Source organism: Triturus cristatus, chromosome 2_2 (genome assembly GCF_964204655.1).
Source record: "Triturus cristatus chromosome 2_2, aTriCri1.1, whole genome shotgun sequence".
In the NCBI taxonomy this organism is placed as follows: domain Eukaryota; kingdom Metazoa; phylum Chordata; class Amphibia; order Caudata; family Salamandridae; genus Triturus; species Triturus cristatus.
This window is the reverse complement of record NC_140582.1, coordinates 721,847,442-721,919,530: the sequence shown is the minus strand read 5'-3', so window position 1 is coordinate 721,919,530 and position 72,089 is coordinate 721,847,442. Positions and strand designations below refer to the sequence as shown.

The following is a 72,089-nucleotide window of genomic DNA, read 5'->3' as shown; positions in this document are numbered from 1 at the left end:
CTAAGTGTACATGCACACAGGCTCCTGCCACTGCATTACACGCGCACATTATGCTTCTAGCATGCGCTCTGTTCCTTTGTATGTGAACGTTGGCATAACATATTATTATTTAACCTTGTGTATTCTTGTGCACTACAACTCCTCTTTGAACCACGATTACCACTAACAGTTGGTAGATCGTACTTCAAAAACTAAGGATGCACTCAACTCCTATTTTCTATCAAGCTTGAAATAAACCTTCATTTACCTCCAGACGTTTCCACCATTATATTATTTCTCCCTTTTCAGACACTGATTTAGTTGCACGAAAAAGCACGCAGCAGGTGCTCAACCGGTGCTGATGCCCTGGCATTCTGACACCTTCCTTCGTGGTATCAAGATACCATCCCGGACCGGAGACTTGATCTAGCGTACAAACATACCCCGGACTAGGAGCTTGCAGCAACACGTTGTGTGACACACCAGGGGTGGCAGGTGAGCAGTGAAGCCTCGGTGTGCAAGACCTACAATTGAGCACAGTGCGGGGGAAGGGGTTGGGGTGCAGCACCCTGGGTGCACAGGTGCATGCAAGTGATTTTCCCGAAGCTAATAATGCAGGACTATATTATCAAACAACGGCAATAACATTATCACAGCTTTAGCGACAGGAAACTACAGCTAAAGCAACGATAAGGGGTTGTTAATATGCCCTTGTAAATTCCCATAGAAACCCAGGTTCACACCAGATCCTGGGATTCTAAGGGAATTCACAAGGGCATATTATCAACCCCTTATTGCCGCTTTACCAGCAGTTTCCTGCCGCTAAAGCAGCCATAATGTTATCGCCCTTCCGTCATAATATGGCCCATAATCTCTGGCCTTATGTATTTAATTTTAAGGACTTGCTGAACCACACTCTTTCTCGCAGACCCCAGCGTCCTAGACAAATGGGTGACGGAGGGTAAACACTAAGGGCTGGGTGCAATAGGCCGACGCTCTGTCTCCTCCTCCCTCTGTTCTTTCGACTCTTCCTCCCCTTCTCCCTTCCACCCACTCCCTCTCCCTTCCATTCTCACTATGGTCCTTTCATTCGGACTACCTTTCTTTACCTCTTCCACATAGCACACATACTTATGTTTCATTTTTGTCTTGCAGGTTTCCTACGCTGCTTCCACTGGAGTCCAACCTACGTTTTTTTTATTATACTGTTCTATTAAAGTTACATTTCTATTAATTTCTGTTTTAATAAAGGTTACTTATTTTTTCAAATAAATACCTGAGTGTATACGTCTGCTTTTTCTGACGACACTTGTCTATTGTTTATTGTGAAAATCATCTGTTTATAGGAGATTTTAAGGACAACATTATTTAATATTAGAGTGCACCTACCAAACATTATCTAACTGACTATTAGACAAATGAAGCCTGGGTAATTGTAGAACTGCAAGAGTTCTATGAGTGTATCACTTTATAACACCATAAGTACTGCCTGTGTGATTACAGAAAAAATAAGGCACTGCCTAGGACCACCGAGGCTTCAGGGACTGCCGAGGCCCACCTTGCATATTTAAATAAAGACCCGGAGTGTGGCGATCCCCGGACTTCAGTTGGCCTCGAACCCCCTGAACAATTAGTAAACAATACCCGGGATGGTGGCGCTCCCCTAGGCTGCAAAACGTCTCTGTGCTCTTCCGCGCCTAATTTACATGTGACATTAAGATCCCCAGTCCTACAGAGACCCCGCAATATAATAATTGGATTGGCCACAGAAGATTACCCACCCACAGGGGCCTCATTTAAAAGAACGGGTGAGACCCTGCTTTTTTTTTTGTTCTTTTCTCTCCATTTTTACAATCCGCCTCCCCTCTATTACAGCGATACGAGGTTTTCCACCTCTCGCTTCATGTAGTCGAACAAGTATTTGCTATCACAGGGTGGAAGCCATGCACCACCCTCTAATAGCAAACACAAATGTCCAGCAAATGCACACCCCAGGACATTGTATGAGCTGCGCTTGAGAGGTCGCCCTCCCTACTACCATGATGCATTTGTTAGTATAAACGCATACTAACACTACTTACACACGTGTAGTACAGCGACCAGAATGTAGTAAAGAAGCAGAGGAAGCGCAAAATATAAAAATATAAATCCTACCAGAAGTCGGATGACATAGTTCAATGAGCCGACGACCCTGGTATGAGTAGAAACAGCTACACAAACAAAGCAGGCCTTCAGCACAACGCAAACAATTTTGAAATATTGCTGAGGGGTGCCTTCTTTTTGCCTTCTCCCACTCGTCGCCAAATTGATGTAGTGAAGAGGCAGACAGCAGTGAATCCAATAAGTAGATTTATTACAAGAAAACAAGACACCTGAAACAATCACCAACAGGAGCAGACAGTAAAGCGACCGTCTAATCCAGCACCGTGTACAAACTTCGCAAGGTTCCCCTCATGACAGCCCTACATTCTAACATTACATAATAAGGGCCATATTATCAAGAAACGGCGTTCAAATTGTCGCCGTTTTAGTGGCAGGAAACTGCTGCTAAAACGTCGATAATGGGCTTGATAATATGCCATAGAGAATTCCAATAGAAGCCCATGTTCTCGTGTTAACATGGGCTTCTATTGGAAGTTTCCTGCCGCTAAAGCAGCGATAATTTTAACGCCATTCCTTGATAATATGCCCCTTAGATTCTAGTAGAATTACATACTAACATTCTACTATGACTTACAATGGAATACTACACAGAGCTAATGACTTTACAGCAATGAGCTCATAGTTTCATCCACGAGTCTTGACACCGGTAGGGGTAAGACTTTCGCTTCCCACTCCCTATATTGTATAAACGTAAATTAACACTTCTTCCACAAGTATGCTACAGCGCACAGAGCACATCAGTTTACAGCAATGAGCTCACAATTTAGGCTCACAGTTTAATCCCTGAGTCTTCACACCAATAGGGATGAGTGGTTTGCTTCCCACTCCCTATATACTATAAACACATACTAACACTACTTAAACACTTATACTACAGCGGCTAGTATCCTACACCGCCCAGAGCTCATCACTTTACAGGAATCAGCTCAGTTTCATCCCCAAGTCTTCACACCGGTAGGCGTAACTACTTTGCTTCCCGCTTCCGGTATACTATCAACACACAGTAGCGGTCAGTAGTTTGCTTTCCACTCCCTGTATTTTATAAACACCTACAAACACTACTTGCACGCGTATGCTACAAACACCAGACCACATCACTTTACAGCAATGACCTCACGGTTTAGACTCTCGGTTTCATACCCGAGTGTAGCACCATATCATATCACCACCATGCCACTCTGAGCAACACCGCACCATTAACAGTGATAACTACCTACTGGCGACCGCCAGTAGGTAATCAAGAACAAATTACAATAGTTCCTTGATTCTTTTAACTTTCAAAAATTCTCTCTATTACTGTCTTTCTACTTTTCCATATAAATAGTTTTTTTAATATTCAAGTACACATCGAAGTTAGAAATGCAGCTTATTCTATCAACACACTTTCTAGAACATTCTACAACATGTGGAGGTTAAAAGTTCATCAATTTTTTTAAACCTAATGATATTTTTCTGCAACATTTTCTCGAACATTTAACGGCACATGCAGGTTAAAAGTTTACGATTGTTTTAAGTTCAAACAGTGCCTTCCAAATGCAAGTAGCAGGTGTGGTTGAGTTGAGCAAATTTGATCCTATAATATGTACTGTAATATGTACATGCAAACTGCTTTTTCTTAACCAATCCCAAACATACTTTTCCACAAAACGAACATATCTATTATTCTACGAAGGAACTGCATGAGCTACAGACATTGTTCCCTACCTTCCAGCCATACCTTCAAAATGCTAGTGTGGATCGTAGGACATAGCTATGTTTTCTGGTGCAAGAGGTATGCAGAACAGAGACGTATTGACTTAGACCTAGGTTTACAAAATGTGGACATTAAATGGTTTGGACAGAGAGGATTGAAGTGGCACCAATTGTTGCCTTTGGTTAAAACCTGTTTGCATCTCCAACACCCTGACCTCATGATTGTGCACTGTGGTGGAAATGACCTAGGCACATTGACTGGGGTAGATTTGGAAATGCTTATGAAGGACACCTTTGGACAATTGATGTTACTTTTGCCTCAAACTGTCTTTGTATATTCCAATTTATGCCAAAGACAGAAGTGGAAATGGTCAAAACAATTTTGTCCTAAGATTGAAAAATCTCGGAAAAAAGTCAACAAAGCTGTCTCTGCATACCTCAGAAACCACAAAATGGGGTCCATATACAACAACAACATACGTTTTGATATGGCGGATATATACAGAAGTGATTGAGTACACTTCACAGATCAGGGAAATCGAGTTTTCCTGAATAACTTGAAGCTGTGCATCCACACTTATATGTAACTCCAACTAATGAACACAAGGGCTCTTTTTAGAGCCACCCTATAACTTACAACTTAGGCACCCTATTTTAGGGCCATATAACGCCAACTCCAGCACCCTTGCCAAAATGTATTCTCCACACAGCTGTGGCGCAGAGGCCAGATCATCTCACTTTGCAGCACAGACCTTTCGCTTTGATCCCCAGCTCTACTTACCCATAGGGGTGAGTAGTTTGCGCTCTACAAATACCATATTGATTTACATTCGCACTCCCTATACAACACCACCTAAGCACCATACACAAGCTACAATGTTCTAAACAAAAGTTTATCCTATAACTACATACTGACATTACTTGTACAGATGTGGCACAGCGGCCGGAGCACATGACTTCACAGCATATGACACACAGTTTGGGCTCACGCTTTAATCCCCGACTCCGGCAGCAGCTCAGCTTAGCAACATGAGACTCTAGACAATACCTCACATATATTCCGTACCCCAGGACTTTCATACCAGTATGGGTCAGTAGTTCGTCCTAGTAGTTATAAACACATCTGGACACTACTTCCACAACTGTAGTGCAGCGAACACGGCACATGACTTCACAACATAAAACACACAATTAGGGCTCACGCTTTAATCCCCGAGTCCCGCACCAGCCCACCTTACCCGCATCAGACTCTACCCAATACCTCACTTAATTTCCGTAGCCCACCACTTACACACCGGTAGGGGTAAATAATTCGCTTCGCACCCCCTCTATAGCACACCCTAAACACCCCACAGAGGTTACAGTGCTCCTACCCTCCTATTTCCCACTTTTTTCCCCCTTTTTTTACCTTACTTGCTTCAACGGAATCACAACATGGCAGCCAACACTTCCTAGTTGCAACCACTCGCACCGCTCGCAGCCAATCAGCAACAAGCTCGTGCACGTAACGCCTCAGCCAATCAGATGGCAGAATTCCCAAATATCGATATCTGTAAATTTCGATATCTCTCAAAAACTACTTAACGAATTTAAACCAAATAAACAAAAGCGTGCTTTCTAGATCAAGACCCTTCCCCCTGCCAAATTTGGGGTAATTCCGTTCACCCGTTCGACCTGTAGCCTTGTCTAAAGTTTCCTATGGGAATTAACATGGAGAAAACACTTTTTGGGACCCTCCTTTTTTCTCGGCCCCCCTTGACGAATCACCCCCAAACTTTCAACATAGGAGTTGATCTCAACAAATAATTACTTTTGAATATTTCGTGAAGATTCGTCAATCGGTGCCAAAGTTATTGGAATAGAATGTTGCCATTTTCCTATGGTAACCCGGTCCTAACTATAACTACCTACTGGCGACCACCAGTAGGTAATGTATAAAACTATACTTTTGTATATTTTTACCAGTATTAGTGTGAAACAATATTTTTGTTGCAATATTTTTGCACTTACCATTATAAGTATATGGACACAATATTTTTTTAATAAATATTTTTGGCACAATAGTGTTGTATCACGATACTGTTGTTTTCAATATTCTGTCAGTGATCTTGCAGGGCCTGTGTGGATCATGCCTGAGCAGAGTTCGCAGAGTTTTAATTCACTGAACTACGCTAAGTGCCGGAAAAACTCTGTCGCGCTTTGCGGAGTCCGCCAGCTGCAGAGTCTGTTCAGTCGCGCTGGTCCACTGTTTTTTAGCACCAGGAGTTTGTCCCACCCTGTAAAATCTGTGTGAATGGCACTACCCGTCATGCCAGAGTGTGCTGCTGCTTTCTGCTGTTTGAGTAGATAATGGGCTAGATATCACTGGTGAGGGGAAGATACGACTTCTAGACAGTTTGGGCCTGATTTAGAGTTCAGCAGAAGGGTTACTCAATCACAAATGTGGCAGATATACTAACTGCAATATTACAAGTGCATTTTATGCAATGACACTTGTAATAAGGCAGACAGGATATCTGCCCTCCAATGTACAAATCAAGCCATTTGTCCTTATCCCTTGATTCTATGGGCAGGCTGGAAGTTGATACCCGTTAATGTTGACAGCCATGAAGGCAGAGCTCCCAGCCTTATTGTTAGCTTTTTAGCTTTAAGGTAAAAAAATCTCCTACCTCCACATTCTAAAAGCAACACAGCATCTATATTTTTGTATTATGGTATTTCTAAAATGTGAACGTAGCTGCCTAGCAATGAAGCACTGGATGGGGCAAGCCCTATTGTGGGTGCATGGGAGGGAGAGGACAGAGGAGTTAGGTAGGGCTAGTAGAAGGCATGAGAAACCATCCTATCTAAAGTAGTGTTCCATGAAAAGGATAGTTTTCAGTTTCTTCCTAAATCCTAGGAGGGTTGGTGCTGTTCTGATGTTAGAAGGGATATTTTTCGACATCCTGGGGCATAGGCTGGGAAAGCTTGATTATATTCATCCAGGAAAATCCTTGCCGGTCTGCTCAATGTCGTGGTTTAACAGACTGCCAGTACATCTCTACACAGTGGCGGGTGACACTGATCGGAGGTAGGGAGGCAGGAGGGGTTAGAACATGGGAGGTAGGGGGCCAGAGGTATGGAGCGGGTAGGACATTGGGGAAGCGTGAATAAAAAAATAAAATATAAACTTACCTTCTCGCAGCTTCCTCGCCTCCGTAGTCCTGCCTCTCTTGGCCTTACCTGACGCACACCAAAGCATCTAGTCAGCCAATCACAGGTATTTCACCCAGAGCTTATTAAATCCTATTGCTAATGTCATTGACCACCTAACTAACATGGTGTTTCCCTCCCCTGTCATTGACCAGTCTCCCATTGCGGTGTTTCCCTCCCCAGTCTACAATGATCCTCCTGTGCCTCCACTCAACTTCGCTGCAGGATACCCCTCAAATTCTCTTGCACAGATTCTGAACAGAATGGAACTGAAACTCAACTCTCTGGTTACAGAATTAACTCATCTTAGACTGGATCTCTCTAACCAGAACACCCGGGCCCGCCCCATCACTTCTGAGATTTCACCTTCTAGTTCTCCCAACCTTTCTCAACGCTCCCCTTGGCAGACCATCCCCTTTGCAGACAGGCACAAAGGCCTTATAGCGCTCATTGCACTCTCTCCACTTTGGAACTAAGGGCCAGATGTACAACCATTTCATTTTGCGAGTCGCAAATTGGGCTCAATTGCGAGTCGCAATTTGCGAGTCGCAAAATGACATGTACAACAGTGTCAGAGACAGTGCTACTGATTCTCAATAGGGTCACAAATTGCATGCCTCATCAATATTCATTGGTATGGTGGCCTGCTGGCCTCAGCAGACCTTCATGTCTGGGACTGCTTTTAAATAAAGCAGTTTTTTTTTAAACGCAACCCGTTTTCCTTAAAGGAAAACAGGATGCATTTTTTTTTTTAAATGAAACATTTTTTTGCATTTTTTAAGGGCAGGTAGTGGTCCCTGGGACCACTGCCTGCCCCTAAAAAATATTTTCCCCTGCATTTGCAGAGGGGAAGGGGTTGGAGACCCCTTCCCATTTGCAAACGCATTACCACCCTCTCGAAGAGGGTGGTAAATTGCGAGTGTTTTGTGACCGCAATTGCGGTCACAAAACTTTCTTACATAGGGTAGCGAGTCGCAATTAGGAAGGGATACCCTTGGAACGCACCTACCTAATTGCAAGTCGCAAATCCTAGTTAGCGAGTCACAAATGAATTGTGACTCGCTAAATAGGGTTTGTACATGGCTCTGTAGGTATTTTCATTTGCAAACGGGTTGTAAACCCGTTTGCGCATGCAAAAACAGGTCGTACATACCTGTAATCAGAGGAGGAGCAAGATGGCGGGCTGATACGCCACGGAGCAGCAGCAGTGCGAGATCCCTGCTATCGGAATTTTTTTTTCGCTCCAAAAGAAGAAACGGAATAACGGCATAATGGCTCTCATTGAAAACATTGAAAGCACTGAATATCCTTAAACTGCCTGGTTTTTGAACTAGACCAGCATCGAAGAACTTGACAGTCAAGATCGATGTACCGGCTTCCCGGACGTCTCTGGCGGCTGCAGTGGGCGGCACGCTTCTACTCTTCCTATCCGGTGCTCAGGAGGCCAGAGCTTTACCTGGCTAGGAGCCTCGGATTTGCTGACTTGGTGCATCCCGCTCTCGATTGTGAGCGAGCAGGGGAGCGAACAGGGGGCGATAGATACATGCACCTTGCTAACATGGCCCCCAAAATAAGTGCCCGGGGGGGTCGTGTAGGACGGAGCAACCAGGTGCCTGCTCCAGCCCAAGCAGTCAATTCAGCGGCCAGTTCTCGGGCGGCAGCTGCCTCCGCCTCGCTAACAAGCAAGACAAACAAGGCTGAGGACACAGCTGGAGGCGGCCAGAGTCTGCGTCTATCGAGTGCGGGTAAGCCTTTGATTCGACCTCCTCTCCTGGTCCCCATAAATGTTACTCAGGGGGGTAATGAAGATGGGTCTTTCATGTGCAGCGGCGATCATGCTGATTCAGGGGGGCCCCCCTCTGGTCCCGATGATCCGGTTGTTGTTACCTGCGGAAACACCTGTGGAAATACTTGTGGAAATACCTGTGGAAACACTAGAAGTACAGGAGGGATAGCTATGGCAGGGATAGCTATGGCAGGATGTGCCCCGGGGGGTCTGCGCTCAATAATGGAGACTTGGATGCAGCTGGTCATGAACATGTAGGGATAACTAGCACCCTTCATTCAGAGACTCCGGGCTCTGGCTCGACTGATGTAATTGATGACGCGACTGACTCAGTTGCTCTTACCCCCACCACTCTCTTGCTACGGGCCAGTGAACCCTCCGACGGCGGTGATGTAGTGGACGCTGATAATGCCTCTGGTATGGATAATAATGCCATAAACTGCAATAATGAGGAGTGGGAATCTAACGATGAGACGTCAGACCCCCTGAGTCTGCCAGTAGACTCGGTTAAGGAAAATATATTTAAAATAAAAGGGAAACCTAAGACCAAGAGCAAGACTAAGAAGGGCAAGTCCCCTGCTTTATCCAAACTCAGTGCAAGTATCCCAGACCTACATGGACACACTGTCACAGATAAAAGCCCGCTCCATAAATGGATCCAGGCTAGCGGGAGAGTTAAGAAAATGGCTCTACGTCTCTCTGGTAATATCATAACACTGGGAGATCAGACAGAAGATGTATCCCAAATCGAACCTATAGCGCAAGCGGATACAGCGGATACAATGACACCGCTTATATCTTCCTCCGTTGATGCTCCTGTCAATTCTCTGTCAGCAGCTCTCAATCCATCGACTACTATGATTGAGCCCTCCGAGGGGGAAATACTTTTATGCAAAGATCAAACCCTACAGTTAACTCCAGCTGTCTCAACTGACACAGTTCCTGCTATAGACTCTTCAAGGATTACCCCCGCTCTGAGTCACAATAGTTTTGAAAATCAACATCAATCTTCTAGCATCATTCTACAGACTCTCCTTGATCAGCATAAGGAAACTCAACAACATTTCCTCCAGCTGAGGGAAGACAACACTAAGATTCAGAACTCTATGCAGGAACTAAATAATAAACTTGGAGGTGTTGTTCAGGATTTGGAAACTTTACAGCAAAGAGTTTCATCGGTAGAGGAAACATGCGCCTCCAGCCGACAGACAACAAGAGCAAATTGGACAACTACAGAATAAGCTAGAGGACATGGAAAACAGGCAAAGGCGGCTCAATCTTAGACTCTTTGGTATACCCGAGGGATCTGAAGGGAGCGACCCAAGGGCCTATATGGTGTCACTATTCCAGAAGGCCTTTCCCGGCCTCTCGGACTGGGATTGGGACTCTCAGCTCCAGAGAGTTCACAGACTGCCACCCTATGTACTGAATAAGGGCAGTAAATTCCCTCGTCCTTTTCTGATTTATTTTGGCAATTTTTTGCTTAGACAGGCGGTCTCACTTAAGGCCAGACCAAATTCTCCGGTTTTGATAGATTCTTTGTCTTTCTTTGTAAGGTCTGATTTAAGTAAAAGCACCATGGATAGGCGTTGGCGGCTGCGCCAGCTTATAGACCCCTTTAAGGCTCTGGGAGGTCAGGCTTTCCTACAAGAACCGGCCCGTTTAAAGGTTATCAATGGGGGGCGTACATATACATTTACTGACGAGAAAGAGGCAGAACAGGTGCTTTCTAAATTAACATCTTAGAAGAGGCAAGGAAAAGCCAAGCTAAGTTCTGACTATTAAATAGAAATAAAATAGAAGGGGGATAGGTTAAGGCATGCATAGATTTGGGGATTATAGATGTGGATACCTACTTACTTACTTACTTATTTACTTACTTACTAAATTGATGACATAAGTATTATATTTCCTGTGGCATTGAAGGGTGTTTTTGAGCATGTGGAGGGGTTTTTATCCCCCTTTTCTTTTCTTTCTTCTTTTCCTTTTTTTTTTTTTTTTCTTTTCTTGGAGCTAACGAATAAATAAATGTATTGCTTACAGCAGGCAGATCATTCGTGCTGCTACTCCTCTTAGCTGCCCTTCTAGCGGCGGCAGTAGGGTATAAGAGGTTCTCCTCCTCTTGGGGGGGTGGGGTTCAGTATGAACCTCCCTGGGTTGGGCCTTAGGGACCAAGGGGGCATGTTGGGTGGGGGGAGAAAGTGTTTTTCAAATGATCAGGACGAGAGGGATTATCTCTGGTTTTTAGGTTTTTCTTTTAGACGATATATGGGTTTGCAAAAGAATATGCAGGGAGCTGCAGTATGTACATATAATGGATATAATTAGATGTTTGGCATGGAACGTTGCAGGTCTCAACAGCAGGAATAAAAGACGACTAGTTACTGAAGAATTAAAAATGTATAAACCACAGTTGGCTTTGTTATCTGAGACTCATATTACTTATGCTGACCGCAAGCTTCTTCAACAACTAGGGTATGAAGTGGTAGTTTGCTCAGAATGTAGCACTCCTATTAGAGGGGTGGCAATCTTGAAACAGAAGGGGTTAAATTTAGAAATAATTAATACCAAGGTGGATAAAGCTGGACGATGGGCTAGTGCCCAAATAGAGTGGCAGGGCAATACATATACCTTTTGTGTATTATATTGCTCAAACATAGATGACCCCTCTATCATAGATAGGTTAAATATTGAACTACTTGAAAGTAGAGGAGAACTTATTTTAATGGGTGACTTCAATCTCATTATGGATTATAATATCGATACAACTCGCCATCAATCATTTCGAAGAATGCGTCGATCTAGAGCGGCTATCATGGAACTTGGGCGCATTCATAACATTAAAGACGCATGGCGAACACTGTATCCTTCTGTAGCGGGTTTCACTTACTATTCAGCACCACACCAGCTCTGCTCAAGAATAGATATGGCCTGGGTTTCAGATAATATACTATCGAACTGCTCTATGGAAATCTGCCCGAGAGTCGCTTCGGATCATAATCCTATAATATTAAAATTTACCAACCCACAGAGCTATCAAAAACCAAGGTCATTTACATTCCCACGGCATCTTTTGTCTAATAAGGACTTTATTTTACAGTTAAAAGCGCATTTAGTGGAGTTTATTTCACTTAATATAAACTCTGCTACATCCAGTACAGTGTGGGACACGGTTAAAGCAAGTATTCGAGGTTTTACGCAGCATTATGTCCTCAACCAGAACTCTCAATATAAACGTAGCTTGGATGTTCTGGTTAATGCAGTAAGTACATTAGAAAAACAACTTTCATTGGCTATGACTCACGGCTCATCAAACATAGTAGATATATGCCAAAAATTAGCCAGTTCTAAACTCAATATTAAAATAAGGCTTATGGAAAAAAATGCGGTTAGCTTACATAAGTACCATCTCTCCCAGTATGAGAGCGGTGACAGGGTAGGTAAAATCCTTGCGTATAAAGTAGCTGATGGCAAGTCTAGAACTCTCGTAAAAGAAATTAAGGGCCAAAATAATATAGTATATACTCAACCAGAGCAGGTCCTTGAACAATTTGTTATATTTTATCAAGCACTATATACCCCAGAGGACTGTCCGACTACGAATCAGATTCAAGAATATCTAGATACGAACTTAGGTAAGGACCAACGGTATGAAGGATTCGAGTCGCTCTCTGCTAATATCTCCGAGCTAGAAATCAGACTGGCCATTAATTCTCTCCCCACTGGTAAAGCTACTGGGGAGGACACTATTCCACTAGAAATATATAAACTATGTTCAGAGGAACTCATACCCTTATTATCTACCGTGGTAAATCTTATAGGTAGTACTGGGAAAGCTCCTGAATCTTGGAACACTACTAGGATTGTTTTTTTTCTAAAAAAAGGTAAACCAGGAGATCAATGTGGGTCATACCGACCCATTTCTTTAATTAACGCAGACGCAAAAATCTTTGCTAAGGTATTGGCTACACGATTAGCTCCATTCATACCGCATTTGGTGACTCCCTTTCAACATGGTTTTGTTATGGGAAGAGATACTACTTCCCATATCAATACAGCTATTACGGCATTTGACGTGGCCGGGATTAGCTCAACCCCACTCGGTATGATACTTTTGGACGCTGAAAAAGCGTTTGACCGAGTGGGGTGGGACTACCTGTGGTCCACACTGACTACTATGGGTTTTACTGGACAATACCTTAAATGGCTACAGGCTTTATATGATTCCCCAAAGGCTAAGCTTAGCTATGCGGGGTTAACTTCGCTTAGCTTTCCAATTTCTCGTGGAACACGGCAAGGGTGTCCACTTTCACCCTTGCTTTTCGCGCTATCTTTGGAACCCTTTTTAACAGCTTTACAAGCTCACCCCAAAATTTTTCCTTTTACATATGCCCAGACTATGCTAAAAATTATGGCATATGCCGATGATATAGCGGTTTATTCCTCTAATGCATCTGAAGCTTTATTGGGCATTATCGATGAGGCTAATAAATTCGGGTCTGTGTCCGGCTATAAACTTAACACGCATAAGACACAGGTTATCTTGAACTACAAACCGCCTACTCCGATCTTAGGTACCTCTCAAATAGCTACTTATCTTGGTATTAAAATCTCTTCTAATATCAATGATATAGTTACTTTGAATTATGATGATCTTCTTAAAGAAACAGCTATAACATTAAAAAGATGGCATAAGGTACCTCTTAATATCATAGGTCGAATTAACTTAATTAAAATGAACATAATACCCAAATTTCTATATTTATTTAGGTCCATACCTCTTTATGTAAATAATTCCTACTCTGAGCGATTGGATGGGATTCTTAGCAGATACATCTGGGGATATAAAAGGGCTCGTAGGTCAATTAACCTACTTAAATTACCCTGTGACAAAGGCGGTCTTAATTGCCCTGATTTTAGATTATACTTTTTCTCAGCTTTTCTTAGTCGTCTTCGTAGTTTGTTTATTCGCAATAAGAACACATATTTTTGTTATCAACTATCGTTAGGTGAGGATTCTAATATGTTCTTAGCCAAAATGAACGATCCAAACTACTTTAAACGAGTTAAATTTAAGACTTCCAAAGACAGTTACAAAATCTGGCAACTGATTCTGACTAAATGCGACACGACGATATATCATCCTCAATTATCTTTATGGGTAAACCCAGGTCTCCCAGGAATATTCCACGATGGGTCATTTAAAATCTGGGAAAAAGCTGGAATTAGAACACTTGGTGACTTATATGGCAATGATGGTCTTTTGACTTTCGAGACTCTTAGCAAACTTTACAAACTGCCTGAAACATCACGCTTTAAATATATACAGATTCATGACTTTCTTATTCGCAAAATGAAGCTTTTGAATATCTCTGATTCTGATATCTGGGAATGTCTCTATTCCAGCAAGGATAGGTCATGTATTAGCGTTGGATACGGTATCTTAACCTTATATAAACCTGATGATTGTGGGAAAATAGCAGCGAAATGGAGCTCTCGACTAGGCTTAAATATTACAGCTAATCAAATCTCTACATCTATCTGTAACACAAATCGTATAATTCACTCTTCCAGCTTGAGGTTACAGTATTGTAGAACTATCTGTCAGTTATATTATACTCCTGAAAGACTTTTTAAGTGGTATAGTAATAGTACTGATAACCAGCGGACTAGCTGCCCTAAGTGTGACCTTTCTGCTGCAAGTTTAGAACATATGCTGTTCACTTGTCCTGGACTTGTGGAATTCTGGACTAAGGTTAAACAAGGAATGGCTTCGATTTTATCTAGACCAGTAATACTTAACTTAACTAATGTACTGCTTGGTATCCAGAATTACAATAATACACCAGTAGATCCACATTCAGATCTCTTTAATATCCTAATTGGTTGTGCTCGACTGATTCTAGCTCGAACTTGGACCGTAAGTAACTCACCACAAGTGATGGACTGGTGGATTTTGGTTAAAGAAATATATATCATGGAATCCTCTCTAGCTAAAATCAGAGGAGCAAAATCCTTACAGAAGCTAGAACGTATCTGGGGGTCCTCATTTATCTGAACTCCTCTGAAAGGTATATATATACATATATTTATATATATAGGTATATAGGTATATATATAATATTTCTTTTTTTTTTTCTCCTTTCTTTTTTTCTTTTTTCTTTCTTTTTGGCTTTACTTTCTCCTGCTGTCTGCTATACCTGCTATCTGAATTAAAATGAATTAAAACGATCTTTCCATTTTTGAAATCTAATTTGATACTTATATTTATGTCCTGCAAGTCACACTATATGAATATGTAAAACAATTTTTTTTCTGTTTTTTTTTTGTTTTTTTTTGTTTGTACTTCTAAATGTATTGTTGATTTGACCTCTTATCCTGATCTCAATAAAAAAAGATTTAAAAAAAAAAAAAAGCAAAAACAGGTCGTACATCTGGCCCCAAACGCCTTAACCGAATCCTATCTCCCTAAGTTCCAGGTGACCAACCATTTCCCCTCCTCCAACATGCCAGTAATAGTGGGCTTAAACTGAGCAACTCACAACTCACCCAGATTTCCGGCGCAATACACCACCATCCACAACCTCAAATCGGCTAAGGATAATCCTAACCCTCTTTCTTGCTTGCAAGTAAACTGCAGATCTGCAGCACTACATGCTACGGAGATTGCTGAAACCATCCTTAGTGAGGTTATTGATATTGCTTTTCTCGCAGAAACCTGACTCAATGACCACTCGATGGCCATCCTTGATCTACTTACTCCACCCGGCTACTCCATCATTAGACATGACAGACCTGATAGAACAGGTGGAGGTCTAGCCATAATCCACAAAACCGAAATTCAACTCTCCCTTCAAAAGAATGCTGAATACTCAACCTTTGAATTCCTCGGCGTTGAACTCTGTGTCAAAGGCTCCCTACCTATAAAATTGCGTAATATCTACCACCCTCCTGGTGAGCTCCTACCCTTCGCCGAAGAACTATCTGAATTTCTTACCTACTTCTCCCTTTCTGACTCAATGAATGTGTTCCAAGGTGATTATAACATTCATTGGAATAATGCAGATGATTCCACTATCAAGCGCATCCCTAACCTTCTTGAGATGAATGACCCAAAGCAACTCTGCAACAAACCTACCCATTTCAAAGGTGCCACACTTGACGCCATCATCACTAGCAATTATCTGGTCACCCTTGCTGACATCGTCAACATTGGCTGGTCATTCTGCTCAACATCTTGTCCGCCGTCCTTCCTCCCCCAGTTAATACCAAACCAAAGATGTGGAGCAGAAATCTCTAACAAGTCCCTCCAACTGAACTCGAGTCAAATATTCATGCTCAACTCCAACGTCTCCTGCACTCCCAAAACACAAACGAGCTCACCGACCACTTCAACAAGGCAATAACAGATGTTCTTGACCAAGTCGCGCCGCTTAAACTAAAACAACAAAGAGCAATCCAATCTAAATCTTGTTTCAATCCCGAGTTCAATAACGAAAGAAGATAACTTAGACAACCAGAAAGGCCTTAGAGTCAACACCTCTTGCCACTAAATTTAGCTCTCCTTAGATCTGAAAGGTTAGCTTATAAAAAGCACATATTTAGAGAAAAAAACATCTTACTTCCGCACCCAACTTGATCGTGCTAAAAATAGGCCCAGATAACTCTTTAACATTGTCAGAAGACAAACCTCATCTGCCCCTCCTGACTTGATGGCCTCCACTGAAAAATGTGGGGAAATTGCCAGCTTCTTCGGAGACAAAATTGATCAATCCTTCCCTCAAATCATGGCCTTCCCTACTCGGAAAATCTCCCTTAACATCCCCCCTATCTCCACATTAACCTGGCCTTTTGATTCTATCTTCATTCAATCTACTCCAATTGGTACTGGAGACATCATTCCCAAAGCACAATTGAAAAACGACGCCACTTAGGCAAATTTCATACCCATGACCGAGCTTGAAGTCTTTAATATCATTGCGAAACTAAAGCCGACCTCTCATACCAAAGGCCCACTCCCAGCAAATCCAGTACACAACCTTAACCACATCATCGCCCCATGTTGGACGAAAGTTATTAACACCTCCTTTGCCTCTGGGTGTGTCCCAGACTCCCTTCAACTTGGGCAAATCACTGCCATTCTTAAAAACCACAAGGCAGACCCGAATGATTCCAATAACCTCCATCTTCTCTCTAACCTCCCACTTCTAGCTAAAACCATGGAGGAATGTGTCTTACAACAACTCGACAGACACATAGGTAAATACAACCTACTGGAATCCTTCCAATCTGGTTTAAGGATAGGCTGCAGTAAAGAAACCGCAATGTTTAACATTGCTGACAACCTTCATTGTTCCTTAGAGAATGGAGATGCTTGCCTTCTTATCCTGCTGGACCTCTCAGCTGCTTTTGATACAGTCAACCATTCATCCTTACTGCAATCTCGTTCTAGCCTTAAGGGCACAGTCCTAAACTAGCTCACTTCCTACCTCCAACACTGAACACAATAAATTAAAATCAACTCCTGCCTCTCCAATCCTACTCCTGTCTCTCTGGGTGTCCCCCAGGGCTCACTTCTCTCCCCCACTCTCTTCAACCTCTTCATGAAACCCCTTACTATGATTTTGAAACAAGCTGGGATCAATTATCACCTTTACGCTGATGACATGCAACTCTACTATACAATCAAATCACACAGCTACATCCTTCATCTCAACACCACACTGAGCAAGATTCAATCCTGGTTTTACTCCAACCATCTAAAATTGCACCCCAAGAAAACGGAAGTCATTATTTTCTCCCGCAAATGTAACCACCTCCCTATCCAAGGCTGGATCACTGACCTCAAAGCCCTAAACTGTCTGCTCACTCTATCCAACACTGCTAAATCCTTAAGTTTCACCCAAGATAAAGATATGTCACTGAAGGACCATATTAATAACTCAGACAAAGGAGCACTTTACACACTTAAACACCTCAAAAAAATCAAACCCTCCATCCCTTATGATGACTTCAAATGGGTCGTTCAATCGTTAGTCCTCTCTAAACTCAACTACAGTAACGCTATACTCACCGGAACCCCTAAAACTCACCTCGCCCCCCTCAGATCCGTGCTCAATACGGCTGCCTGTCTTATAACAGACTGCAAATGGTATGATCACATCACGCCTGCCCTCAAGTCCCTTAACTGGCTCCCCATCAAAGGAAGATGCATCTACAAGACCGCCTGCATCACACACAAAGCACTTCACTCTCAATCCCCGGACTACTTAATCAACAAACTCACAAGAGCAGGAAGTACCAAACCGTTGAGAAGCTCCAATGCTCTTCTTCTCATTCCCCCATTACTAAAAAATAAATCTACCCAAACGTGCTCCTTCTCAGTAAATGTGCCTAGCATCTGGAACGCCCTACCGAGGGACCTTCATTGCAACCCCTCCTGCCCTGGCGTCAAAAGAGACCTGAAACGATATCTCCTCAATAAATACTGGAGCCCTTTAATCTTTCTGAACCTGATCTCTTTTGGGCTCCTGTGTGTCAGGTCATCCCTCTGCTGACCTGCTGGCCTTTCTTTTTCCCTTTGTTCTCCTTATTGGTTCCACTTGCCTTGCTATCTATGGCCCCTCAGTTGCTTTTGTTCTAACCACATTTCTGTAAATTTCTGTAAAGTATTCTTTTAACGCTGGCTCTAGCCTAGCCTGCACTTTATGTCCCCTAACTTTAATTGTTCTCATTTCTGTAACTTCATCCCTCATGTTGCTACAAATGTTTCTTTGTCTATTTAATTGTGTGTCCCTCTGTCACACTCCCCTTATTTTTTAACTGTATGTAACCCTTGATCCCAAGATTTTTGCCTTGCTCCGGAATTGGTGTTTGATGTCTCATGTCCCTATTGTATTTTGTTTGTATCCATTGCTCCATAGATATTTGCCGTGGTCTTGTTTCTGTAAAGCGCACTGATACCTCTGGGTCTAGTCAGCGCTATATAAAACCTTTAAAATAAAATAAATACATAAATAAAAAAAAAGCTGCCTTTGCAGCATTATGATTGGTCTGATCGCTGTGTTTTATTGCTCAGACGCTGAGTAGGGACCTGGGCATGTTCTCCATGTAGGCTGTAATGCAGTCTGCATGGAGAACATGCAAAGTGCGCAAGACTGTTTCGGGCCGCCCAAGGAGTCACTGCTCACTTTAGGAAGCTGCTGCTACTCCTCCCCTGCCCCCGCCCCAATGCAAAGCAGGTGGAAATAGGAGAGAATAAAATGATAATGACGCGAGTTATCATTTTATTTTCCCTTTGTGTCACTGCAAATAAGCAGTGTGGCAACGCTCCTCCGCCTTAGCGGAGGAGCTGCCACTGTCTCTACAGTTCAAATCTCCATCCACACAGGTTGGGGAAGATTTTCCTTTCTCAGAGTAGTTTTGCAATACTATCCCTTGCATTCTTCCCATAATGAAGGACATGGAGCCCCTGTGACATTAAACATACACAATTTCTGGAAACCTGTTCTGGCAGAATACTTTGTATATTTCTCTCATTCAGGACCTAAAGAAAACTAAGGAAGGAGAAGGAGACTACATAGGGGACGGGACTGTCATTGTTGTTACACTGTAAGCGGCAGCCATCCTCCATTTTCCACTCACTGCCTCTTACAAAAAGATGTAGGAGATCATATAGTGTGGCATCCATAACCATTAAGATAATAAACAAGATGGGCTCCTGTTTATCTAGACCCTTCCATAAAAAAAGTAAATCTTGACCCTGTCAAATGCCTTCTCAGTGTCCATGAGGTGGTGATTCATGGGTATCGTATGCATTATATCACTTACCTAGGGATACTGTAACGAACGTATTCTTAATGTTAATATTTTTTAGATTAGCTTGCTGTAAAAGTTCATTAAGCCTATTGAGTGATAGTATCTACTCTAAAGTGAGTTGTTCCTTCCCTTGTAGAAAATCCATTATCCTGCCAACTGTCACATTGCCTGGCCTGGAACAGTTCCCCTTAAGAGATTCCCTTGTTTACCAAGATTTGCCCATTGTATTCCTCTGGTGCGTTTATAAAATTTGTTTTGGGCCACTAGTGCCAGGATTTTATTAATTCTAGGAGTGCTTGATATTGTTTCCACCATGAGGGCACTAACTGAAGCTTGTACATTTTCATCCTGCATTTGTGTAAGCCTAGTAATTTTTACATTGTCAAAGTATATGTCTCCTGATTTTCTACCCCATTGAATTCTGAAGTGTACAGTTCTAGTAGGCCTTAAAATGTGCCTTACCCTTCGGTATCAATAGTTTAACTCTTTCTCTTTCGAAGAATATATTTTCTGATCTGCTGCAAGCTTTATGTTGCCAAGTTAGCATCTGAATACATTCCTTGAAGGATTTTTAATTTTGAACTGGTCCAATCATCCAAAGTTTCACTGGCCATCAATGATATCGTGTTTAAGCTCCTTTCTCCAACTGTGACTATCGATCATAACCAATTTGTCATTGATCATTTCAGATTTTGCACATTTCTTTCTTCTCTCTTTTGCTGTAGCAATGCTCCTAAGTGTAAAAATGCATCCCAATATAATCCATATATCCCTAAAAAGCTACTTGTATTATAGAATGGTAGTTTCCTTCCCTGCTAAATTTTGGCAAAATTATTCTTCTGGGGAGCATGTTCAAGAAAATGATTGACTTGCATCAACTTAAGGTGCAAGACTAGAGTTTCAAAATGTCTGTCAAAGTAAAATGTAAAGGATGTCTCCTCACTATCTTATCATATCAGCACTTTTGATAAACCAAAATATTTACTGAGCTCACTCACCTGTCTCTGCTCTTACAATACAGTTTCCCTTTAACCTTGATTACTCAATCTACATCTTCCCGCTGAGCTTTAACAAAACACACAGCTCAACAGAGGGGTAAAGTGGTGAGCCCTACATAGGTCCCATCCTAATATTGTCAGTACAATAGAAGAAGTGACTAATGCTGCACATCCCCAGGCAGACAGGAAAGACAGCATCTCCACATGTTTCAGCACATTCTAAGGCCCAGTTTAAAAAAATCTTATTTACATTGAACAGAACTATCTATTGGCAAAACTGCTTTTTGGTGCATTAAATTGTGCAGTACATGTTTTGCTTGTATTCTTCATTCCTGCAATTACCATGAAAGAGCAAAACACAAACAATGTAAGTGGTTTGTGGCAAATGAGATGGTCTTTCCATGCATTATAAGGAATAAAATGCCCGTATCCATGCATTATTAGTATATTGCAAGTTCCAGGAAAGAAACTCTGGCTTTGCCTTGTTCTAATATATGGCGAGGGAACTCGTCAGTGTACGACAAGGGGTACTTTGTCCCATAAATAATATGTTTTACTTACAGTAGCTGTCAGCCAGCCCTTATATCCATAAGTCTGCTATTATGTCATTCGCCTTTTGTTCTGCCAACATAGCATATATCAAGGGGCAATAGTAACCTACTTCAGCCATTGACCAAATTCACTGTAAGCGAAGGAAGTCTTCCCTTTCATAGGGAGCACATCCACACTCAAGGTAGTTCCCTTCAGTTCCTGTGACTACTATGGTATTATGTTATTTTTTGCCTATCGGGAATAGATTTTTTTATTGGCAAGAGCCCAGCTGCTGCCCCAACCTAAGAGTTCTACGAAGACCATGAGAAACCAAAAAACACAAGCATTCACAAAGCCTAAAGGCTAGAAGCCAACTACAAACTATAATATACAGTATCCCTCTAGACCTATATTGCTTTAATTGACGTGGGTTCACATGGAGAAAACACAACAACTTATTACATGTATTGTTTTTTTATCTTTTTTATTTAATTTCTTTTGTTCATTATTTTTACGTACAGGTAAAATTCATCTCTTATTTTCATAAAGAACATACAAACATTTATTCCTATTTTTATATGTACAAAAATATCTACGTTGTACCAAAATCTATAGCAGGCTTTGTATATATTTTGACTTTTGAAAAGCAAAGTTGGTGCAAAATACAAATAGATATTGTCTTATACCAGCTTACAGTTATTGGCATTAATTCAAAAAAGGAAAGATCCCCACACCATTTACACCTCTACACACTCCTCGTTCATATCACTCTCATACATAGCATACACCCTACCCACCCCAGAAACAATCAGCATGCACAGAAGAACCAAAACAGGGGTGAACTGCTCAACCCTCTGTGACTGTGCTGAACTCTGGGGTGTGTCATACACACTGGTCGACGCGCGTTTCGATGGCTTAGTCTCCTTTAGTTGCCATCTTCTTCAAGACCTGTTACTAAGCGATTAGGTAACGGGCATGGATGGGGAGATAAGATTTCTGCAAAGAGAATATGGAATATTAATTTTATAACCTTTACATAAATGGTAATGTTGTTGTTTGCAACCCCCGGGAGAATTCTTAAATTGTCTCCAAATAATTAACTCTAGAATATACATACTATCAAAGTTACAAATGTGCCACTAAAAAGGTGCTCTAATTGTGTCAGATGAGAACCTCCCCGTGAGGAAATATCAAGGAACAAGTGAAAAAAAGAACTAGAGAGAGGTAAGTTATTGGGGGTCATAGTGCTGGAACCAAAGTCCTATATGACCCAGAACACACTGCTTGTCTGTATCGATCATTTGTTAAAATGTTTTCAATGGTCTCACTACTCATAGTTACTTTACCACAGAACAGACTGGTGTGGATAAAGAGAGCCACACTTAACTTTCCGCCCGCTAACCACAAATACATCAATCACAAACCTTATTACTGTGTTTGCCTTCTTAAAGCTACTTTTGGATCTGGAAATTGAACGAATTGTTTTTTCACACAATGCGTGCTCTGACTCTTATCTGAGAGGGTGCAACTTTAGGTGCCAGCCTTCCTCTGTTCGTCTCATATCTGCATATAATGACAAGAAAATATTTATACAGAAAAGGTCAATGACATTGCTAGTCACCTCATCATCATCATCAAGAAAGCTTTATTCGATTTTCAGATTAAAATCATAAAAGCGTACATCGAAAAACTTGCATTAAAAAATACATGCATATATATATACAGATAAAAAAGTTTAAGAATAATTTGTTTTTACATAATCAGAGTCAATCAGAACAATCCCCTGTTAATGAAAAATTTGTCAAATTGCACAAAATGGATGTTAAAATATTTGCATAGAGCTCCGAAACTTAACAGCCAGCTTTAGAAAACTCATTACTGCAGTAATAGTACATTCATTTTCCAGCTGTAATAGCCTAAACATGGCCAGTCTACAAGTACAGATTCCCCAGGACTTTAAGAGTGGTTTCAGAAATGCCCCCCTGGGCAGCTGATAGAATTTACAAAAAAGAACACAATGGATGTTGGATTGGGCAGAGGTATCATCACAAGGGCAGAGTGGGAGTTCATTTGACCAAGAGTTGCAGAGAGGGAAAGCAATCATACGGTAAAAGTTTCCAAATCTGAGGCGAGTCAGAAGCATTCGGGCATAACAAGTAGGCTGAGTTAACAGATAATTTTGGAGGCCTTCTTGTATGGTTATTTTTTGGTAGTTGATAACTGTATTTTTTGTTTTTTCCAGGTTCCATCTGTTAGTTGTTAGATGGTTTAAGGCCAACTCTCTTAGGGTCTTCCTGGAAACCGTTTCCATGGTGGAAGGCCTCGTGAAAAACTCAGGGCAGCCAAGGTCAATCATCATGTTTCTTACGTATGTGAGCCATTTGATATTGGTTAATCCGTCGAGGTTGAGACAGTCAGTAATCAAGTCTCTGTTTAGTTGAGTCTCCGGAGTAACCCAAATCTTATGCCACAGGAGTATAGGCGCAATTTTAATAATATCTAAGATGTACAGCAAACCCAGTTCGATATGTATAAAATAAGTCGATGTTGATTTTGAAACTCCTAATAAATAGCACAAAAATTGATTTTCTGTTTTTTGTAATAGTTGTGCGTTTTCAATACCCCAAAGACCGGCTCCGTAGGTGGCAGTAGAAATGCATTTAGCCTTATATAGAACAATCAGCTCTTTCACTGGTCTGCCACCTAATTTAGCTGAAAACTGTTTAAGGGCGCCAATAGCTCGGGTGAGGGCCAAATTTCTGGCATTTACCGCTGTATGCCAATTTCCCCTCCTGTCAAAGTGTATTCCAAGGTAGGAGAAGTGGTCGGTGGTCTCGATCCTATTGCTATCTAAAAAGATTGAGCAAGGCACTTTCTTTGTTCCCGGGCCACAGGCCATCGTGTATGTTTTTGAAATATTAATTTTTAACCCTCGTTCATTCATATAAGTTGCAAACTTCAAGACAGCCCTCTGAAGGCCTATCTTGTTCCGAGACATAATGGCGGCATCATCAGCATAAAGTAGTATTGGGGTCGGAGCTCCTAGAATTTTTGGGTAATCATGCTGTGATTCTATTAAATATTGGCCAATGGAGTTTATGTATAGGGTAAAGAGGAGGGGGGCTGCACCCCTGTCGTACCCCTCTCTTGATAGGAAATTTATCAGAGCACTCGCCTTTATTTCCGGAGCGTACTCTAGCGCCTGCGTCACTATACAGAGTTTTTATAAATACTAGAATGTTAGAATCTAAACCCATTTCAGATAATATGGACCATAATATCTCGTGGTTCACACAGTCAAATGCGGATCTCAGGTCCACAAATGTAACGAAAAGATTTCCCTTTTTTGCTTGCGTGTATTTTGATAAAATTAAGGCCAAATTTAAACTCTGTTCTATGGTCCCTTTTCCTGGACTAAAACCATACTGCAAGTGGGATAATAATTTTTTTTCCTCTGCCCAGAGTTGAATTCTGTTTAAAATTGCCCGTGCTGCTACCTTCATTAGGGCATCTAAGAGTGAAATTGGCCGGTAGCAGGTGGGGACGTTTCTGTCTCCTTTTTTAAAAATAGAGACGACTATGGCTTCAGACCAAGATGGTGGGAGCCCATGTCGATTAAAATTATTTAAAACATTTGTTAACAGGGGAGCCCAAAGATCAGTTTCTGCTTTGTAGACATCAATCGGGACACCGTCAGGGCCAGGGGCTTTGCCTGAAGGACTATCTTTGATTGCTTTTGTAATCTCCATACAATTAAAAGAGATGCCTATTGGGAATATATTTGGTAGAAATGTAGATGGTTGAATGATTACCCCGTCAATCAGGGAGTTACCATAGTCGGGGTTTTCTATTGTATCATATAAGTTTTTTAAGTGATTTACCCAAGTTTCCCCATTAATAGCCATGTCTATAACATCTGTTTGGTTTTTCTGTAAATAGGGAGCATTGACCACTTTCCAGAAAGCTATGTTGTCCTTGGATTTAGAGGCTTCAATTAAGGTCAACCAAGCCTCTTTCTTTAAAGTCTGTTTCCTTGTTTTTATGGCCAAATTGTACAGTTTTCTGGCTTTACTGATCTCAGCAGGTGATTTGATGGTTTCATGCAAAGCCCTTTTTAAAGCTTGAAGAGCTTTGGTGCAATTTTTATCGAACCAACCGTGGCCAATTTTAGTGTGAGATTGATGCTCTCTAGTTAGTAATTTTTTAAGTTCAAGTTGAATTTTTAAGAAGGGAGTCGAGAGTACTGATGACTCCTCTGTTTCTGTCAGACAGGCAAGTATATCAGGTAGGCTGAATCCCATTAGAGTATGTAGAAAAACAGCGTGGTTAACCCTATCCCATTTTATAGAATAGCCGTTTTTTGTGGCTAAGTTTATGTTGGGATGATATTTGGGCGTATCTACGGGGATCTCATGAGTCTTTCTAATTTTAAGATTAAAGGCAATTGGGTAGTGATCACTGAAAAAAACGTTAAGTGTTTCCCAGGCAATAACTAATCCTTCATTGGATGGAGATATAAGGGTAAAATCTATGGTCGAGTTGCATCCCCGCTCATGAAAAGTTGGTTTAAAGGGAGTATTTGGGATGCAAAGTTCGTTGATAAAACACAAGTTAAAATGAAAGAGCATGTAATTGAGAGTATCACCCAGTTTTGAATGGACAAAATGAGTTGGGTTGTCATCCTTATGTTTACCAAGGCCGCAAATGCCATTGGAAGCATGTGGGCAAATAGTGCAATTAAAATCGCCCAGCCAGATCAACACCAGCTCGTATTTTTTCTAGGTCTTGATAGCATTGACACTCGACATAAGATTATCGATCTGGCTTTCTAGATTGCTGCAGGGGATATTATTATAAAAATTTATGAGGGTTAGAAATTTTTCCCGCCCCCAACTAACATTTAAAATCTGGTAATACTCAGTAAATATATGTCTCAATACCTTTATGCCCTGCGTTATCGAAACATATATAGTCAAACCTCCTTTATTTCTCCCCTGTGAGCTTATTTGTGCAGGGGCATGGAAGGTCTGGTATCCTGGAATATGGAGTTCGTCTGTGGCCCATGTTTCCTGGAGGCAGATAAAACTATAACAAGTAACTATATCTAGCCAAGGTTGGTGCGATATTTTATTTGAGAGGCCTGCAACGTTCCATGAAATGATGTTTTCAGCATCCCCTATTTCCCTCATTAAAGGAGCATTTTTATTTTTTGCTCTGGTTTTAGCAGTTTGGGGAAGAGGGAGACTGGGATGGGTTGGGCAATGAGAATTAGGAGTGGTCCCAGGGTGTAATTTGTCGCTGCTAGTTTGTGGCTGATCAATAGGTGCCACACAAAATATGGTTCCCATATTACAAATATTAACAGTATCCATTCCAGGATAAGAAGTGGCAGCATGGATATTAAGTGGCAAGATGGGAGCTCCACATAGATCAAATTCCAAGCTAGGTTCCATCTGTCAATCAGGGTCTTCTAGATCTGTTAGTGCCTCGAAACGGTTTGTGACTGGTACAGACCAGGTTGAGTACTGGGGTAAGTTGTATTTGTGCTGGTGTTGATAGAGAAGAGGCCTATCTGGAAAGGGTGAGAAGGAGGGAGAAGCATTCCAGCGACTAGAATTTCTAGAAAGTTGGAACAAAAGGACAGAATTAATAGTTCTTGGGTGTTGGAGCGCTGGAACTGTTCTGGTATTTCTGGGCGGCCTACGGATGGAAGTGTTACCTTGGAGGGTGAGGAGGGATTGGGGGTAGAAGTAACTCAGAACACGAGTAGATATTCCTTCCACTCCTCTTTCTAAAAACCAATCCGCTATGTAAGTAACTACTTTCTGCTCTTTAAAGTTTATGGTCACAATATCACCCTCTATGTCTTTAGGCCTACACCCAAGCCAGGTCAGCCTTCGCACAAATAAAATCTCACCGTTAAGGTCTGGGGGCAGAGGTCTATTCTTACTTAGCCAATATATTACTTTGTTTTTAAGTTCCACAAACCCCTCCTTCTTTCCTGGGCTTAATTTTGGCACACCCGTAAGTATGATAACATAGGGGGCAGACTCAGGTGGTAAGTCAATATACTCGTCCATTCTGTGGGTAGACTGATGTGAATTTGGCGCCCTGGAAATACTAGTGTTTTTCCCTTCTAGTGTGTTTTGCGGGACTACTTTTTCCCTCTCTTCTAAAGAAGTAGACACATTTTCAGAATCAGCTAAGATAGCTGGAGGCTGGGTGTTTGCTTCATTAGGCGATGAGACATCTCTTCCAAGGGTCATATCTGGAGGTTTCCTCTGGCCATCAGTTGTTTGAAAAATGACCAGATCTTTCAATAAAGAACCATTTGAGGAAGATATGGCTGTTAGGGTGTCTAGTTGTTCATTTAGCCTTTTTATTCTCTCAGAGAGAGGTAGAAGAAGTGATTTCACAAGATGTTCGAGTCTCTGGATTAGTCCGTCATTGGAGTCAGGCACAGTAGGTAGCGCAGTGTCTTTACGTTTTGAAGGACTGGGGAGTAACCTCGGTGCTATAGAGCGACTACCTATTGCTCCTGCACCGCCCCTCTTTCTTTTCAGGGTTGCCACAGGTCTGGGATTTTTTGAGGGATTCATTTTTCTAGTAGGCCTTGATTTTGTTTTAGAAGGCGTATTTGGTAGAACCCCTTCCGAAACGGAATGTGGAGAAGGGTTCACACTTGTATTAATGATAATTAAATCCCTTGAAGAGTCTGCTGTCGGCGGCAGATCCTGTAGAAGTAGTGGAATACCCGGGTCATTAGTTGAAGCAGAGGTATTGACCAGATTGTGTGTTACAGGTGTAGGAGACGAAATCAATTGAATAGTACCCAGAGAGGAGCGTTTATCAAGGGGTAGACCACGGTACAGACGGCGTTCTGTGTCCGCTATTTCATTGTCCAACTTAGAGACAGCTTTAGCCAGAAAGTGGTCTAGTGTCCCTTTCCGTGGGCCTCCCGCTAGTGTTGTCTTGCCTTTAGGTGGTTGTATAGGCGGTGTTACAGGCATGCTTTAAATATGGGCACAAACAGTAGAAGGGCACAAATATACGCGTACTGTGAACAGAGAAATTACAGGATTCAAAGGTGTTTGCCACACAGTACGTAGCTAGTCTTATGATGTGTCTTACTTACAGGAACCAAGGGGGGTGGCCCGGCCCGGCCTCCTCTGGCCCCGGACGGCCACAGACGGCCCGCCCTCTGCCCGGGCTCAGCCCGGCGACGCCCGCGTGCGTCCCGCGTCGCGAAGGAAGCGCCGGTTTTTGAAGCGCCTCCTGGCGCGGGAAAGGTTGTGGGCGGGTCTCTAGCCGCACAGGCTGCAGGGTAACGTAGTTTGTCCCCGCTCGGCGGCCGCTGTTGGAACTTGCGGCGGCGGGGGACACAGAGTTCAGCGAGGCAGGGCGCTCAACGCGCAGGGCACAGAGAGTAGAGCTGGCGGCAGGAGTCAACAGTCAACAAGGCGCCCTCAGGTCTGCATTTTAAGCATAGTAAGGCTAAAGCGGAAATTTTCTAGTCACCTATCTTTAAATGGTTTGTTGATAGTAATGCGGTAACGGCCTTTGTTTTTGTATGAGGAAAATTAGCCTTTGGTAAGTAACCTACTTACTCATATGAATATTACTCGAGTTTTTCCTTATGCTGTTTCTTTTGTATTCGCTTTATCCTTCTTTTGGTGGGCCACAGCGTTATGAATATCGTCTTGTTGATCACTAATTCTCTTCTATCGAGTGGACCTAATGGTAATATGGCAAGAAAGAAAGTTTGCCTATTAGTCAAGGAGAGTTTTGTACAGGACATAGGTGGTATATCAAACTGCTACAAGTTATCTTCCTCGGCAGCCTCTATGAAATAATGAGATGTTCCCACTTAAAGAAAATATGTTGTCAATCCTACTCTTTATGAAAATAAGAGATGAATTTTACCTGTATGTAAAAATAATGAACAAAAGAAATTAAATAAAAAAGATAAAAAAACAATACATGTAATAGGTTGTTGTGTTTTCTCTATGTGAACCCACGTCAATTAAAGCAATATAGGTCTAGAGGGATATTGTATATTATAGTTTGCTGTTCTCTTTCCCCCTGTTCCCTGACCTTAAACAATTTTTGTAGGGGGTTGCCTTTTTCACTTTATTAACAGTGGTTTTTTAATCACAGGCTTCTCTGAGAATACTCCATCTGCCTATCAAGGTGAGCAAATGTGCCCAGTACTAGTGTGCTCCCTCTTTGCTCTCCTCTAAAGCATCCATGCCCGTTACCTAATCGCTTAGTAACAGGTCTTGAAGAAGATGGCAACTAAAGGAGACTAAGCCATCGAAACGCACGTCGACCAGTGTGTATGACACACCCCAGCGTTCAGCACAGTAACAGAGGGTTGAGCAGTTCACCCCTGTTTTGGTTCTTCTGTGCATGCTGATTGTTTCTGGGGTGGGTAGGGTGTATGCTATGTATGAGAGTGATATGAATGAGGAGTGTGTAGAGGTGTAAATGGTGTGGGGATCTTTCCTTTTTTGAATTAATGCCAATAACTGTAAGCTAGTTTAAGACAATATCTATTTGTATTTTGCACCAACTTTGCTTTTCAAAAGTCAAAATATATACAAAGCCTGCTATAGATTTTGGTACAACGTAGATATTTTTGTACATATAAAAATAGGAATAAATGTTTGTATGTTCTTTATGAAAATAAGAGATGAATTTTACCTGTACGTAAAAATAATGAACAAAAGAAATTAAATAAAAAATATAAAAAAACAATACATGTAATAGGTTGTTGTGTTTTCTCTATGTGAACCCACGTCAATTAAAGCAATATAGGTCTAGAGGGATACTGTATATTATAGTTTGCTGTTCTCTTTCCCCCTGTTCCCTGACCTTAAACAATTTTTGTAGGGGGTTGCCTTTTTTCACTTTAGAAGCCAACTACACACATATTGGCATTACCTATGACTGTCCAAGGTTTTGTTTTTTGGCTTCTTGTGCAACATCTGCGCCATACATAGCGCATGATGTGTCCTCCATCATATTTAGGTGTTTGGATGAGTTTTGGGCTGGCCACTCATGATGGAGCACGATTGAGAGATCTGTAATTGGGCCAGAAGACAGAGCGTGTTCTCACAGTGCCTGTCACTGGGTCATAAAGGTCCATAGATTACATGCTCATTCAGTCCTTGGTCTCTCTGCAGAGCACAAAGAGAGATGATCACACATATGTGCCAGTTCTAAATTTGAGACTATGGGGAAATGCAGTGTTAACAGACATGTGTGTGTGTGTGTCTGTCTCTGTGCATGGTTGTGCAGCCGAAATTAAAGTAAGTACTTAGAGGGTAGAGTGAAAAGACAGTGATGAAAAGGAAAAAGCTGAAGTATGACATACAAATAGAGGGACTTTAGTAAGTAAGAATATGCAAGAAAGCAGGCATAAGTGACTAACACAGAGGGAGAAATACTAGTCAGGTGGCACTGTGTCTGGCAGGGCATTCTCGTTCATACGTTTTAGTTCATGTTGTTAATTATATAGTGCCTCTAACTGGGCCATAAATGTCCTCAGACTACGTGATCATCCAATCCATACCCTCTCTGCAGAGCATACAGAGAGAAAATTGCATATGTACCAGTTCTAATTTTGATCCTAGGGTAAGTTTGTGAAGGAGAAACACTGCAGGACCAGTACCAAAGAAAAATACATATATCTGTAAGAAGGAGAGGGGAGGTGGATAGTGATGTAGAGGAGGGGAAAGGAAGTACATACAGGAGTGAGGGAAAACCCAGTGATGAAGGGAAGGAGATAAAGTGTAGCTTGGTCAGTAAGAGTGGGGGTGTGAGCTTCAGATTTTCCAACAATCACAATAGCACATTATGTTAAAATACAGTATATGACAAGTAGGGTACACAAGAGGGGCTTACGGGCAGTGGAAAGGGATTGGTGGGGGTACTATGTGAGAGACAACACATTATGTTGTGAAATAATCTAGATTGTTGAAGTATTTCCAAAAGGAGAGAGGAAGAGAAGGTGTGTGTTTTTTTTTTCTGTGTGTGTAAAAATTCCTGATGAAATCCGACAGACATCTCACCATACCCAACTGAAAGCATCTGTACCCAACTATTTATCAGAGAACACATTTATTACAGGTGTGTAACATCCCAAGTACCTGCCCTAAAGCCACGCACCTGTTTGGGCATTAAGATGGATGGACTTTAGAAATAGAGATGGGATAAAACAGGATTTCAGTGACTAAAACATGGAGAAAGATTGCAGAGGAAATGATGCACGGGGGATTACAAGGGTGATTGAGGCACGCAGACGTGCACCCTCTTCCATACACATGTTGAATGTTTTTAATGCTTAATACACAATCTTATGTTTTATACATTTTTTAAAATCTCATATTTTCAGAATTGAAACATTTTCAATTTTAAATATTCAGCGCATTATCCTTGCTGTTATTCAGTTATCTGATATTGAATAAAAAACAATGCTAACAAGAATTGTCAAAGCAAGTTGGTCTGCTGTGTTTCCTATGGTAATGGGTGCATGATGTACTTGGATGCACTAACAGACAGACATTGGCAATTCCAGTAGGTCTGGGCTATAGTTGAATTAATTATTTGTTCCAATAGCTGTATGCTGTGGGGTATGTGTGGATGCACAAATATGGTATACATGCAGACACAAGTGAATACTATATGTGAGGTAACTCAGATCTGATAGTGTGAGACTATGGCATTGGACACCATACTATTTCCCTGACAGACATGGCAACAGGTATTGATTTTAGACAGCAGAGCTGTCTATCATGGGAAAATGTAACTTGATTATTGGCCGAGTTATCATATGCCAAACAATATTCTGGGTATTCAAATCTACTAGTTCCTATAGCAGAATTATCTCCCGGGTCCCACATACCTCAAAAATGAAGGCCACAGAGCACAGCTAGCCACAGTACAGCACAGTCATCTAGGCTCAACCCAGAGTGTGTCGTGGTGCAAGGATGCTGGAGGCTGAGTCGTGACGTCTGGGAATCCGCCCGAACGATGTTGTACGTGGTAGACTGAGTGACGGTGTAATGGGTTAACTGGCTAAGTTATACTGTGAGATATGAAAGTGTTTCTGTGAGTAAGAGTGTTGTAAAAGATAGATGGTGAGTGAATGTGTGAGCAATTGGAGCTGTTAAGGGTGGGTGATGTAAATGTGTGGCTGTCTCTCTTTGGAACAGGGTGTCTCAGGCAGGGTGTCCAGTGCTTCTCTGGGGGCGAGGGGTTCATCTCACTCTATGGTGTTGGCCTTCCTAGTGTTTCCCTCACTTTCCCTGAGGGGGTCTCAATCAGGTTGGCTCTCCTTTGAGTCCGATTGTAACCAGCTTAAACATGCGAATGATAAGTAGACACAAGGTTGGTTCTAAACTGATTGACAGGCTAAATGCAGCAAAGAAGGGTTTGAACGATGTCACTGTCCACACCCTTTATCACAGGTAATTTCAGTAGGCAAGGCCACAAGGCAAGAGTTAAGGAGGTCACATATGAGAAAGAGTGTGCGAAAATATCTAAGAAGCAAAGACATCCATCTTTCCAGTCCCATCAACTACCTCCCCCCTCCAAAGACAATGCCAAGGACTCGTGCCTCCACACCTTTGTCTTTGTTTAGTAAGCGAAACTGTGTCATGGAGAAAAGTCATCTTTCATCTAAGTTGAAGAGGGGCACTGTTCCACTTCCTTGTGATGTAAAGCACCATTAAGCAGCTGCAAGTTACATATGAAATAAATAGATATTTTAGTGTGGTGTTCGTGGTGTTAATGTCATGAAATGTCAGCTTTGAGCATGCAGCAAGCATCCATTGATGTTTGACGATGCAGGTTAATGCTAAGTGCATGTACCGGAACTTTTCTTTTATGCCAAGCAGCAATGGGCAGAGAGAGGGCAACGAAGCAACTATAAAGTCCAAAATGTGACTGATCATCGAAGGTTACTGGTAGTTTCAGAACAGCTACAAAGTGACCCTATGCCATCTGTGACACTTTCAGCCGATCCCGGCTGTTTTACAGTATTTAGTGATTGGCATGGTTAGATTTGGAGTTTCGTTTCTACCACTATAATTGTAGTTTTTAAAAATCTTAGAATGCAGAGTATAACAAACGAACAAAATGCTTGTCTCGGCTTCTCCGTTTCGGTGAATGGTATGAAAAGCAGGGAAACCTTTGATAATGACAAAAGTCCAGTGGTTAAGTGGTTGACTTCAAAATTAAGATTACATAAAAATGCTGAACAAACCTAAATCCAAACCTGTTCAGTAGCACAACAAGCTTACTTTCCTCAGATCGGAGTTTGAGATTATGGTGACAAAAAAAAAAAATACTTTTCTCTGCACAGCACCTTACCTTGCAGTGGAGGTGGGAGAATCACTAAAAGCTGGAGCCAGGCACATGGCTCTAGCTCAGCACAAAGTCCTTTTCGACCCGCGAGCCCACTACAAGCTGAACATTCATGTGTTTTCTGCCTGCCTCCCATGCTCCAAGCTCATGCGCAACAATTAAAAGCAAAGCATTACCCTTTCGTGTAAAACAGGAGAAAGAAAGATTCTCACAATTCACTGAATTGCACAATGTGAGACCAGAAATCTTGAGATCAATCCAGCACGGGCTTGAACAAACTGTGTGATCCTAGGCAATAATTATTTTACTGAGCCTCTTAGTCTTCATTTTCTCACATGAGATCACCTTCAAAATCAAGAGGTCAGGATGTGCGCTCTATATAAAACTCTTAAATTCGATTAAATGGATTAGAATGTTGCTCCGTGCATAATGGGGTTATGTGCCACATATATTAAAACCTACATACATGCCTCATAGTTCACTAATAGCATTATCGCCAGGACAGCAAACGTTCTCAGTTCATGTTTACAGATGATCACTTTTAGACAATGCCTCTCACTGCAGAGATATTACCCGATGTGCTAAGGTGAAACGCTTCCCCATGTTAAAGAAATACACTTTTTTGAATTTTCAAAGAGGCTCTAACACATTTGTACATGCTGATTCTCATTTTTGTACATGATGCTTGTTACATGGGAAACATTTTCATGGCTCTGCTCGTGCATGGCTCTTAGAGCCAAACTGGACCTTTGGATCAGCTTTGGCTCAGCACTCCCTTTTAGTTTGTTAATTCACCCACCTCTACCTAGACAATGTTATAAAAGCGGGTGTCAGTGGTCCTTGTTGGAGAGAAATTCAAGAGACAAGAAATGAATATAGAACAAAATCAATTCTATATATTTGCTATCTAGCCGGATAGTACAATTTAATAAGAATTATTCAATATTGTCAAAGGACGAACGTAATAAACAGTGGGATACAGTCCTGTATCCAAAATTCACATAGATACACAAAGAGTGACAAATTGACAGTTTACAGAAAACAGAACAATCAGGAGAAACAGAGAGCGTTGCTTGTACTACAATGTAAAAGATAAGACAAGCAGGATACGTAGCAACAACCGTTACACATAGTCACAGAATTGCTTGTGTGCACAGTGTTTTTAAATGTCAACGACGTTTTGATCCCTATTTACAGAATCATTGGGATCATCATCAGGACAGTAATACTGTTGGCCTGAACAATTTAACGTTTAGACAACTTATGGAGCCTCTGGAAGGGTATATCCGGAGTTGTAGAAGACCACAAGGGTCATGTCGAAGTGGCCACTTAAGTAAGGATAAGTAGTGCAGTGACTGTGGCGCTTTAATTCCTGCCCCGATTATAGTGTTAATGGTGGGGCACTTGGAGAGAGGGAACGGAAAAATGCAGTTTTAGGGCCATATGTAGATAATTTCTATTTACCGATTCATAAATACCGAATTTTACCGATTCGGTATTTATGAATCGGTGAATAGAATGTAGGTAAACATTCGGTAATTATTACCGAATCGGTAATATTCGGTATTACTGATTCGGTATTTACCGAATCAGTAATAATGCATCCCTTCCAATTCATTCCTATGGGCCTGGAGGTCCCCACTATACCGAATCGGTAATAGGGGGAGCATATTCATGGGTGGCAGGGTGTCACATTGACACCCTGTTGCACCCCTGAATCGTGCATGTGTGCACATGTGGCGCACATACATGCCCTAAGGGCATGTATGTCTGCCACATGGCACTTTTAAAAAAGCACAAAATTGCTTTTTAAAAGGTATTCGTTATTTACCATCAACTTGTAGTTGGTGGTAAATAACGAATCCAGAAACCAAAAATTCACTCACTTGAGTGCCCCCTACATAGGATTTCAGGATTCGGTAATTTACCGAATCGTTATTTTACCGATTTCTTAAAATTCCGATTCAGTAAATTACCGAATTCTGAAATCCAGCCACCTACATCTCAATTGCCTAAATACCGGTCGGTAACAGGATATTTACCGATTTTCGGCCGGTACCAACCGGTATTTAGGTACCTACATATGGCCCTAAGTGATTTGTAGATTCGATGCAGGAGGGCAGGGGGTCCAGGTAATCGGTGGACGAATGCGGAGCGTGGTGGCTCGATGGGTCAGCCTCCCCACGGCTCTTCCTCATATTCTGCAGTCTCCAGAGGTAGGAGTAGGTGAACTACTGCCGAGGCGAGCTCCACTCAAAGTATGAATACGAGCCCCTCAACCCCTCCTGACCATGGGGCTAATCTGAACCACATTTGAAATACTACGATCAATTAAATTACAATTGGAAGTATTATAGTGCACACACAGCAGGTGTGTACACATCACTTCTCATGTAACTATTTATTTACCTCACCTTTTAGGTCACTTAGGAGTGGAACGCACAGGGCTGGCCCCTGTGTGGTCCTGAGGAGGAGCCATGGGGAGGCTCGAAACATGTTGACCAACACTAGAGACTTTTAACTCATTATGGTTACATCGTTGTCTAGTACCCCTGTTTTTAATATACCGACTAGGAGCTAGAATAAGGTGTTTCGCCCACTAGCCAGGTATTTTTAGATTTCCTATCCACTCCACTAAACACTGCACCACACATAGTCGCCTATTAGTGCCCCTACGTAATTTCGCAAGTCGAAGCACGCCTCAATCCGCAGCGGATTGAGAGGACCCCAATGATGAAGCATGTCACCAGTGGAAAGCCCCGGTGAGTGAGGGGACTCAAGAAAGCATTTGCTCTTTCTTGTCAGAAATACCTGACCTTCCAATTCAAATTGATTTGGGGTCAAACATCACCCTAGTTAGGTCCTCTGTCCGGTAATCCGTTTTTTTTTATTTTTGCGGCATATAGTTTAACATTAGCTGAAATAAGGTAACTACATTGAGGTTACCTGTGTAGCTTGACTATTTATTTTTAGAGTTGCTAATGCTGGAATAGGGATTTGTTTATCTAACGTCCGGTATTGTTATCAAATAAACCCCACCATTGGTCATACAGACCTTTGTTAGTCAGCAAGGAGAGAGCATAAGGAGCTATCATTTACCTCAATTACCATAAACAGTGAAGTATAATTGGGGCTTCACAGAAATTGACTAAGAGATTTAGGACAAGTTTAAAGGGATTTATTAACAAATTAATTTAAACTAATCATTAGTTCAGTTTAAGTATCCACATTTCAATGATTATTATTACAGATGCAAATAATCTAAAAGTCGATATTTCAAAATAGGATAGAACAGCACATTGGTGAGAATTACAAATAAAAGGTAGAATATGTACCAAGTGTGTTCCATAAATAAAATTCCGCAAACTAAATTAATGGGGGTTGGCTGTTAAAGGTATATTGTTCCAAGCAGGTAAGGTAAAGGTGTCAGCTTCAGAAACCAAATGAAGGTTTCTAGTGAGAGAAAAGGAATACAAAGGCATGAACCCCAGCACTCAAGCAGTGGAGTTTAGAAGAGAACTGGAACAGTCTTCTCAGCTCAAAGTCAACAAGCATCTTTAGGATCTGCTTCCTAAGTTCTGCAGCAAGGTCTCCTGCCTAGTCTAAGGAACACACAATAACATAATTAAACAAAACATTGGTTGCAACATTCTTCTCATTTCAACTCCTGTAAACCAATTTGTTTTTGGCAAATTCTGTGAGCAGGCCAACCCCCCATTTTCTCACGTCTTTACAATGTATTTTACACATCCGTACCATTGGATTTTTACTTGAACAGATCTTGTAATTGAGACAGTTCTTCCCACTATTAAATCTAATGGGGTTGCCCTGAGTCCCTCAGAACCTGTGTATACAACTTTAAAGACTGCAAAGGGGTCGGAACCCGACAGAACTCTTTGCAGCCTTTAAAAAAGTTCTTCCCACTAGTCGCTCTTTCTGCCATCTCCTCTCATCCCAAAAAGAACCTAACTATGAGCTGTCTAATACATGACAATAGCCTATTCACTAGCTAACAGAAACCTTCTGGAAAATGACAGCATCTGCAGTGGGAAAAAAGAGAAAAACCTCTCGTACAAAACCACAGTTTAAACGCAAAAACAGGCATCTAGGTCCTAACGGTTAAAGTCAACATTTAAATGGCGTCAGCATTTAAACTAACTCTATTCATCATAATATCTTAACTCGTGTTTGCTAATAATGGTTAATTGTGATTGCCCACTACAAATGTTGTGTTTATTGTGCACATTATTTTAACATTGAAGTTAGCACTTGACAATTAAATGTGCTTAATTTGCTAAATGATAAATTTCGCTATTTCACAAACAACATGTATTGCAGGGTGTTACAGCACAAGACTGGGGTGTTATACGGGAAGTCAATTCCAGGAGCAGAAGAACACAGCAGAGAAGACCTAGGCTGCAGACTGAAACCCCCTCTCCAAATTGAAACAGATAATGGATTAGAGGACCAGCAGAGTTATGGCCTGACCACTGTGACACAAATGTTGCAGCCATTTCAGAAAGGTGATATTTCTATCTCAACCATAGTCACCTCAATGAATCACAGTTTCTATAGTCAAAATTGAAAAATCTAGATAGCACTATTGAGATTTAAAATATATTAGTTGTTTGACTTTTGTTTAGTTAATAATGTTTTGGAAGTGTAATGAATGTATTTATTGAATATACCAGCATGTATACATTGAGAGAGAACTTATGGATGCATAGTGTTAGACCTGGCAGCCTTAGTGTGATCTTCCTCCAAATTTTTGTCTGCCTCCCTCCATTTTATGATCTTGTTTCTTCTGGTTTTAGGACTCTGCACACTTTACCAATTCTGACTAGTGTTAAAGTGCTTGTGCTTTCCCCCTAAACATGGTAACATTGGCTGAACCCTAATTGGCATATTTAATTTACTTATAAGACCCTAGTAAAGTGCACTACGTGTGTCCTGGGCATGTAAATTAAATGCTTCTAGTGGTGGCGTGACAACATTCTCAACAATGACAAATGAGATAAAGAAAATCGTACATTTGAGCCTCACCACTATCTTGAATATTTAGGACCAATACTCACCGAAGGTCCATCCATCCATATACTCACACACTCTTTACTGTTTCAGAAAAAAACACACATGTCAGAACCAAAAACTTTAAGTTATAGGGAGGAAGAATTTGAGGAGTTGCTGACAAGGCCGTCTAATTTAAATCCAGAAAACACATCAACTAATCCAAGACAGCAATCGGAATTGGAAAAGATCACAAGATTAAAGAAAAAACAAATCCGCACTGCCCTGCACGGGGAAGTATTATTGGAACATTTAAGAGCAGGAACTATCCCCATAGGTCTCCAGGTCAAAAATGTCCCAGTGATATTTGTGGACCAACCACTGTATCTGGGTGACTTCAGCCACATTGGAACAAAGTGCTCCAGAGACTAGATATTTCTCCCCATCAAAACAGCTGAACGCATGAGCCAAGAAGAATTGGAACAAATCAAAGTGCTTGAAGAAGCCTTCCTGTTGAATGACACAGTCGATAACGCAAAGGCCTCATTGACAAAACTTGAAAAAGAAAACACAATCTTCAAAAAGAATACTGAACATTTCAAAAGAGCGAAGTTACAAAAAGATATAACAAACTTCAGTGAGCTAAGAACCTATCCCTACCTCGATAAAGAGTACTACAAACAACCGGCTAATACCAGGATCCTGAGAACCTACGGCGGACGAAGCAAAAGACAATTCACGACCTTCTCTGACGCCTCTTCCTATTCAGACAGCTCTAGTGACGCTGAACCAACAACAAGTTTAAGGGGCAAACAACAAATACACTTCTATCAGGGATCACCTCCTTTTTTAGAAAGAGGCAACGGCCGCCCAGGGGTACGAAACAGAGCCCGACAATGGTTCAATACCAACCCCAATCCCAATCAGTATCAGGGGGGGAGAACTACATGGAGGAACACCTACAGGTGGTAAAAATTGCACAAAGTCCGATTCACAACATAACAAAATACGAGCTCTCGCCAGAAGAAATCCAAGTGTTAACCAAAGGACTTTCCTTCATCTCGGTCAGTCCGCCAGATATAAGCCAGACGAAGGTAGTACCCCCAATTGAGCTACTCTGCTTTGAAAAAAATTTGATGAGAGAGTTAGACCTTCTAGACAATAAACACAAATACATAAAAATGGAACATGACCAGGAATGAGAAAACAGCACTTGAAAAGCTGACGAACAACCAAGACATGATAATCAAGCCCGCCGACAAGGGTGGGGCAATTGTCCTAATGGAGAGAGCAAAATACGAAGCTGAAATCAGCAGACAACTTGCCAATAAAGATCACTACCGCAAATTGGAACAGGACCTCACAAATGGTAAAAAACAAATTACAGCAACAAATCCAAACGGGAGAAGACAAAGGATGGTTTTCCAAAAAAGGAGTTATCTACTTAATGAGAATCCACGGACTCCACTCTTGTATGTCCTCCCAAAGACACATAAAGATCCAAAAAACTCTCCTGGCAGACCGATAATTTCGGGAGTGAGCTCTCTACTAGAAAGACCGGCAAAATACAGTGAAGTTTTTCTAAAACCACTGGTTAGCACCACCATCAGCTACCTCCGGAACACCATGCAGGCAGTCTACATCCTTGAAGGGCACCCATTTGATGAAAAAAATTAACTTTTGGTCACCCTAGATATTGTAAGCCTTTACACCAATATCCCGCAAGAAGCTGGCCTGGAAGCCCTACACTACTTTTTAGAAAAACGGACAAGACCACATAATATCCCAACCGAGTACCTGGTGGAAATGGCAGCAATCTGTTTGAAGTTCAATTTCTTCCAATTCAATGACGAACAATACCTACATATCAAAGGAACTGCGATGGGGTGTCCATTCGCCCCAGAAATGGCAGTCATGTTCATGGCACTCAATGAAGACCAATGGATATACAATCATAATCCATATGACGGCCACATAATTATGTGGCGCAGGTTCATAGACGATGTGGTGATGCTATGGAGGGGCCAACTAGAAACACTTGAAGAGTTTAAAGAATGGTTAAATCAGAGGAACCCCAATATCCAGTTCACTGTGAACGCAAGTAATGAAAAAATCAATTTCCTTGACCTTATGATACGACATGATGAAGGCACCATCTATACTACACTCTATACTAAGGAAACAGATAGGAATTCACTCCTACACTTTTCCAGTTTCCACCAATGCAATCTGAAAGAGAATCTGCCCTTCAGCCAATTCTTGAGGATTAGGCGAAATTGTTAAAAAAAAGATGACTACTTTGAAAATGCAAAAAATTACTTGAAAAATTAGTTGAGAGAAACTACCCACGAAAGTTAACTAAACGGGCAATGAAAAGGGCCTGGTACACGCCGAGGGAGGTACTTCTAACTCCCAAAGAAAGATCAAAAGAAACACCTCTGGTATGCGTGACAACATTCTCAACAATGACAAATGAGATAAAGAAAATCGTAAAAAAGAACTGGAGTACAGTAAGAGGAATGGAAATTTTCAAAGATCTTCCAGTCTTTGCTTTGAAGAAAAACAAGAGCATTAGAGATCACTTAGTACAGGCAAACACACAGATTAAAAGACAGCGGCCCACGCTCCAGACAATGTTGGCCCTCCCACCAGTAACAGGATATCATAAATGCGGGAACTGAAACTTGTGCCCCAGCACTATAGACGGTAGCCTTTTCAACTATGGGAACAAAAGTATTCGCCACAATGAGTTCACCAACTGCAACACGACAAACGTTATATATTGCATTATGTGCCCCTGTTGGCAAAACAACACAACAAGTAAAGAAACGGATAACACAGCACAAATCCCGAATAAAATGTAAAGTTCTGAATGCACCAATGGTTGAACATTTCATTCAGAAGGATCATGGCCCGAATGAGATACAGTGGACAATCTTGAAACATGTCAAGGGCAAAGACATAGATAGACCATTGGCCTGTTTTGAAGCAAAACTAATTTTGAAGCTGGGGACAACTGATCATGGGCTGAACGAAATGACGGAAATCATGCATTGCTGTTAAACAACTCAACCACCTTCAAAGCTCCATGAGCGAATACACCTAGTCACGCGATGAACTCAATAACAGTTTCCTTTTCTCAAAAAGTGCTCTGGTACACCTACTCCTTTGTGCACCACGAAGAAACAGAAGCTCTCACTCTTCCAATTCATGCACAAGCATGACTCACACTAAGCCAATAGATACAGACAGGAGGTCAGCCAGATGGGGACAACCGATACAGGCAGCCAAAGACGTTGGACACCACGTATGCATGCCAACCTTTTTAACCACTGCTTCAATGGTGCGAGTTCCATCCTCCGATTTTAATTAAAATAGGACTGTTTCGTAGACAAAAAGTGATTGTACTTGGTACCTTAAAAAAATAGAAACAATCAGCCCCTAAGTCCAGAGCGGCACGTTTCATGCACCGAATTTGAAAATTGCAACAATAATTAACACATGTGCACTCCTAAATGCTTCTACGTAGCGTCTGTGTTGTCACAACAACAAACACCGAATCAATAACTGTAGTGTCAAATTAGGAAGTCATACTTTGGATCCCGGAAGTCAGGCAAAAGGATTAGACAACTGAGATGCCCCCTTGTATAGACGTGATGACGTCAGAGCACGTCCGCGTCGGAGATTGTTATCCAGAACCCGGCGCCCAACTAACAACGCTACCCGACATACCGACGAAGTAGACGCGGAGACGAACCAAAGCTTCCACCGAACTCAGACTCTGGAATCTAAAGGTAACATACCACATGCGGCATCTAAGAATTTAGCAATTCACATAAGCCCCTGCTGGAACAACTGAAATGCTTGTGCACAATCAAGCACGCAAAACGGACCTAGATCGATTAATTCAGCATGAACCATTTCACAACTGAGCACCAGACTGTAACGGGTGATATCCCAGCCACACTAACAATGTTGGTAAATGCACGTGAGAAAAGACCACAGGCACCCCCAGTTTTTCTACCTGCATGAGCCCAATTTCCATCTGTTGGTTAACAGCCACATGTCGAAGTGATGAAACGCCCTTAAACTCCTGAAATGACTCCTTCCACGATTTTTCCCCTTAATGTTTTTCAGAAATTTGCACATAATTCTGAAAAGAAGCTACAAGAACCAATAGAGACGCCACACGCCAAACAGCAGAAAAACAGTTCATTTCAACTGATGACATGCACAAAGAATGGGTAACCTTTATAATTGGCTTATACATATGTGACCAAACTGTGCTATATCAAAAATCCCCCACTTATTGCCAAGCTAACCACCCCTCTCCCTCCCCCCAACAGAGTCCTACACTGAATTTCCCAGCCCTGAGGAAGACCTTCTGAAAATCCTCTTGGTCCCCACACAAAGGTCGAAACGCGTCGGCACCCCCCTCACTCAGGCCAAGAGACCCCATGTTCAAAATTGTTCAAAGACTGAAATGACTCTGAGATAAGCTGGATTGAGACAGCTTACATGGTTAAGATCTTGACAGGTTCCGGACTTCCCGCAGGAGCCAGAGTATCTGGAGCCATTGCATCAGATGTTGGACTCCAAGGATGGGAAACATCTTGTATCTGGGTTATACAGCAGAGTGCACGCACACGGAGAGGAGCTGTCTACCTCGGCCAGGCACCATTGGGAGGAGGATATAGGACAGGACATCACGGATGAACAGTGGAGATATTGTTGCCTTCAAACGGCACAGATATCGGCAAACTGTAGACTGCGAATAATACATTATTAACACTTGCACCGGTTATATTACACACCAGTGAAGAAATTTAGATTTAAGTTAGCGAGCAGTGATTGGTGTGAAAGGTGTGGGCAGCCAGGGGCAGGGTTCCTACATTTGGCATGGGAATGCGCACAAGTGCAAGACTACGGGGGCCAAGTGCTCATGGCACTAGAGAAAATGGTAGCTATCAGCGTAAACAGAGACCCGCTTATTGCGCTCTTAGGATACACCAAACAGATACCCTTTAAACACAGAAAATACATATCAATATCTCTATTATTAGCAAAGCGGAGAGTAGCATGTAGATGGGGGAGGGGTCGCGCGCCGAATTTTAAGGAATGGTTGGCAGATTTATTATATTGTCAAGAGCAGTCCACCACGTATGCAGAGCTGCTGCCGCACGCCTCTCAACCTAAAGATATTTGGGGTCCACTGCAGGCCTACCTCCTGGCCCAAAACTCCGAAAGCGCATGCCCTTCACAGATGGAGGCAGAGGTGTAAGAAATGAATGCATAAACGAGGAGCATGCACCGTTGGACTATGCTGCAAATAAGTCTGGGACATTAACGTTGGCGCTTGTTTGGACATCTCCATTGATAGCAGTATGAAGGTTTGGCATACAAGGTCAGATACGTTGTGATATATAAGGAACTGAATACCCATGTGGGAAGTGGATTACAAGACCTACTGTGAGATGGTATTGTATTGTATTGTTAAAAAAACTGAAAAATAAAGTTTAAAAAAAAAACAAAAGATCTTGACAGGTTCTCCCTTTGGACCTGGAATTCATTTTGTATTGAGGTCGCAGAAATTAATGAGACCCAACACCTTGTAAATATAGTAGGACTGATTAAGTGATTGGGAACAAGATGATTGAATTTAATGTAACGTATGATTTGTCTTTTTATCACTGTATATAGATTTGTTCACACTTTGTCATGTAAAAAAATGAATTGTTAATGGATGTATAATTGTGTTGACGTTGTGATAACGATATCAAAAGTAAAAACACGGTAATGGTAAAATTTCACTGAGATTTTTGGTGTTCGTAAACAGTTGTTATAAATTGATGGCTCTTAAATGTGGTATAGAGAATTAAAACATACTAAATGTACTTAACTAAACAATTTTTTCCTGCAGATAAAAGACAATCTGGGGTTGCAAAATAGATTTTAGCATTTATGGTCCAAGAGGTATTTGCTCTTTGTTCTGCTAGTGGTCCTGCAGCAGTCATTGCGCCACCTGCTTAAGTAGCTCTCTAACCATGGCTTTGGCTTGCTATTGCAGAGCCTGTATGTGCAGTTTCACATTGCTACTTTGACCTGGAAAGCTAACCCTTTTCCAGGTCTAAACTTTCCATTTTTATACATACAAGTCACCCCTAAGGCAGACCTTGTCTAACCCACAGGGCAGGGTGCAATGTATTTAAAAGGCAGGACATTACCTTTTAAGTTTTACATGTCCTGGTAGTGAAAAACTCCCAATTTGTTTTTCACTACTGGATGGTCTATCTCATCCATTGCATAACAGTGGGATTACCTTATTACCTATTTTAAGTATAATTTCCAATTGTGAGGAGATGGACTTTTCAAGTTTGGTTTCACTGGACTCCTAATTTAAAATCGCAACTTATGGTGAAGTTGGATATTAAATGACAATTTAGCCAATGCCACTTTTAGAAAGTTGGCATTTACTTACTTTTGCCATTCAGTGGTTGTTGCCTGTCTCTATTCAATCTGGGTTGGGTGGCAGCTAGGATTTGTGAATTCCCTTTAGACAGCCACTCAAAAAGGGAGCTGAGGTGTGTCTTGATGGGCCTTCCTGGAAGATGGGAGGGAGGAGCTGAACACAGCCTGTTTAAACTGGCTGTGACCTACCCACACACGAAGGGCTGCATACCCCCTGTATTGAGTCTGGAGCCAGGTCAGGAAGGGAGACCTCTGTGCACTTCAAAACATTCTTTGAAGTCCCCCCAACTTCAAAGACACAACTGGGTATAAGTACTGGACCTTTGACACCATAACTTCACCACACTTCTGGACCTGTGACCACTCTGCCAGGAGGAAGTGCTGCTGAAAGGACTGCCAATCTGCGGGATTGCTGCTTTGCTGGACTCTTGCCTTTCTGTGCTCATAACTGCTGAGCTGCCTGCTGTTCTCCTGCCAGGTTGAGAAGGACTGGACCTGTGTCACTTGAAGCCAGAGTGACTCCAAGGGCTTGCTGGCTTGCCTCCTGTTCTAAGATTCAGTATCAAAGGCTTCAACTATCTGCATCTGCACTCTGCAAGCTGTCTCTCTGATCTGCCAAATGTTGCTATCCCAGGCCTGGACCCTTAGAAGTGAGGCCTAAAGTGCTTCTATTTCCAGAACCCATGCATCCTCATTGGAACCAGTGCATTTTCACCTCTGCATAAGTCGGAACCAGCACATACTCGTCATTGCGTAGAGCAGACCCGACACATCGGCTTCGGAACGAGCGCATCGCCTTTGGAATCAATGCAACGCCTACTGCAGGAGCAGCAGCCATCTATCACATTCAGAATCATCGCAAAGCTCTTGGAACCAATGCATCGCTGCAGTTGCGTGGAGAAAATAGACTCATCTCAATCACTGCGTGGCTCGACACAGACTCATCGCTTCTGCTGCACCTCGCATCTTTGCCAATGACAACGCATCCCGGATCAAGGTGCATCAGTGCAGCATGCCCAAGTGGGCTCCTGTATCTGGCCCATTCTCCAGTGTGGTTGGCCCTGAACGTTTGACTTCACCCCAGTCCTGCGTGACTCGATAACCATTTAAGTCCTTATTGCTTCTAAGCGCTATTTTACATTTATTCTTTAAAATGTCATATCTTGACTTCTACCTGTTGGATTTTTGTCATTTAGGTCTTGTTTTATTTATAAAACTAAGTTCTATTTTTCTGACCTGGCATGGAGTGCTTTTGTGATAATTTCACTGTGTCATTGTTTAAAGTGTTGCACAAATACTTGTACATTAGCTCTTAAGTTAAGCCTGACTGCTCTATGCCAAGCTACCAGAGGGTGAGCAAAGGATCATTTAGGGTGTGTTGCGAATAACCCAGACGAGGATTGTGGTTCCTTCTTGGACAGGGGGCTTGCCTTTGCCAACCAGTAACCCTATTTCTAACAAAAATGGTTTAGCCCAGACCATTTCTATCCCACTGAGTGTGAGTAATGTGAATGTAAATGTAATATGTATTTATATAGGGCTTACCACCCCTCGTGAGACACTGAAGCTCTTTGTGTCAAGCAGTAATGTGTTAATACATCATCATTCATTACAATGAGCCAATTCTGGTGCCAAGTAAACACACAAAGTGCTGAAAATGTTTAATACATCATGCTTGTACTCGCACCCATTGTATCTCTAATTTTAATGCACCTGCCTAATTTAGATTTGGGGTATACTGCACTTCTTTATTTCTGCAATGGTATAACCTCATCAAAGTGTTATGCCAAGCTTTTGATTGATGTATATTATGCATTAAATATGTTTTTTTTTAAATACGCATGTATTCTTTCATTTCGGAAAGTAGTCGCATTTCTCAATGATATAGATCAGGTGACTTTCTCGCTCAATATACTTTGCTAGTTCCAAGGGTGCAACGTAGGCTCCTGCACCCTCTGAGGTGCAGGGGACCTCCAACCATTCAGTGGGGCTCATTCAATCCAAGGCCAAGGACTATCTGTGAGATATGGGAAGCTCAGGGGGCTCGTCCCATTCTGGGGGTGAAGGTTGCATCAATCTGCATTATGCCATCGTGGGAGCTGTTTTTCCTTTCCTTTAGCTTTAAATGTATTAGAAACTGAGCTTGCGCTAATATTACCTGTGTTTGTGTTTTACCCCATCTTGAAACGATGTCGTAGCACCCCCGTGATGATTAGTATTGCTGTTTCTCAACTCTAAATGAAGAATTGTAAGACTTGCACTAAAAGACTGTGAGCATTCCCGGAGGCTTCTCACCACGTTGTGCCTAATGAAGGACAGCCTAACTATCCCTGGCTAATGCTTATATAATGTGTTAATTATAGTGGTTGAATAAAACTGTCATATTGACTGAACTCAGTGCAATAGTATTTTGAGAGAATCTACAGATATATACTATAGTAAAATGTTTCTATCTGCTCGTTCTTCATTGGTGCATATCCTGAAAACCATGTACTTGTGTAGTAATGTTTGAAAACCTTTGTCTATAGTCCTATAAAAGGATGCACTTTTTCTCTGTGCATGGCACCCCCAATTACCCAGTCTTAAAAGGGGAATCTATGCAATATTTTCCATAGAACTTTTGCAAGTTCTTTGAACTTATGATATATGTACTTCGCTGCTAATTTTATTGATGGCATATATATTTCATGTATTTTGCCTATTACTTCATTATATAAACCTCTAAAATGTTGATCAATGTTACAGTTCCTATTATACAAGAAATATAGGTTCCACTCAGGGAGCAGGGACTCCACCGCTTCCGGTCGGAGCTGTTGGCACGCTCTCGGTAACATCATGAAAGACCGGTTTGGGCACTGACACCACTATGTGTGACGCAGAGACGTCTAACAACCTCGTGGCGTGAGGTCGTCCTTGAAGACAGTGGTAAAGACGCTTCACAGAGTATACCAACCACGTGTAAAAGGTTAATCACGATCTGACACGTCAGAATGTGTGCGCGGAATAGAAATGATGCACATGTCACTCATGGAAACAACAAACATGCCTAGATAGAAATCTTTTATTCATCGTAAATGCATTGCTCTCTCTCTCGGGTAATAGCTGCAAATGGCCTCAGGGAGAAGGTTGAACAATAATTAAATTAAGTTTATGCGTTAGTGGAATCATACATTAATAATTCAATGATCTCAAATGAGGCGCGTTTCTACTCAATGTAATTGCTTTCCATTGACGGTGCATCCCAGCGTGCTTTCAGAATAACCTCCCGACCTCTTCCGCCCATTTCTTTTTTTAGTATCGTTAGTAACCGAAGAACGTCATAAAAACACTCGAAAATGTTGTGATACACTCTCAGCTATGGTGTTTTGTTTTGGGATAAATATTTACTATTTGCAGCTGTTTAATATTTATTAGAAACGGAGCATTTCGAATATAAAACGCTGTACAAAGCTCAGTTTGGTAAATAACATTATTAGTGGGTGGTTTGTTGCATATTTCTATTGTGATGAGGCGGGTTTGATGCCAAATCACACAAAGACAATGGGAAGGAGGGAAAAGTGGTGGGCACAGGGCTTTAAGTGGGCCGGGTCTCACCGGGTCTGAGCACCGGCAGTTTTTTTAAGGGGGCCTGGAAACGGGTCTCTATCGGGCTCTCTTTTGTGTCCTGGCACAGGCGGCCCGTTTTTTTTTCAGGACTGCAGTGACAGCAGCACTTCGATGTGCGCGTGGTGCAGAGGCGCAACTAGAGCCAAATTCCGGGGGGGGGGGCTAACCAAAAATTTCGGGGGGGGGGGGCTGAATCTTTAAACAGTAGGCAGAGTGGCGCTGATTTCGGGGGTGGGGGGGCTCAATCTAGGCAGAGTGGAGCTGCATGGGCTCTTAGAAGGGGTGAAACAACAGCGAGGCCTCATTAATATGCAAATGGTCTTTTTAAAGACCTGTGAAGTGCTCGGGCGCGGCTTTGTGCCTGCCCGGGAAGCGGTCTCATCCCGGGCTGCCACACACGGGGGGGGGGGTTCGGGGGGGGGGGACGGGCCTGATGCCCTTTGAGTTCAATGGGTGTTGCGCGCCTAGCGTGGTGAGCCTTGTAGAGAAAGGGAAATCCTTTAAAGAGAGTCTTTTTCTCTATGGATTTCCCTTCTGTTTTTGAAACTCAGGAGCAGCAACATTGTCGTGGTGTCACTTTTTCAATATTATATACAAGCTATAGTTGCTGCTTATTTATCTTATGCAACTAACAACCACTGACAAAGCCAATAGTCCTGACACGTAGGTATGATGTGACTTGTATCATATATCTGGACACAATGACAGAAACAGCAAAATACAAGTCGGGCAGCACACTATGCTAAACACAGATTTTTAGCTTACGTGTTTTTAAGCCACGCCCTTAATTACATTGACCACCCCCCTTTGGGAGACCCCTTAGTTTTTTCCTCCCACTTAAAGCCCTGGGTGGGCAATAATAAATAAATGTAAATTAAAACGTACCTGCCGCCTCGCCACCTGCCGCCTCAGTGTTCGCATCTCCACTCCTGATCATAGATTCCCAGACTCCACTGCGCCAATCCAGGTGCTGCTATCATGCTGGTCATACCATTACCCAGCATGAGAGCAGCATCGGGGTTGGACGGTGCGGGCTGATTTTACACTCCAAGAGGGACAGGGAGCCTGTGCCAGCTTCTCTCAATGCGCCAGCCTGGAGCTAGCTGGCTAAACCGCCATGCGTACCTGCAGTGCCCACCACTGCAAGTGCCCTCCATGCTTGCCTTGGTCCTGCCCGCAAGAGGCAGCTCAGCTTTGGCTCCTGTCATGAAAAATGAAATGAAAATAAAACAGCTTTATTATGGTTTTATTTTAGATGATTTTATGCTGCTGAGGCTGTTTTGCGATGCTCCTCCGGCATAATGGAGGATCCGCTACTGGGACTCTTCGGCATCTGTTCCGTAAATTTCAAGGACTATGTAGAAGCATTAAAAAGCAGGTTTAATCCTGCAACTAGATATACAATCCAAATTGTGACACCTGAAACCTTAATTTTAAACTTTGATTGTGAAGGGTAGGGAGTGGGCTGCACGGCTTCGATGCCACATGCCCTGAGCTACAGCCACAAGTATTTCAAGTACCATCCATGATGGCCGCTGATATTGCCATATCCTTCTGGCATTAACTGTGGCATGAGGATATAATAAGAGTGCCCCTACTCTGTACCCACACAATGTGCTCCTGAGCAACACATCTCTGAACAGACCTGGGACATATTTCTTCATGCAGCAAGGTTTTAAAGATACATACTGCACCTGATTCACAAAGGTAATCTTACTTTTTTACGGCTTAATGACTTGCTTTGTTATAATGCTGAAGTTGCACTTCTACAGGTGTTGCAATGCCCAAACATTTTTAAAAACAAAGGTATTCTTTTATCAAACAATAAAGCACTAATGTGAAATATTATAATCCCCAAAATGCTCATACAACATAAGCAGTCTATATGAGGATAAGCTAAGTTTACAATGGTAAAGTGTCCAGAGGTTGAAATCCTGGATTGTCTATTCCTGTGTCACTGCGAGCATTTAGACACCTGTAATTAATGAGGCTCAGAAGCTGGTAAGGAATCTGAGCATCTGGGCTTTGAGGATTAAGGGTTAAGAAGAGAGTTATATATTATGTTGATGAATGGAATGGAATCTGCAGTGTCTTGTGAGATAGTGACGACGGGCCCTTTTGGTTCCTGGTGGACTTTATGGAACTATGGTGTAAGTGTTCAGGTGCGATGAATAGAGGTCATGTCATCTATAAGTACCCGGGCTGGGGAGGACGCTACAACAGGTGATGAGATAGGGGATAGGTAACCCGAAGATCGACAGTGCTCTCCCAGAGTGATTGCCATGGTCCAGCCCACTGCTCGTGCATGCAGCATGTGCTTCACTCAAAGTGAAGGTTGATGTTTGGCATATGTGGAGTCAAAGCACCACTCCATCCACTATGAAGCATTTGACGATAGCGAAAGCCTCACTAAGACGTTTATTAATTGTTGGCCAGAGACCAACTGTGAAGGCCGTGAAAGAGGTACTGCGCCTCTATGAAACACTGAGATATGAATCCGATGGAACAATAACGCTAAAGGCCTAAACAACTAGGTACAGAGAAGCGCTAGCAGTGGCGATCAACAAGGGTGAGAAAGCACTAGCAGCAGAAATAGATAAATACCAAAAAGTCTGTGGGAAGGAAAGCCCTTTTGTATTGGTATGCAAGGCAAAGGAAAAGCTAAGTGCGTCACAATGAGAAAACAAAACGGACAACCGAACGTTCCAGAAGCAACATTCTACAAAAGCCCACAATCACAAGCAGCAACACCAGCTGAGGCAAATTGACACTAAATGAACTTGCTCGTTGTCTAAATCTTCGTCCAAGAGTTCTTCTATTTCATTGTCAAGTGACAGTGAGGAAGACGCATGTGTGATGTCGATGTTTACCTCAGAAAAGTGTACATAGGTCGGACTGGCCACATGCAAACAGAAATACAAGTTAAGGAAAAGTTGACAATTAAAAACACAAAAGTAATTCAAACATTGTCTGAAAACGGTTGCTCCATACTTTTTATCATCGACAGTTGTGAGTCAATAAATATTATGTCTGAAGATAAACGCAATGAACTGTCTCTATTGCCCCGTTTCTCACCATCAAAGACTAAAGTGTATGCCTGGGTTGCATCAATGCAATTAAAGAGTCAAGGTTCATTTGTAGCAACAATGAAACACAAAAAAACAAAAGTACAAACATTCATTCATGTGCTTCAAGGTACTGCGTCAAGTACCTGTTTGCTCAGTTCTAATATTGCTGCTGATATGGGACTGATATCAGTAAACTACAACGTGAATGCTCATCATGAAATAGTAAGTCAGTTCCAGTTGTTGTGTCATGGGTTGGGATAACTTAAGACCATGGAAGTGCAACTGTATATCAACGAGGATGTTTGTCCTGTTGCTCAAAGACATACAGGAATTGCATTTCCTCTACAAGAAGCTTTTTGAGAAAGAGCTTGAGACATTACTAAAGCATGATATCTATGGAGCAGGGTTTTGCGTAAATAAAAACCTGCTTGGATTAAACCCTCGGTAACGTTATTAACAGTGTGCTGTGTGAAAATATTATTAAAAGCGCTAGGGGGAAAGGCTTTTGCGCATGCGTGAGCTAATGCACGTACTAATGCATGGAACTAGGCCGCAAATGCAGTCAGCTTAAGTGAAACAAGGCTTATGCTGCTTTTGTGCATGTTAATAATAATTGCTAGGAATAACGTGGGAAGTGCATGGGTTAGTGCAACATTGGAAGGGTGCGTAATGAAAAAGCTTATAAAATAAGTAATGATGTTTGTTTTATTTTCTGTAGAAACATGGGTTAAGAGGAAAACTGAATTATACAAAGTAAGCTGAAATAGCTGAGAGAATGTGAAGGGAAGGCAAAGGCGAGCAACCTTCAAAATTATGTGTGCCTGCCAAAAATTAAACGTGAAGACGGAGATGATCTGCAAGTGAGGAACATTTCCTCTAGAAGCGCACAGGTGGCACAAGAAGTAACAGAAAATGAAACATTTGTCCGAGAGAAGGAAGCTGAAGCCTATAATTTGTATATTTGTATTTCCTGGGGTGGAAGCTTAGGTCATAGATTTACTGAAAACAAAGGGACATTTGGAGAGACTGTCATGCTGAAAGTGGTGTGACTATACACCCCTACTTTGACCAATCAAATGTGAAGAAGATCTGTAGTTGGTTACATGTGAGGGTTTGACTTTCTGGTTTTAGGGTATAACTGGTGTGCCCCAGGGGTTCGGTCTGTAGGTTCGGCTGGTGTTAGCTAGCGGCAGATCGTCACTGTCACAGGTTTGCTGTTTCCAGATAGAGTCCTACCTGTTTCCTTATTCCTGACGTAATCTTTGCCACTGGACCCTTCTCGAGGGCCTTGCTACTCTACTTGGCCAGTGGGGTAGATTTTCCTGTTTTCCTTTGGCTAGTACAATATTCCGAGTTTGCATATTCATTGCAAATTTATTTTTGTCTCTGAAACTTTTCTCTCTTTGCCTATCCATTCTTTCAATGCATTGTTATTTGATATGAGTTTGCTTTATTCCATTACGAATATATATGTTCACTGTGACAAATCATGATTTGCTTTGTGTAACTGTACTTGATGAGCATTCATTTTCTTATTAATTCGATCAACATTTAACATTAAGAATACTGAGTCTGTTATTATTTAGTATTATCTAGAAGTATAGATGTGTATATAATTATCTAACATCAACTACAGTATCCATCACCACAGATGTACTGCAAAGAGAAATGCAGGTTCTAATCGTGTAATTGGTTAAGTTAGGTATAAACTTGCATCCCACTCAACCCCAGCAGGAAGGGATTAGTTGGGTAGTGTAAATGGGCCTATGTATGTGAAAAATTATTGATCCCCGATCGCTGGATCAATATCCTAGAGCGAACTACTGGTTTAACTCTGTGGGTTTTTCCCATAGTGGTTGTGCCCAAAAAGGACTGTGAAGGAGCTGTATGCATCTGTGTTAATATGCATCATAGCCAATAAGGCAAATGAAAGAAAACGGCATCCCGGTCCGCACATTCTCAAAATATCACACTGCTAAATCGTGCCAAGATCTTCTCTCGCCTTAATCTGAACAAAGAGTATCATCAATTGGAACGCGAAAAAACTGCAGGCACATTACGACCTATTCTAACCATGTTGGTTTGTTCAGATAAAAACACTAAGTATTGGTGTGTCACCAGCTGCCAATGTTTTCAAGATGTCATTCGACGTATCATGCAACCTGTCATGAATGCCTTCATTTACAGTAATGACATATTTGTTTTCGGAGCTACACAAAAGGAACAAGATAAAGCTCTTACACAAGTGTGCCATTTACTTGCTGATGCAGGTTTAACTTTGAATTCTGAGAAATGTGAGTTTCACAAAACAGAACTCACATTCTTTTGCCATATCTTTTCTGATAAGGGTATGATGCCAGATCCAGCTAAAGTACAAGCTTTGTCAGCCACCAATTCCCCACAAGATGTTACCATGATAGATTCATTCCTTGGCATGGCCAGTTACTGTTCCAGATACATATGTGATTTTGCCACAGAAAGTGCTCCCTTTAGAAACCTATCAAAAATAAATGTTTAATTTTTACTTGTAGCACGAATGTGAACAAAGTTTTAAGAAAATCAAGCATACAATTGAGAATGTCCCTCAAATGGCCTATTTTGATCCAGAACACCATACCCTGGTTGTTGTTGACACAAGCCCGGTCAGGTTGGGCGCAATCGTTGCCTAACACAGTGGACATCCAAATGCTCAAAGGCATATTGTGGCATATGCAAGTAGAAGTTTGTCTTAAACCGAGTGAGCCTACTCACAACTGGAGAAAGAAAGATTAGCGGTGGAGTGGGCTTGTGAACATTTCCAAGTATATGGAAAACCTTTAACTCTTTTAACTGATCATCAAGCAATGCTCACCGTCTTTGGCAACCCAAAAGCCATGATGCCACTTGGAGTGGAATGTTGGGGTTTGTGATTCCAGGAATACGACTACACTATTATGCACCGACCAGGAAAAGTTCAAAACCCTGCTGACTACTTTTCATGAGAGCCAGTACAGAGCCCTGTTAATCCTTCTATTGGAATGTGGTTTATTAGTAGGTGTAGTTAGGTACCTACCACAAGTAATAAGGCCAAAATCACAATATAAGGTCCAGTAATGGTCTCAATAATTAATCCCTTGCTCAACCCTTGGAGGCTGGCATCATGCAGGCAGGCTTAACTTAGGAGGCAGGTGTATACAACATTTAAAAACACCAACACATTAAATAGGTAAGACACAACACACAATGAAATCCATAATCAATTTATAAAGATTGGAAATATTTTTATGAATAAAATGACATCAAAACAACAAAAATCCAAAGGTAGGGAACCTAAGAAATGAATTTTTAAAGAATAAACTCTTTTGAGTGCCTAAAAGCCAAAAGCACAACTTTGAGACATCTGGTCGCACCGGATTGCGACAAAGTAAAAGTTTCAGGCCAACCTCGATGGAGCATGGGTCGGATAGACTTAGCGGTATGGCCCGGTCAAGGTTTTACCTTCTGACTTAGTCACTTTTTTTGAGATTTTTGTTTTGATATCGAACAAGGCTCCTCGTCAGGCTGACTTTGGGTTTGAGGATGGCAACTTGGCACAGTGCAATGCCTTAGGCAACTCCTGGAAGTCTTGTTGATGACAAAAAGCACCAGAGCGTCAGCAGGGCAAAACTGAATCTCAGGCCCAGTTGCAGTTCGACGTTCCTGGATTGACTTTCGCCGACAGGTCAGTCACCGTATGGACCTTTTTACCAAAAATTCTATAAAGTTCTCCAGACCTCTGGATCTTCTTCCAGAAGGTCCTTTTGGGGTTTCAACATGTCCAAAACAGCAATCCAGGGTTCCAGAAGCTCTGAGCTGCTCCTTGGGATGTTGGAAATACGTCTCCCACAATGCACCTGGCCAAATAATTCAATTCCAGCTGGTTTCTTCTTGCTGGAGATGATGCAGGTGGAGCTCTTTTAACCTGTTGCTTTCGGGGACTCCACTTCTTCACTTTTTAAAGCAAGGCAAAGTCCTTAGGGCTGTAGTTCCAAAGTGTGCAACAGACGCAGTCATTCAAAGTGCAAGCCTCTTGGTGCAGGCCTGGGTTCCAGCAGGGCAGTCCTTTTTCTTCTTGTAGTTTCAGGCAGGGATCTGAGTTGCTGGGCAGCTCATCCATTTTTATCCAGTGTTCTTAGGTCACAAGCAAGAGAGCACTCTTGACCAATGGGGTGCAGGGTGCCACCCTCAGGTATGACCACTTTCTCCAAAGTGTGGCATATTCACGTCCCAGAAAGCACAATTCCTTCAAAATCAAAAATAGAGAAACTTTCTTCTTGAGATTAAGACCTGGCTGAGACAACCCAATGGCGTGGCTAATTTTCTTTAACACTCCCCTTCCAGACCCTCTGCCAAATCAATTACTGAGGCTCCTGTCTGGCTGGGTGTGCAGGATGTGGGTTGTGAGCCTGTGTCCTATCCCATCATTCCCTCTTTGAAGACCAGTTTGGCTACTCCATTCCCATCCTCCTTTTTCCCCTGCAGATGAAGATCTCCTCCCACCAGAGGTACTTTGTCTACATGCAGGCCACTTCACACCTCATTAGAACAGTTTGCCTCTGCCGGTCAAAGCCTGGCCAATCAGGGGAGGTTGTTGGAAGGGTGGATTTTGGTTCAACAGAAAACAATTTCTATATCTTCTTTTCTGTGAAAGTTGTAATAAATCTAACCTTGACAAGTTGTTGGATGTATTCTATCATTTTAATACTTTGAAGTATATTTTCAGCTCACTCCTATCAATAATGATACTTTATTAAAGTATTCCCATGTTAGCCCAAGGGGCCAATATTCTACAATGGGGAAAACAAAATTGGCAGTTTTCTCCCTCACCAGGCCATATAAAACATAGTTTATATTGTCCCAGCTTATAGTTACATGGCACCCTACTCCTGGGGCAGCGGAGGAAGACCTTAGGGGTGACATATATGTAACAATAAGGTTGTTTAAGACTTTGGATGTACCCTAAATTCCCATGTCGAATTTGCATATAATTTAATTTTGAAATCAGCCTGCAAATCAGGGCTGCCTTTAAAATGACAGCAGGCAGCACAGCAGTGCACACATAAGTGCATCAAATCTGCTGGTCCTCTAAACCTACCAAATGTAATTTCACCTAATTACTGTATACCTTTTACACAGAGCACTGGCCCTGGGTCTGGTTAGCAGAGCCACACACTGCCTGCCACCATAGGTGTCCCCCATGCCCAGATGCGGAGGCCCAGGGATGAAGGGGACCCTGCTAGGTGCCCCTAATGTCGCTTTCAGACAGCCTTTCCATATCGGTAAGGACGACATAGAATGGCTGTCGAAAACATACATAATAATACCGACATCGGAAACTCCATTCCCAAGGGATTATGAGGAGTTTCCGACCGACCAATGGGCTCCATGAGCACGTCAGAAGGAGTCGGGTGGTCCATATGACTGCTACCTCCGACCGCACGCATCCTAATGCGTCGGGTGGACCGCTGCAGTAGATGCCATTCAGTCCGCAACCATCAAGCCGTCGGTTGTGGTCCGAACAACATCGAAATGAGGTCCGCAGTATCTTGTGACTTAGCAATGGCAGGACCCGTTTGGTTCCTGATGGACTCCATAGAACTATGACGTAAGTGTTCCGGTGTGGTGAATAGAGTTCATGTTTAGAACGTTGATTTTGCAGTTACATGTACAGAAATAAAGATACGTAATACTAATCTCCATGTGTGGCTTAGTCATTTGTGAGTACCCGGTCTGGGACGACACAACAAAATAAAGAAATATTAGTAAGTTGAACACACTTTTATTCAGCTTAATTTTTCCAGTGAAATAAAGATTTTTTTTTAAACCTCTCTAAAACACTCCAGCTATTACTTTTAAAGCCACAATTAGGAAATATCAAATGATATTAGTTTGATGTCCATTATTATAGATCATAATCTAAATGAACTTGTGTTTGTGAAACTACAATTAACTACAAGTAATTGGTAGTGCCTTTTGTAGCTATGTTTACTTATTCGCTAATGCATTGAGAATCATGTGGGGTTGATATCTTCCTGTTTTCCAGTAATTGTTTACAAGGATTGCTGGCAGTTTGGTGTTGGGTTATTTGTTGAGAGTGATGGTAGCCCCACTCTAATGATAAACACAGTCCTTGACAGTGTGAACCACAAGAGTCACTAAACATGTCCTTAACCCTTGGCAGCTTGTCACAAAGCAGTCAGTCTTAACTAGAGGCAATGTGTAAAGTAATTATGCAGCACTCAAACAGTAATAAAGAGAAAACACAACACTAAGGAACCCCAAAACAATTTAGAAATATAGAGTAAATTGTAATAAAACTACACTACAATGTCAAAAATCCAATCAGTAGAACTAGAGATATGAGTTTTTAGAGTTTTTAGATGAAACTAGTACCTAGAAGCAGACAGTGGCACTCGTGGTTACCTGTTCGTGCTGGCCCAGCGGAAAGTCACAAATGTAGTCAGAATGCGAAGGATTGTATACAGGGACCAGTTTAGTCCTGCTGAAGAGTTACCTTCTCAAGACCGCATGAAGAGTTTGTTTTGCGTTGGAGGGGCCGGTAAGGAGGTGTGTCCCTGTAGCTCCAATAGGAGGTCAGCAAATTGACCCTACAGAAATTCTGGAGAGCCTAAGTTCAAAGTAAGCAGGTACAATCTTCCTTCTTCATACAGCAAGCAGTCCTTCTTCTGAATCTTCCACATAGTCCATGTGTATTCTGATGAGAGTTTCTGATGGTCTCAATTTTATACCTGGTGCCAACCTTTGTGTGGGGGAATCTCTTGACCTAACCCCAAAGCTGATTCTGGTCAGTTCTTCCCCTTCACCAGGTCCCAGCTCCAAACTGTCTAGGATGACAAAGGCAAAGGCAGGCTTGGTGACCAGTTTCTTTGTGTGTGCTGCAGGCAGAGCTCTTTAAAGTGTAATCCAGGCAGGGTGCAGCTCCTCCCCAGCCTTCCTGTCAGGAAGAGCCACTTCCCTCACACCTAGGCCTTCTTGGTTCACATGTCTGGGACCAATACACAACCTGCAACAGCAGAACCATTCACAGTTATGTGTCCCAGGACACTGGCAGAAAGGCACAGAGGGTCTGGGTACAAAAATGCCAACATTCTAAATGAGACTTTTTCAGAACAAAATGACAATTCAATTGAGTATAACCAGCATGTATGTATCTGGTCCCAAACTGAAAGTAGCACTTATGAAATGTAAGAAGGTAACCCAGTGTTAGTCTATGGAAGAGATAGCTTTCCAACAGTGAAAAACGACGGAATCACTTCCGGGACCCGAACCTGCCCGTACGACCCGTTCGTAGCCGAATCGTGCCGCACTATGGAACCGAATTCCGACCGAGTACGATGCACGATTCGGACAGCTGTCAGAAGCATTCTTCGGGTGGCTGTAGCAGCCCCCCCCCTTCACCCGGGGCCCTCTGAATCTGTCACAGGGGTGTGCCCATGGATCCCTTTCTCCGATCCAGGCATGCACAGTATGGGGGGCACCTGGGGTGCCCGCCACAGGGTGTACGCTTTTCCCCACCCACCCCTTTTCTGCTATGGGAGCCTGTGTATGCAACTGTACATGGGCTCCCATAGAGTTCAATGGGAGTTGGAGCGAACGGAGCCTGTATGCATACGGGAGCATACGTCTTGCTAGGAAAGCTCTCCGGATCCGAGTAGTACGGAGGGCTTTCCTAGCGAGATCCGAATCGGGCCCTAAGTCAGATTTTCGTTGCTCGGAATCCTTCAGCTTGGCAAGGCTGTAGGCTGTAGCTGGAGAGGTTTACACGAGGCTGGATACCTTCTCTGTAAGGTCCAGCTGAACCAGATTTGCTGCTGCAGAGTAACTCAGAGCTGGGGTAAACTGAATTATTAGCCCAGCAGCAATGAACATTAAGCGGATTGTCTTGTTGGATTTGTTGCAGTCCTCCAGAGCTCTCGAAGCTGAAAAAGTTTCTAAGTTCCAGGTTTTCACGGGTGGTAAGAAAAGTCCAGCCAGACATATCCAAGAGTTCCAGGGCCTCGGAATCACCCAGTGGGGGGTCAAAATTCACTCCCAGCGGGGTCAAGGGCAGGTCCGGTTGGAACCAGTCAGCTGGACAGTTGCAAGTAAATGCATTTTGTTGATTTTTGTGTCCCTGTAGCTTGAACAGGAGGTTGGCCTTCTGACTCCAGTGCAGTCCAAAAAAGCTGTATTCAACAGTTTTGTCATAAAAGCCAGTCACAAATAAAACAGTGAATTTTCACACATCAAAATGATTAAAATGCATTAATACATAATGGTAAAACTTAGAATTGCATACAAAACACATGATCCGGTTAAGTGCATTACAAAAGTTTTCAGAAGGAGTGTGACACAAAAGTTAATTAAAAGCCATAATACATAGATTGCTAAAACATCTTAACTTCAAACAATGCCATAGAGATATTTCGGTAGCACTCAGATAAATAAAACCTGGCACATTTTCATATAACATCTACAGTACGTGATCTAATTATCCACATTCAGCTAAGGAACTTGGCTACTGCTATTGTGATACATGGCGACATGTCAGCACACAATATTCTTAAAGCAATACTAAAAGTTCTGGGGCCCAGGTTTCTACAAATTGGAGTCAGCCACGCCTTCCTGGGACCTGTGTAGGCAGGGCAGACAAACAAAACATGGGCATAGGACTCATCCACTACATTGCAGAAGGGACACTTGCTGTTTCCTGATTTTGCCCACTTAGCTGTGTATGCTCTTACTGTTAAGGTTCCCACTCTGAACTGGAAGTACAACTTGGAAGTAGCATCCCAGTACTGTTTCAGACTAGATCAAGGTTTTATTGTAAGGAAAGCCCCAGTTAATGATGAGCTGTCTCTATATCTGTGCTTTTTGAGGTTAGCCACTTCCCAATATCTTTCTTTTATGATCTCTTTGGGGGGAATCTGCAACATGATGGGTTTTCCCACAATTCTGACATACCGATACTCGCCAAAAAAACTCTGACCGCTCTCAGCCAGCTGATCTTTTTAAACTGATCTGATGCGATTACATCCCTGAGCCCTGCAGCATATGCTGACAGTTCTACCGTACACCGTATTCTGCGCCAATACAAGATAGGGTGCAGCCTTGCTAAGTCTGCTAGTGCTTTCCTACCCAGATCTTGTAACAAAGGGAAAACCAGGGTGCTTTGGCGAAGGTTGGTAATGTGTCTCAGGAACGTGTTTTCAGCAAGTGTTAACTTGGACGGGTTTTTGAACCCCCATAGTTCCGCCCCATATAGCACTGAGCTAACCACTTTCATATTATACATTTGCAGGGCTTGACTGATGGGCTTTGTCAGGGAGGCGACAAACCATCTGTGTATGACCCCTGATAATTGCCGGTGTTTTAGTGAGGCGGTGTCTATCTGGTGCCCCCATTTCATATCTTTTTGTAGGGTAGACCCCAGATAGGTGAATGCGGTAACTTGTTCAAGAGGCTTCTTATATAAAAATATATTGCCTTTGAAGGATCTGTGTTGGTTAAAAGTAATACATTTCGTCTTAGACACATTGATCTTTAGTCCTCGTATTGAACAAAATTCTTCAAAAAGAGTTAACGCTCGTTGTAAACCACTAGGGGTTTGGAAATTATCAAAGTGTCGTCAGCGAACATTAAAATGGGAATTGCAGAGTCTGCAAGGACTGGCGCGTCGGTTTGAACCGAAGATAAAACTCCGCAATCCCATTAATAAAAAGAGAAAATAAAGTGTGAGCTAGTACGCATCCTTGGCAAACCCCCTTCGCTACAAGAAAAGGACTGAGTTTTATGGTGATGTTATGTATATATATTGTCCCAGTTAGTTGTAACTCTCATGGTGTTCAATCAATCAATCAATCAATCAATCAATCAATCAATCAATCAATCATTGCATTTGTAAAGCGCACTACATACCTGTGAGGGTCTCAAGGCGCTAGGGGGGGAGCTGCTACTGTTCGAAGAGTCAGGTTTTGAGGAATCTTCTGAAGGTCAGAAGGTCTGCCGTAGGCAGATGGGGAGGGTGTTCCATGTCTTGGCGGCGAGGTGGGAGAATGATCTGCTGCCGGCTGTCACTCTTTGGATGCGGGGGACGGCGGTGAGGGCGTGGTCTGCGGAGCGGAGCTGGCGGGTAGGGGTGTGGAGGCTGAGTCGGCTGTTGAGGTACGCTGGTCCAGTGTTGTGGAGTGCCTTGTGTGCGTGGGTGAGGAGTTTGAAGGTTATCCTCTTGTTGATAGGGAGCCAGTGCAGGTCTCTCAGGTGGGGTGTGATGTGGCTGCGGCGCGGGATGTCGAGGATCAGACGCGCGGAGGCGTTCTGGATGCGTTGGAGCCGTTTCAGGGGTTTGGACTGGGCTCCTGCGTAGAGCACGTTTCCGTAGTCCAGTCTGCTGCTGACGAGGGCCTGGGTGACCGTCCTTCTCGTTTTGTCCCACTACACTGAGCAGGGGTGTGGGTATTATGGATGGTACTGGTGGGGATGGGAGTGGTACTACTATATTGGCACCCTCACTGGCTGATGTTCCGTGTTGCTCCCCTGAGGCACCTACAGGAGAGAGCAACCTTCAATCTATCTCGTTGAGGGGGGATGCGCTCCTGTACATGGTTTGTGCGGGTGGATTATATTCGTAACGAATATTGGAATTTGAAAGTTCTTGGGTCCGAATGTCAAAGTCTACAAGGTTCTCGACTAGTCGATAATGTGGGAGTGTTAGGACAATATAGTCCATTGGGACTTCAGGAGATATATAACGTTTAGCCCTAAGAATATCATCCCTGATTAGCGACCACAGCCCCTTACAGGACAAATCCATTGGGTGCATTTATTTCTAAGGGAATTCTCATCATCGATGTATTGCTCACCTGGGCATTTTGGCACATTTATCATATACACCATGTTACAAGAGCCATGTGTGCTGGAAGCCCCCCCCCCCGTCTCCCACTGTGCGCAGCTTCTACTATGACCAGGGGTGGCAGGAGGTGGAAGGGTCATGGGTGAGTGTAGAGGTCTTCGATTAGTAGTCACATTTGTGGTTTTCCTACCAGGAAGATTGTGCCTCGCACTGATAATAAATGACTTAGAGACCGATGCTTGACTCATCTTGCCATCTAGAGCCTGATCTGTAAGGAACAATGTGGGCTTTCCTGCTAATCCCACAGCCGCTGATGTTTGGGGTCGGCTTGACCAGAGAGTTCTTATTGATGCTTTAGCCTGTTGGACTACTGACTGTACTTCAGATATGGAGTCGGTGAGGTTTAGAACGGTAATTTTGAGAGTTTGAATTTCGTTCATTAAATTAGATAGCTGCGTGGTGAAAGGGCCTTGTGAAGACTGGGTGTAATGCATAGGGGCTCCTGGGGTTGAGTGTTTCCTAGAGCGGTTGTCGTTCTCGGTTTGCTGGACCTCTTTGTTTCCAACTGATTTCTGGGCGATATGGCCAGGGTTGGTCACTACATGCTCCCTGAGACCTTGGGTCCCGGTGCTTGAGGGGCTGATTTCTAAGACTGTAGGCTCTAAAAGAGGATCATATCTATTACTACAGGGAAAGACAGTCAAGCTATTTTGGAGAGGAGGTGAGGGTGAGGGAATTTCAACAACATTTTGACTTGCAGGGGATAGAGGAAACACCTAGGAATTCAGATGACTTGCCTGGGGCTATTACCAGTGGTTAGAGCTGTGTCAATGATGGTGCTTTCAAAAATGCGAATGCCTTTGCACTCGGACAGAAGGGTATCTATTATATCCAATACCTCACTTCCTGCATCTTGACTAACTTGATGACATTGTTTTCTTGCCCTTCTTAGCCTTCTTTTTGTGACCTTCTCCCAAAACCCCCTCGCATGCTTTTCTCTTTCCCATTTGACTCAAAATAAGAGTAAACAATCGAGTTTACACCAGGAACACAGTAGTTACACGTGGACCTAGTGTACCAGGATATTTTTACTACAGGAATCAGACCTTCAAGGCAGATGTATACAATGGCAATCTCTCGGTGTAATAAGAGTCACCTGTGAATGATGTTATCGTCCTTGAAGACCTTGAAGACAAAATGTCAGAGGGGTGGCCCAGCCCAGCCTCTTCCGAGTTCTGACGGGCAAGGACGGGCCTGCCCTTGACCTGGGCATCGTCCAGGCCCCTCCCACGCTGCGGGGGTGAGGCTGCAATTTAGAGCAGGATGGAGGTGCCTCCCCCTCAGCTACAGTGGCGGGAAGGCACACGTTGCACCCTGGGATTTGTACTCCCACCAGGGTGTGTGTCAGCCCAAGTGTCAACGAAGGGCGGAGAAAGGAATGTAGCAGATGTTGCACACTGGGATTAGGACCCCACCAGGGTGAGTGACCGGAAAGGTAGATGCCCCCGAGGATGGCCTAGACGAGCCCTGCTCAAAACAACGTCCCACCTTCTGGCTCTTGGAGTCCACTTCTTTGTCCTGGGTACAAGAGCAAGCAGGTCCAATCCTTTAGTGCTTCTCTCATGTCACATAGAGCAGGCGCAGTCCTCTTCTGTGTTTCCTCAGGTGGAGGTCCAATACTGATCTGAGGAGGGTACGGTGTACGTCACCTTGATGCCTGCACCAGCTAGTGTGTAGGGATGACTCCTGGCTCCTCCCTAATTAATGAGTTAAACATCCCTAAGTGTAACCATACCCACTGTTGTAGCAGTTCCTGTCTGTCCTACTGGAAACATCCCATAATGCTCCTCACTAAATCCAAAATGGAGAAACCCTTCTCTCATTGTGCAGAGCCTGTGTGCCCACATCAGGGTGAGGCCAGTGCAAGGGAGCATCCCCTCCCCTGTGGTCTCTCTAAACCAGTTATAGGCACATCTACTCTCCCACTGGGGATGGTGCCTTCCTTAGTGGGAGAACAAAGACAAAGAGAGAACCCTGTCCAGGTGTTGGATAATACTTGTCTGTGACAGGGCTGCGAGGGGCACTCTGAAGTAAATTAAGTTCCTGGGGCATCTCCAACTGTCCGTCCTGTCATGCTAATCAAATACCTCCCCACACACCCAGGCCTTATTCTTTGCTCTGGGAGAAGTTCTAACAACTCATCAGGGCTAATCACTTAGAGGGCTGCAGCTGGAGTTTCATGCAAGTTAGCTTCCAAAGCCGGGGTCTTCAGCAGGTCAATCATGAACTACCTGCTGTTTGCAGCATGCCTCTGAGTAGCTCACACATAATTGCCTCCCAGATAGTTTGCGAATATGAGGCTGCACGTTTTCTTTGCTAAATCAGTACTTTAAGACATTGTTCATCACATTCTGTGGTGCCTGGGGTGTTCACATAGCATGGCCCCCTTTTCTGAAAATATTCCTTCTTTTCCTTTTTCATTTCTTCTTCCTTTCCAACTGTTTTGCCTTCTTGTCCTTCGTTCCATCTTGATACACTTTTCTCAATTTCTTGCTTTCTCCCCTCGAAACTCAGGTAGAACGATGGTTACGATTGACATTATCTATCGCCGGCAGAGTGGCGATTATTAAGATGGTTGTTCTTCTCAAATTTTTATATCTTTTTAACAACATTCCCATACCCCTCCCGAATAGTTTCTTCTCGACATTACGTTCACACCTTATTAGATTGGTTTGGGGGGGTAAGCAGGCCCGTGTGCGCTGGCGGGTGCTCACTCTGCCGTACAAGAGGGGAGGGTTTGCGGTGCCAGATTTTAATTTATATTATCTCGTGGCCCAATGCTGCTATGCCTTTGCATGGCACCACCCTGATGCCAGGATCTCTTATCTCCACCCAGAGGTGGATTTTGTCCTCCCTGTGCGGTTATCCACCATCTTGCCTAAGGGCGTGCCCAGAGACCCTAATGATATCCAGACCGTTTCCACCACCAGCTGGGCCTGGGATAAACTGTGACGAATCTGCGGAGCTCCCACACTATATGCCTCCGCTCTCCCAATCCCAAATTCCCGCTGGCTGCCTATCACTGGTGAAAAATTGGTGTACCACACTTTGGCCAAGTTTGAGATCTCTAAATTAGGTGATCTCTACCCCGACGGCCACATCATTGCCGTGATGGAGGATGCCCGCTTCCATGATGCCACATTTATGGACAGCTTTGTACTTAGCTGGATACGATCGGCTCTTCGAGCAACGTTGCCTGGTTTTCCAATTGAGACTCATTCGCCCCACTTTCACTCATTCTTGAAAACGAGAATGGGTTCACCTCATTTCTAAAATGTACAAGATATGCTCTGGGTTGATCCCGATGAATGATGACCAGATCCGCAAGTATTGGGAGGAGTACTTAGGTCGCCCCATCATGAACGACCAGTGGGATAAATGCTGTGCTGTGACGAAGGAAGTTTTACTCAACAGTAGGCATAAACTGTTACACTTACATTTTTTACGCAGAATGTACATCACCCCTGCCAGAGTCCATAGACTGGATCCGTTCAGACCCCACACCTGCCGCAAGTGCAATGCCCCTCACGCCGATTTCGCACACCTCACGTGGACTTGCCCCAAATTACAGTCATTTTGGGAGGGGGTACACTGTACACTAGGAGGGATGTTCAAACTGACACTCATCCCTACACCGGAAGTGGCGCTTCTGGGCTATGTTGTAAACTTTCCTAAGAATTTCCGTAGCCCTCAGCCTACTGCTGGCCAAGAGGGAAATTGCTATTATATGGGGTGCAAGACAGCTCCCACTCTACAGGGTTGGTTGAGAAGTCTGGCTCACTGCAACATCAACAGTGAACTATACTCTAACAGTTTACCTAGCTCTTCCCGTCCAAAGGACATTTGGGGTCCATACCGAGCCTATGTTGATGCTGCCCCATGAGCCAATGGCTCACAACTAGAGCCCAGCATTGTTCCAACGGGGGTGGGGTGACCGTTCCCTTCCTCTTTAGAGACCTACTTCATCTAATTTGCAGTGTTCTACTGTACTTGTGACTCATTGTACATGCCGCCTTACTCGTAGTGGCTGGGTATCGGTGTGCCTATGGACCTTTTGCTGGGTGACGCTTGCCTACTTTCGGGGTTGGATGACGGGCCTTCAGGTTCGCTGTTCATCTACTGCTTTGTACTTAGCTGATATAAGCCATCTAGCTGATATATTCCATTTCAATTACTGTTTTGATGTTTGATGCTCCGTACTACTGCCCTCCATTGTTATATCGTTGACAGTGAAATACTACGACTGTATTGATTCTACGTGCTAAAATGGTAAATAAAGTTAAAAAAAAAAGATCTCTTGAAGTAAAAAAAAATCTGATGAGCTCAAATATTGCAGGATAAGGAGAGGAAATTGCATCAAGTTTGACAAAAAGATCCTACTAAAGCTACGGAGATATAATATTTCATCATAGGAAGATCTGTAAAAAAACATAAAGCTATTTTGATGGCCAAAAAAGAAAAAAAAATCTTGCTTTCTCTACTTTTTTTCTCTCTTTTGTCTTCTCATTCTCTTTTTTGCTGTTTTTCTTTCTCTACATTTTCTTTCTTCTTTATCCTCCTACCTCAACTTCTCTTGTTAAGTTTTCTTTATTCTATCCTTCATTCTGTTTCTATTTCCATGTTTCCTTACTTTCTTTATTACGGTTCACTGACAAAATATTGATGTAAAAAACTATGGAAGTAAGAAATATTGCTGGAAAAATCTAGAATGCAAAAATATCGACTCCCTATATGTAAGCAGGTAAGTACAAAAATATTGTAAAAAAAATATTGATGTAAAAAATATAGCTGTACAAAATATTGAATTTTATATATATATTGGACCGCCGGGGGATTAGTGCGTTCCACAAGCCAACAATGGGTTGGAACACCACTTGGGGGCTGATTCCGAAGGCCGGTCTGACAGCTGTCCGTAGCCTTACCCTGTGATCGACACGTACCCTGAGCCGGTCCGTCCTGTATAGGAAGTACGATGCGCATAACTGCCAAAAACACGACCGATACGTAGGCTGTGAATCAAGACCCATTCTTCGTCCGAGCCGTAACTCCCAAAGAGGAACCGTGTCGCCCGGAAGCAGTATCCATAGCAGTTTCCGGCATGACAAGTACGATGCGTTCTTCCTACGCGCCGGACGGGTCGTCACGTACAGCACGTCACAGCATCCGGAAAACAAGCATATCAGCTACGACTCGCGCCACAAATCAATACACGGCTACGAGACGGACCAGCTTGCAGTGGGTACGAGATGGAGCAACAAGCAGTGTGTATGACACGAACACATCATGAATTCCATCCCGCAGGTCATACCAGTACTCTACATCTATGACTGGATCAGGGACCGACGGTGCAGACGGTAAGTCAGACACCCACCACATAAACAAACGACACGTACCCGCAAAATGGCACACACACACAGGGGATGCATATCCTGGCCACTAACAACAGTCCATCATAGGGGTTGCATGGCCAGCACCACTAACACCACCACCCATAGGGGGCCTGTTGCCCATCACCCCTGCCATCCCCACTCATAGGGCTTATGTTGCCCATCACCTCTGCCACCCCCACTCACAGGGCTTATGTTGCCCATCACCCCTGCCACCCACACTCACAGGGCTTATGTTGCCCATCACCCCTGCCACCCCCACTCATAGGGCGTATGTTTCCCATCACCCCTGCCACCCCCAATCACAGGGCTTATGTTGCCCATCACCCCTGCCACCCACACCCATAGGGGGCCTGTTTCCCATCACCCCTGCCACCCCCACTCACAGGGATTATTTTCCCCATCACCCCTGCCACCCACACCCATAGGGGGCCTGTTGCCCATCACCCCTGCCACCCCCACTCACAGGGCTTATGTTTCCCATCATCCCTGCCAACCCCAATCACAGGGCTTAGTTGCCCATCACCCCTGCCATCCACACCCATAGGGGGCCTGTTTCCCATCACCCCTTCCACCACCACTCACAGGGCTTATGTTGCCCATCACCCCTGCCACCCCCACTCACAGGGGACCTGTTGCCCATCACCCCTGCCACCCCCACTCACAGGGCTTATGTTTCCCATCACCCCTGCCACCCCCACTCACAGGGCTTATGTTTCCCATCACCCCTGCCACCCCCACTCACAGGGGACCTGTTGCCCATCACCCCTGCCACCTCCACTTACAGGGCTTATGTTTCCCATCACCCCTGCCACCCCCACTCACAGGGCTTATGTTTCCCATCACCCCTGCCACCCCCACTCACAGGGCTTATGTTTCCCATCACCCTTGCCACCCCCACTCACAGGGCTTATGTTGCCCATCACCCCTGCCACCCACACCCATAGGGGGCCTGTTTCCCATCACCCTGCCACCCCCACTCACAGGGCTTATGTTGCCCATCACCCCTGCCACCCCCACTCACAGGGGACCTGTTGCTTATCACCCCTGCCACCCCCACTCACAGGGGACCTGTTGCCCATCACCCCTGCCACACCCACTCACAGGGCTTATGTTTCCCATCACCCCTGCCACCCCCACTCACAGGGCTTATGTTTCCCATCACCCCTGCCACCCCCACTCACAGGGGACCTGTTGGCCATTATCCCTGCCACCCCCAGCCATAGGATGGGTGATGCGCAACACATCCAGCATACGCAAACATCAGGTATGTCCACAAAATACATCCCCCACGACATCATGACAACAGTGTGTAGTCTGTGACAAATGCCCACAACAGTGAATATGGCTACGAGCATATAATGTAAGTAACAGCACATGTGTGACCAACACATGAGTGTGACATACACAAGGCAAGCATGACCATAGCACTGTGGCAATGTAAAAAGAACACCCCCGTCAAGTGGAGGCTCACAAAATGCAGCGGATGTGGAGCATTGTGGTGATGGGGACCAAACCCCCCTCAACACAGTGACCAAAAGGTGAGTGTCATCATGGTCAAATCTGCAAATAACAAACAGCATGTATGATCCCTGCTCCCAACACATCAAACACCTCTGGTGCAAACTAGTGGTTGTGTCCCATACACACAGAGATGTGTTGAGGCAAACATTGCTGTGAAAACATAACACTCTCGGCCATGTGCAGACAAGCACAACACATGGGGGCTGCCAATGCACACAGCGTACAATGACACAACAGCAGAAGTGAGCATCACCAAGCATGCACACATCTCGAAAATAGACACACCAACCAAAACAACATGTGTAGACTGTAGGTGTCAGCTCACTAACTCACATTCCATGCCAGCAATGGCACCCAACAGCCAGGATGAATGTGCACAATGATGTGAAATGACTCACATGGACAGCATGCAAAATCACAGAAACAGCATCCAGACAAAAGCCCACAACAGCAATACCAATGCACTGGTGCAGATGCACAAACACAAACAGGCAAACTCACACTGCACATCAGACACAACATGTGTGTGTGTGTGTGTGTGTGTGTGTGTGTGTGTGTCTCAGTGTCTCCAGGCAACTATACAACACATGAGGGGGGCTGAACCACAGTGACACAGATGTGGACACAGTGCCATACAAAAGTAAACCATCATTGGGACACCCTCAGTGGGCAATCAGGCGTTGGGAGATGAGAGGAAGCACAACAGACACATGTGACACTAGCTGGAATGAACACCAACTAACACAGCAAGAGACTGACACACAACAGCACATTCCCCATGGACAAGACATTGGTGTGACACAAGCATGCATGACACTTCCACTGTGATGACAAAGGCAGATATCTTACAAACTGGGAAACCCAGACATGTGTCCTGTGCCACAAACGTACATCACACATACACAAACACAAATCACTCAGCATGGCCCCTCATCCATGGACAAACGGGAGCTAGGGGACCATCCATGCAAACATTCACATCAGTCCACCCTCAACACCACACACCTGAACTGCAACAATGTGTATCTGTGAAGCCCACATGGACAGGTGACATTGCACATGCCCACATGACAAACACAGGAATGTTGGCAGGAACTAAGGTGCACACACACATCACACAAGGACTATTTACAACCCTGGGGAATAACAGACACACTGCACAGTATGTGGTACATGGCCATGACCTCAAAGCTCATGTGACCTTCACAATCCCTGCCACAGTCCCAGGACTATGCAGATGCCAAGGAGGAACACAAGGCACCCATGCTGACACCTGCCAGCATCGCTGCCGTGAACCTGACAAGTTGGAGCAGTCACACACACATACAAATGTCACAACCACTGAAAACTACCACCTAGGGACAACTACATGATATTGCGAACAAACAAGTGCCTTGAGGAACCCTCACTGTGTCCCATCTGTGTCTGACAACATCATCAACACTCAGAACTGACAAATCACAATGATGATACACCAATTAACAGTAGTGAGTCATGCACCCACACATCTGGTAGCCCATTGGAAAAGTAGTGGGATGAACCCAGTACCACTCAGCAAGCATCAACAACAGGAACATATCAAGGGAACACTGTCTGTGTATGAACAGGGATGTGGACTAGGGGTGGGCGGAATTTGCGGAATTAACCTTCGCAAATTATCGCGAGAATGTTTAAAATTATCGCAAACAAGCAGAAATATCGCAAAGATGCGGAAGTTTTTTTCCGGCATGTTCGCGAGATTTTCTGCATGGTTGCGGGTCGCCAACTTACCCATGTGGTTGCTTGCGGGCGCGGCCATCTTGTTTTGAGTTGTTCTCGCGGTGCATGATCGCGAGAAGAAAGACGTGATCGCGCGACGCATGACGTCACTGCGGGCGCGAACTGTCGCGAGACAGCGCAAATGGCTAAAAACAATACAACATCTCATGGAGAACGCGACCGGATCAAGAAAACTTGTCGGCGAACGCAGGGATTCAGGTAAGGCGATCGCGCGCGCGCGAGAATGTATCATTTTACAGCGCGAGCAAGAAACAAATTATCGCCAAGCTGCGGAAACCGGAATTTTTGACATTTTCGCGCTCTCCGCGGAACGCAAAAATGTCAAATTATCGCAATTTCCGCGAACGGAACGAAATTTTTGCCCAGGCCTAATGTGGACACACACACATGCACATACAATACACACCATGGGCCCAGGCCATGTCACTGGACAACACACTAACTTGAAGGGACACAACTCCTGTGGGAGCCCAGCTGTGCCAAACATATTCACCGCAAGTCCCACTCATGTCTGCAGAACACTTGGTCAGTCAGCCATCAGTTACCACACACTGAAGGCTCTGGTCACAACAGCCTGGGTACAGGAGTCACCGCTAAGTCAGCTGCACATACCCCAAACATGTGTCTAGCAAGTTGCACAGAGGACCCAGTTCCTCCTATTACAATGATGCCCACACCTGTAGGGCCAGTAGTGATGAGCATGAAGTATGTGGAAGTGACAATTTGGACAATGGGAAGCACATCATATGTGCAGGGGTGCAAGCCACAGATGTGACCATGCCAATGAAATGC

General features: G+C 43.2%; 1 long non-coding RNA gene across 1 annotated transcript; it reads right to left on the bottom strand.

Annotated features, from left to right (window-relative positions):
* Window positions 1–21,764: 21,764 nt before the first annotated feature.
* On the bottom strand, window positions 21,765–49,542 carry LOC146862710 (uncharacterized). The gene is made up of 3 exons (XR_014978498.1): window positions 49,495–49,542; window positions 22,584–22,722; window positions 21,765–22,155 (listed from the first exon to the last, which is right to left on the bottom strand). It is a non-coding gene; the product is annotated as an uncharacterized LOC146862710 (long non-coding RNA).
* Between the last annotated feature and the right edge of the window lie 22,547 nt (window positions 49,543–72,089).